Source organism: Oncorhynchus clarkii, chromosome 23, assembly GCF_045791955.1.
Source record: "Oncorhynchus clarkii lewisi isolate Uvic-CL-2024 chromosome 23, UVic_Ocla_1.0, whole genome shotgun sequence".
In the NCBI taxonomy this organism is placed as follows: Eukaryota; Metazoa; Chordata; class Actinopteri; order Salmoniformes; family Salmonidae; genus Oncorhynchus; species Oncorhynchus clarkii.
Genome location: NC_092169.1, coordinates 60,108,156 through 60,169,103, shown reverse-complemented (window position 1 = coordinate 60,169,103; position 60,948 = coordinate 60,108,156). Strand labels below are relative to the sequence as shown.

General features: G+C 45.4%; 5 protein-coding genes and 1 non-coding gene across 17 annotated transcripts in view; 4 read left to right on the top strand and 2 right to left on the bottom strand.

The window, feature by feature from the left end:
- Positions 1-980: 980 nt before the first annotated feature.
- LOC139381780 (L-seryl-tRNA(Sec) kinase) lies at positions 981-7,961 on the top strand. Its single transcript, XM_071125532.1, is given in 8 exon segments — positions 981-1,148; positions 1,151-1,335; positions 1,807-2,154; positions 2,185-2,293; positions 3,565-3,766; positions 4,572-4,647; positions 5,382-5,475; positions 6,362-7,961. Coding segments are annotated over 8 exon segments (1,284 nt in total). The 5' UTR covers positions 981-1,105; the 3' UTR covers positions 6,589-7,961.
- Positions 7,962-10,534: 2,573 nt separating this feature from the next.
- Positions 10,535-17,214, bottom strand: LOC139381164 (zinc finger protein Pegasus-like). Of its 2 annotated transcripts, none has more exons than XM_071124544.1 (3): positions 17,011-17,214; positions 15,966-16,145; positions 10,535-15,767 (listed from the first exon to the last, which is right to left on the bottom strand). In XM_071124544.1, exons 1-3 carry the CDS (start codon positions 17,138-17,140, stop codon positions 14,761-14,763), a joined length of 1,317 nt encoding a protein of 438 aa, XP_070980645.1. In that variant the 5' UTR covers positions 17,141-17,214; the 3' UTR covers positions 10,535-14,760. The 2 variants fall into 2 exon arrangements, with proteins under 2 accessions (XP_070980645.1, XP_070980646.1); XM_071124545.1 differs by having other exon boundaries at positions 15,966-16,142.
- A 1,200-nt stretch (positions 17,215-18,414) lies between these two features.
- LOC139381163 (acyl-CoA dehydrogenase short/branched chain) lies at positions 18,415-44,542 on the top strand. Of its 11 annotated transcripts, none has more exons than XM_071124533.1 (12): positions 18,423-18,902; positions 20,130-20,289; positions 21,487-21,587; positions 24,991-25,197; positions 29,927-30,097; positions 33,732-33,857; positions 34,720-34,902; positions 36,055-36,192; positions 36,669-36,768; positions 42,478-42,846; positions 43,094-43,564; positions 43,979-44,542. In XM_071124533.1, exons 1-10 carry the CDS (start codon positions 18,870-18,872, stop codon positions 42,552-42,554), a joined length of 1,296 nt encoding a protein of 431 aa, XP_070980634.1. In that variant the 5' UTR covers positions 18,423-18,869; the 3' UTR covers positions 42,555-42,846; positions 43,094-43,564; positions 43,979-44,542. The 11 variants fall into 11 exon arrangements, with proteins under 11 accessions (XP_070980644.1, XP_070980643.1, XP_070980634.1 ...); XM_071124541.1 differs by having other exon boundaries at positions 43,094-43,589; positions 43,914-44,542; XM_071124538.1 differs by having other exon boundaries at positions 43,094-43,620; positions 43,941-44,542.
- trnaa-ugc (transfer RNA alanine (anticodon UGC)) lies at positions 35,160-35,234 on the bottom strand. The gene has a single exon. It is a non-coding gene; the product is annotated as a tRNA-Ala (tRNA).
- Positions 44,543-56,494: 11,952 nt separating the features above from the next.
- Positions 56,495-58,011, top strand: LOC139381786 (H6 family homeobox 3b). Its single transcript, XM_071125544.1, has 2 exons — positions 56,495-56,810; positions 57,407-58,011. The coding sequence occupies exons 1-2, from the start codon at positions 56,495-56,497 to the stop codon at positions 58,009-58,011; spliced, it is 921 nt and encodes a 306-aa protein (XP_070981645.1).
- Positions 58,012-59,908: 1,897 nt separating this feature from the next.
- The window catches only part of LOC139381923 (homeobox protein HMX2-like), a 1,184-nt gene continuing 144 nt past the window's right edge, over positions 59,909-60,948 (top strand). Inside the window, exons 1-2 of the mRNA XM_071125785.1 lie at positions 59,909-60,188; positions 60,557-60,948. The exon at positions 60,557-60,948 is cut by the window's right edge and continues 144 nt beyond it. Coding sequence (XP_070981886.1) covers positions 59,909-60,188; positions 60,557-60,948 — 672 coding nt within the window. The remainder of the gene's footprint in view (positions 60,189-60,556) is intronic.

Here is a 60,948-nt window from a genome sequence, read left to right as displayed (position 1 = left end):
ACTTTAATAATGGAACACTGGTCACTTTAATAATGGAACACTGGTCACTTTAATAATGGAATCACTGGTCACTTTAATAATGGAACACTGGTCACTTTAATAATGTTTACATACTGCTTTACTCATCTCATATGTACTGTATTTTTAGTCAATGCCACTCCAACATTGCTCGTCTTAATATTGATATATTTCTTAATTACATACATCTTACTTTTAGATGTGTGTTTTGTTGTGAATTGTTAGAGACTACTGCACTGTTGGAGTTAGAAACACAAGCATTTCGCTACACCCGCAATAACATCTGGTGAATATGTGTATGTGACCAATAACATCTGCTGAATATGTGACCAATAACATCTGCTGAATATGTGACCAATAACATCTGCTGAATATGTGTATGTGACCAATGGCATCTACTAAATATGTGTATGTGACCAATAACATCTGCTGAATATGTGACCAATAACATCTGCTGAATATGTGACCAATAACATCTGCTGAATATGTGTATGTGACCAATGGCATCTACTAAATATGTGCATGTGACCAATTACATCTGCTGAATATGTGACCAATAACATCTGCTGAATATGTGTCTGTGACCAATAACATCTGCTAAATATGTGTATGTGACCAATGGCATCTACTAAATATGTGACCAATAACATCTGCTGAATGTGTGTATGTGACCAATAGCATCTACTAAATATGTGACCAATAGCATTTGATTTGATTTTTAAAACTTTTGTCGAAGGAGTGGCTTTGAGACGGCGTGCACATGCGCAGTTCGACACGAGAGGACCCGATGACGTGTTTGTACGCGTGAGTTTACCTAGTATGAACGGGGACTTCCGTTGGAGAATCAGTTTGAGCCGGTCTTTGATACTGTCCTGTCTTTGGTATTACTCTGAACATGCCATTGGTTTTGGTAGAACCTCCAGCACCGTTAGGTGGCAGCACTGGGCCATAAACTAGTACACTTACCAAAACAAAACCACCATAGAAGTACTGGATTATGACGTGGACTTGTTATGGGTCAGGAAGAGGACATTCCTCAACAAATAATAGTTTAATAACGTTGCAAAGGTGACAAATCGTTCCGTCGATGGATCTAAAGGAAGATAGTGTTAATTTGCGATGTGCACCCGGATATGCTTGTGTGTTCTCTGCGGTTTACCTGCAGCAGGGAAGTCGACGCTTGCACAGGCGGTCAACTCTCACTCTGTCCAACGAGGATGGAGGTCCGCTGTCATTTCTTACGACGACCTGATTCCCGGTGACGCTTTCAATGTGAAGGAAGTCGAGGATGAGGAGGATGTTCCGCGATCGCAGACGGTACATTACAAGTCTAAGTCCTGTTTATATCAATGTAGACTACTGAGAACTGTAAATTCTCAACTACCCACCTGGGATTTTTTTGTGCCGAAATTCAATCAAATCTGCATTATTGAATTACACTGCCTGTAAAGCAACTGCAATTAGACAACATTAAGTTAATTTCCATATAAATGCGTCATAGGTTTGATTGATACTGTAATGAAACGGCAAGGAGCAGGTCTCGAACCCTCGGGTCCGGCGCCCTATCGACTGTGCCGCAAAAGCATGCTCGATTTCCAGCGCTTATAAACCCAGGGTCATTACAATATGATATACTATTTGAAATAGGCAACAGAGTTTGTCATGAATGTATTCCTCATGTCACTGTGCCACAACCCCCATGTCTCAGCAGACTGAATGGAAATGAAAGAACAGGGTTTGTCACATGTATTCCTCATGTCACTGTGCCACAACCCCCATGTCTTTCAGCAGACTGAATGGAAATGTCACAGACAAGCGGTGCTGCAGTGTGTTGAACAGTTCCTACAGAGTCCCACAGAGCAGCTACCACCAATCATCTACCAGATCAACAGTGATGCCCGGAGTCGTCTCCTTCACGCCGCTCAGGTCTGCGGGACACCGGCGGGCTCTTCTCAGGTCTGCGGGACACCGGCGGGCTCTTCTCAGGTCTGCGGGACACCGGCGGGCTCTTCTCAGGTCTGCGGGACACCGGTTGGCTCTTCTCCGTTCTGCGGGACACCGGCGGGCTCTTCTCAGGTCTGCGGGACACCGGTGGGCTCTTCTCAGGTCTGCGGGACACCGGTGGGCTCTTCTCAGGTCTGCGGGACACCGATGGGCTCTTCTCAGGCTTACCCATCACCTTCAGATCGACCACCGCCGCCACTCGTCATTCTGCTGGACGACAACTTCTACTATCCAAGCATGAGATACGAGGTGTACCAACTGGCCAGAAAACGTATGTTAAATCTGAAACCCCGTCGTAGAGAGTTACTGCACCGTCTGAAACCCCGTCGTAGAGAGTTACTGCACCGTCTGAAACCCCGTCGTAGAGAGTTACTGCACCGTCTGAAACCCCGTGGTAGAGAGTTACTGCACCGTCTGAAACCCCGTCGTAGAGAGTTACTGCACCGTCTGAAACCCCGTGGTAGAGAGTTACTGCACCGTCTGAAACCCCGTTGTAGAGAGTTACTGCACCGTCTGAAACCCCGTTGTAGAGAGTTACTGCACCGTCTGAAACCCTGTCGTAGAGAGTTACTGCACCGTCTGAAACCCCGTGGTAGAGAGTTACTGCACCGTCTGAAACCCCGTCGTAGAGAGTTACTGCACCGTCTGAAACCCCGTCGTAGAGAGTTACTGCACCGTCTGAAACCCCGTCGTAGAGAGTTACTGCACCGTCTGAAACCCCGTCGTAGAGAGTTACTGCACCGTCTGAAACCCCGTTGTAGAGAGTTACTGCACCGTCTGAAACCCCGTCGTAGAGAGTTACTGCACCGTCTGAAACCCCGTGGTAGAGAGTTACTGCACCGTCTGAAACCCTGTTGTAGAGAGTTACTGCACCGTCTGAAACCCCGTTGTAGAGAGTTACTGCACCGTCTGAAACATTGTGAAATGTCTTGATAATATTTTATTTAAAGCTGTTTGAAGCCCGGTGTACAAAACTGAAAGTACATTATGCAAAAATAAGTATGGGAAGCATAGAAATTGCACACCTAGAACAGACCTACCGCTTTCTAAGACTCGCTTTCAATGAAAATGACAGATCTATAAGTCACATTTCTATGTGCATTTGGTCTGGTCGCCCAAAAAGTTACAAATTACCAAACAAATGTACCAAACGAAACAAGGACGACTTTTAAATATGTCCACAGAAAACAAAAACACATTTTACAGGAACAACTGTGCAGATAAAGTTTGTTAACAGAATAAAACTGAGGGAGATTTGACCATAATTCTGTTACCAAACTTTTGCATCTGCACAGTTTTTCCAGTAAATGTTTTTTTTTTAAATTTATTTTTATTTATTTACTATGTAAATTGTTAAAACAAGTTGTTGTGCATAGAATTGTATGTTTGGTTTGTTAAACTTTGAAATCAATGTTTTTTTTTTGGTTTAGCATAAGTCTTCGTGTTAAATCAGAGTCTCGGCGTAATTCCGTTTCCGTGGAAACAGTTAGTAAATCATAGATATCGTTTGCCTACGTTGACATTTTTTCTCTTTGAAAACAGACTCTGTGGGATTCTGTCAGGTGTACGTCCACTGTCCCGTGGAGTCGTGTGTCAGGAGAAACCAGCTGAGGCCCCAGCCGTTACCCAGTGATGTTATAGTAGAGATGGCCAAGCGCATGGAGCCTCCAAACCCTCAGAGAAACCCATGGGAGCAGAACAGTGTCACTCTGGACAGCGAACACCACTTCACCATAGGATACATGTGAGTGAGTCTAGGGAAGTGTCCCCTTACACAAGCAATCAAATCAAATATATTTATATAGCCCTTCGTACATCAGCTGATATCTCAAAGTGCTGTACAGAAACCCAGCCTAAAACTCCAAACAGCAAGCAATGCAGGTGTAGAAGCACGATGGCTAGGAAAAACTCCCTAGAAAGGCCAAAACCTAGGAAGAAACCTAGAGAGGAACCAGGCTCTGAGGGGTGGCCAGTCCTCTTCTGGCTGTGCCGGGTGGAGATTATAACAGAACATGGCCAAGATGTTCAAATGTTCATAAATGACCAGCATGGTCGAATAATAATAATAAGGCAGAACAGTTGAAACTGGAGCAGCAGCACGGTCAGGTGGACTGGGGACAGCAAGGAGTCATCATGTCAGGTAGTCCTGGGGCATGGTCCTAGGGCTCAGGTCAGTTGAAACTGGAGCAGCAGCACGGCCAGGTGGACTGGGGACAGCAAGGAGTCATCATGTCAGGTAGTCCTGAGGCATGGTCCTAGGGCTCAGGTCCTCCGAGAGAGAGAAAGAAAGAGAGAAAGAGAGAATTAGAGAGAGCACACTTAAATTCACACAGGACACCGGAAAGGACAGGAGAAGTACTCCAGATATAACAGACTGACCCTAGCCCCCCGACACATAAACTACTGCAGCATAAATACTGGAGGCTGAGACAGGAGGGGTCAAGAGACACTGGGGCCCCATCCGATCCAAGCAATCAGACAGGAAATGGGACGTTAATCAAATGTTACTGTTTATGTATATTAACCTTGTGTTTCACCGTCTCCTTCAGCCAAAGGTTGGTGAAGGTGATCTCTACTGCGTTGGAGAACCCACTGAGTCCAGTCCAGGACAACGCTGAGCAGAAGGTATGTTCTGTTAGTTCATGGAACCCACTGAGTCCAGTCCAGGACAACGCTGAGCAGAAGGTATGTTCTGTTAGTTCATGGAACCCACTGAGTCCAGTCCAGGACAACGCTGAGCAGAAGGTATGTTCTGTTAGTTCATGGAACCCGCTGAGTCCAGTCCAGGACCACACTGAGCAGAAGGTATGTTCTGTTAGTTCATGGAACCCACTGAGTCCAGTCCAGGACAACGCTGAGCAGAAGGTATGTTCTGTTAGTTCATGGAACCCACTGAGTCCAGTCCAGGACAACGCTGAGCAGAAGGTATGTTCTGTTAGTTCATGGGACCCACTGAGTCTAGTAGGAGCCAGAGCAGCTTACAGTATGGTGATGAGCATTTTGACCATGTTAACGTGACCTCTGCTGTATTCTGTAGGAGGCTGACCGTCAGAGCTGTGGTGTATTCTATATTCTGTAGGAGGCTGACCCTCAGAGCTGTGGTGTATTCTATATTCTGTAGGAGGCTGACCGTCAGAGCTGTGGTGTATTCTGTAGGAGGCTGACCCTCAGAGCTGTGGTGTATTCTATATTCTGTAGGAGGCTGACCCTCAGAGCTGTGGTGTATTCTATATTCTGTAGGAGGCTGACCCTCAGAGCTGTGGTGTATTCTATATTCTGTAGGAGGCTGACCGTCAGAGCTGTGGTGTATTCTGTAGGAGGCTGACCCTCAGAGCTGTGGTGTATTCTATATTCTGTAGGAGGCTGACCGTCAGAGCTGTGTGTCCAGTGTGGTCCACCAGGCTGACCAGGCCTGCAGACGCCTGGTCTCACAGGCCATGCAGGAAGCCAGAGGTCAGTATTCATCCTTACTGTGATCCTTAAAGCCCACACACACACACACACACACACACACACACACTGATAGAGTTTGCCGGCTGAGAGTACTTAGCGACTCTGAACGGAATGCCAGGCGTAATTTGCAAGCGGAAAATGTTGTCAGCCGTACGCCCACCGGCAGTCGGCCCCTAAAACCCGCCGTGCCGAACGAACGCCAAACAAAGGGAATATAAACATGGAGCACGTGGACATTCTGAGGTGTTTACTCTCCCCTCAGTGAGATGACGTTGCCCGCACGAAATAAACACAACATCCGGCCCATTTCCACAACAACTAAAAGAGGTGTTGAAGCACGAGACGACTAACTTCTGTTTTTTTTGGGGGGGGGGGCGTACCAACCACGTCGTGGTAGTGTGAAGCTCCCCTCGTAACACGTGTCAGATACTCTTGACTGTGTGAGAACATGGCAGTAACGTCTTGCCCCGCGCTCATCTCAAAATCTTGTTTCAACGTCATCTGGCTGAGTCTACCTTTAAAAAAAAAAAAACATAATCAAGAGTTAATGAGTTAATGCAAGGCATGTAGTAGCCTAGTGGTTAGAGCGTTGGACTAGTAACCGGAAGGTTGCGAGTTCAAACCCCCGAGCTGACAAGGTACAAATCTGTCGTTCTGCCCCTGAACAGGCAGTTAACCCACTGTTCCTAGGTCGTCATTGTAAATAAGAATTTGTTCTTAACTGACTTGCCTGGTTAAATAAAGGTAAAAAAAACAACAACAATAAACAGAGAGAATGAATGATTGTGTGTTTATATTGTAGGTAGAATGTTTCTTGACTCACTACCTCCCCTTCCTTCTTTATACGCTCTCCAGTAAATCACAACTCTTCATCCTCTATGTTCAGAACATCAACTTCCCCCCGAGAGGATGAGGTCTCTGGCAGCCGACTTCAATGAATCCAAAACCAGATTTCTCCAGGACCTGCGGAGACAAGTTCTCCACGGCCTTCCCTTAACCCAGGGAGAGGGCGTGGAGGTGGAGCGGGTTGTGAACAGAGCCGTGGACGTCTTCAACAGAGAGAAACAGGAAATCATTGCAAGATACCTTACTCCTTATGACAGAATAAAATGACACAGAAAATGAGGGATAGATGATCGCCGTTATGTAACTTTCATTGATTCTATGTAAATAGTCATACATATTGACGTTAGTTTATTTATATATTTTTCTGACAAAACGTCCAACCTGTTAGGTGCATATACAGGGTGGAACCTAGCAAGGTGGAACCTAACAGGGTGGAAATGTGGAGGCTAACTTAGCCGTAGCACTGGGTGGAACCTAGTAAGGTGGAAATGTGGAGGCTAACTTAGCCGTAGCACTGGGTGGAACCTAGCAAGGTAGAAATGTGGAGGCTAACTTAGCCGTAGCACTGGGTGGAACCTAGTAAGGTGGAAATGTGGAGGCTAACTTAGCCGTAGCACTGGGTGGAACATAGCAAGGTGGAAATGTGGAGGCTAACTTAGCCGTAGCACTGGGTGGAACCTAACAAGGTGGAAATGTGGAGGCTAACTTAGCCGTAGCACTGGGTGGAACCTAGCAAGGTGGAAATGTGGAGGCTAACTTAGCCGTAGCACTGGGTGGAACATAGCAAGGTGGAACCTAGCAAGGTGGAAATGTGGAGGCTAACTTAGCCGTAGCACTGGGTGGAACCTAGTAAGGTGGAAATGTGGAGGCTAACTTAGCCGTAGCACTGGGTGGAACATAGCAAGTTGGAACCTAGCAAGGTGGAAATGTGGAGGCTAACTTAGCCGTAGCACTGGGTGGAACATAGCAAGGTGGAACCTAGCAAGGTGGAAATGTGGAGGCTAACTTAGCCGTAGCACTGGGTGGAACCTAGCAAGGTAGAAATGTGGAGCTTAACTTAGCCGTAGCACTGGGTGGAACCTAGCAAGGTGGAAATGTGGAGGCTAACTTAGCCGTAGCACTGTGAGTGATCAAGATCCAGCTGGCATAATGGTGAACACTTGAAGATCATTTTTTTTACTGTTCCGTCAAACACAATTTGAAATGATCAAATGTTCATCTACTTTAGCCGAACAGCCGGGGGACATTTTAAGAGCGAGACCGTACTGACTGACATCACGAAACATTAAAATGTAGATGTGTTTAAACCGAGTGTTGATACTTCATGTGGCGTTGCACTGTCATGGGACACTTCCTGATTGTGATGTCATCATCCAATGAAAAACAAAATGGTCAAAAAATGCAAATAAAATTCCCATTGATATCGATATCTTTTGTGTTTTTATGGGAAAGGACACCTACCTTTCTATTTAAAGCTCTTTGGAAACCACATTCTACAGAGAATAAGAGATGTTATTTCCTGGGGACAGAAAAGGCACTGTATAACAGGAATGAATGACCCGGTCTGTGAGAGCCAGAAATATTGCTTGTTTGTAGGTGACCAAATACTTATTTTCCACCATAATTTGCAAATAAATTCATAAAAAAATCCTACAATGTGATTTTCTGGATTTTTTTTTTCTCATTTTGTCTGTCATAGTTGAAGTGTACCTACGATGAAAATTACAGGCCTCTCTCATCTTTTTAGTGGGAGAACTTGCACAATTGGTGGCTGACTAAATACTTTTTTTGCCCCACTGTATATGGTTTTATAGAGGGCTGTTTGACAACATGTAGTTCAATGTCCATGTATATGGTTTTATAGAGGGCTGTTTGACAACATGTAGTAAGTGCAATGTCCATGTATATGGTTTTATAGAGGGCTGTTTGACAACCTGTAGTTCAATGTCCATGTATATGGTTTTATAGAGGGCTGTTTGACAACATGTAGTAAGTACAATGTCCATGTATATGGTTTTTGCATGATGGTCTCAAGTTAGGCGAAGGGAGGGAGGCCTCCTTAACGCTCAACAAGATAAATCCTCTTCAGCACCACGGACAGCTCCAGCAAATATTCACCTATTTCATGATTTCTGTTTTGTTGAAATATAAACTATAGAAGAGTCCCTGTCAATTTGAATATTTCACTTCCTGGAAAGGCAACCTTCCCTTCATATCACACAACTATACCATGTCATCAAATAGTCTCTACGTGACCTCTATACCCCTCTCTACGTGACCTCTATAACCCTCTCTACGTGACCTCTATACCCCTCTCTACGTGACCTCTATACCCCTCTCTACGTGACCTCTATACCCCTCTCTACGTGACCTCTATACCCCTCTCTACGTGACCTCTATACCCCTCTCTACGTGACCTCTATACCCCTCTCTACGTGACCTCTATACCCCTCTCTACGTGACCTCTATACCCCTCTCTACGTGACCTCTATACCCCTCTCTACGTGACCTCTATACCCCTCTGAAATCAGAAAGTTCGTTGTTCTAACTTCTTAATAACCAAATAATAAAAAGTCCTGTATTTACAACAGGCCTATATGATATAAATAATAAACTCAGTTTTCTTAGTAATGGTAATAATGTAATATATTACAGGCCTATATGATATAAATAATAAACTCAGTTTTCTTAGTAATGGTAATAATGTAATATATTACAGGCCTATATGATATAAATAATAAACTCAGTCTTCTTAGTAATGGTAATAATGTAATATATTACAGGCCTATATGATATAAATAATAAACTCAGTCGTCTTAGTAATGGTAATAATGTAATATATTACAGGCCTATATGATATAAATAATAAACTCAGTCTTCTTAGTAATGGTAATAATGTAATATATTACAGTTACTGTAACAAATTACAATAACACAAAAGGCCTTTTCAAGGTGTTAACATTTGACTAAAATTATACACTGAACAAAAATATAAACACAATATGTAAAGTGAAGGTCCCATGTTTCATGAGCTGAAATAAAGGAACCCCCCCAAAGAAATCATTAAAAACAAAAATCCCAGAAATGTTCTATACACACAAAAAACATATTTATCTCAAATGTTGTGCCCAAATTTGTTTACATCCCTGTTAGTGAGTTTTTCCCCCTTTGCCAAGATAATCCATCCACCTGACAGATGTGGCATTAGAGAATTTGACAGTTCGTCCAACCAGCCTCACAACCCCAGTGTGTAACCACGCCAACCCAGGACCTATGGGATCTGAGACCAGCCACCTGGACTGTTGATTAAACTGTGGGTTTGCATAACCATAGATATTTTACACACTGTTAGAAACCGGCTCAGGGAAGCTCATCTGTTTGTTGTCCTCACCAGGGTCTCGACCTGACTGCAGTTCTGTATCGTGATCGACTCCAGTGGGCAAATGCTCACCTTCGATGGCAATTTGAATACACAGGGATACTGTGACGAGATCCTGAGGCTCATTGTCGTGCCGTTCATCCACCGTCATCACCTCATGTTTCAGCATGATAAAGCACGGCCCCATGTCGCAAGGACCTGCACACAATTCCTGGAAGCTGAACATGTCCCAGTTCTTCCATGGCCTGCATACTCACCAGACATGTCGCTCAATGAGCATGTTTGGGATGCTCTGGATCGACGTGTACGACAGCGTGGTTCCAGGTCCCGCCCAATATCCAGCAACTTCACACAGCCATTTGAAGAGGAGTGGGACAACAACATTCCACAGGCCACAATCAACAGCCTGATCAACTCTATGTGAAGGAGATGTGTCGCGCTGCATGAGGCAAATGGTTTGTCACACCAGATACTGACTGGTTTTCTGATCCACTCCCCTGTTCTGGTTGTTTGTTTGTATGTCTGTATTCCCAGTCATGTAGTATATCTGTGACCCAACAGACTGTATTCCCAGTCATGTAGTGTATCTGTGACCAACAGACTGTATTATCAGTCATGTAGTATATCTGTGACCAACAGACTGTATTATCAGTCATGTAGTATATCTGTGACCAACAGACTGTATTATCAGTCATGTAGTATATCTGTGACCAACAGACTGTATTATCAGTCATGTAGTATATCTGTGACCAACAGACTGTATTATCAGTCATGTAGTATATCTGTGACCAACATACACATGTCTGTATTCCCAGTCATGTATAAATCCATAGATTAGGGCCTAATGAATGTATTTACATTGACTGATTTCCTTTATATGAACTGGAACTCTTTGAATCTTTTACAATTTTGCATTTGAAATTTATATTTTTCTTCAGTGTAAATCAGAATCTACATATTTCCACCCTGTGGTGTTTCATATCATAACATGACTTTCTCCATAGTCCAATATAGATCATTGATTGGCAGCCAATCCTACACATCCTAGATCACTGCATAGAAAACACCACTCCAATACGGGGACCATTAGACACTGCTACATCAATCTATGTTTCCAGAAAACAAACAGGAAATCCTTTTTAACATACAATATGAAAAACAAACTCCAGGCTCTGATCTGTGCAAATCATTTCAATACTCAGGAAGGGGTGGTGCTACGTTACTGTCTGTAAGGACCACAGTCATTTCCATACTCAGGAAGGGGTGGTGTTACGTTACTGTCTGTAAGGACCACAATCATTTCCATACTCAGGAAGGGGTGGTGTTACGTTACTGTCTGTAAGGACCACAGTCATTTCAATACTCAGGAAGGGGTGGTGTTACGTTACTGTCTGTAAGGACCACAGTCATTTCCATACTCAGGAAGGGGTGGTGTTACGTTACTGTCTGTAAGGACCACAGTCATTTCAATACTCAGGAAGGGGTGGTGTTACGTTACTGCCTGTAAGGACCACAGTCATTTCAATACTCAGGGAGGGGTGGTGTTACGTTACTGTCTGTAAGGACCACAGTCATTTCAACACTCAGGAAGGGGTGGTGTTACGTTACTGTCTGTAAGGACCACAGTCATTTCAACACTCAGGAAGGGGTGGTGTTACGTTACTGTCTGTAAGGACCACAGTCATTTCCATACTCAGGAAGGGGTGGTGTTACGTTACTGTCTGTAAGGACCACAGTCATTTCAATACTCAGGGAGGGGTGGTGTTACGTTACTGTCTGTAAGGACCACAGTCATTTCAACACTCAGGGAGGGGTGGTGTTACGTTACTGTCTGTAAGGACCACAGTCATTTCAATACTCAGGAAGGGGTGGTGTTACGTTACTGTCTGTAAGGACCACAGTCATTTCAATACTCAGGGAGGGGTGGTGTTACGTTACTGTCTGTAAGGACCACAGTCATTTCAATACTCAGGAAGGGGTGGTGTTACGTTACTGTCTGTAAGGACCACAGTCATTTCAATACTCAGGAAGGGGTGGTGTTACGTTACTGTCTGTAAGGACCACAGTCATTTCAATACTCAGGAAGGGGTGGTGTTACGTTACTGTCTGTAAGGACCACAGTCATTTCCATACTCAGGAAGGGGTGGTGTTACGTTACTGTCTGTAAGGACCACAGTCATTTCAATACTCAGGGAGGGGTGGTGTTACGTTACTGTCTGTAAGGACCACAGTCATTTCAATACTCAGGGAGGGGTGGTGTTACGTTACTGTCTGTAAGGACCACAGTCATTTCCATACTCAGGGAGGGGTGGTGTTACGTTACTGTCTGTAAGGACCACAGTCATTTCAACACTCAGGAAGGGGTGGTGTTACGTTACTGTCTGTAAGGACCACAGTCATTTCAATACTCAGGGAGGGGTGGTGTTACGTTACTGTCTGTAAGGACCACAGTCATTTCAATACTCAGGAAGGGGTGGTGTTACGTTACTGTCTGTAAGGACCACAGTCATTTCAATACTCAGGAAGGGGTGGTGTTACGTTACTGTCTGTAAGGACCACAGTCATTTCAATACTCAGGGAGGGGTGGTGTTACGTTACTGTCTGTAAGGACCACAGTCATTTCAATACTCAGGGAGGGGTGGTGTTACGTTACTGTCTGTAAGGACCACAGTCATTTCAATACTCAGGAAGGGGTGGTGTTACGTTACTGTCTGTAAGGACCACAGTCATTTCAATACTCAGGAAGGGGTGGTGTTACGTTACTGTCTGTAAGGACCACAGTCATTTCAATACTCAGGGAGGGGTGGTGTTACGTTACTGTCTGTAAGGACCACAGTCATTTCAATACTCAGGGAGGGGTGGTGTTACGTTACTGTCTGTAAGGACCACAGTCATTTCAATACTCAGGGAGGGGTGGTGTTACGTTACTGTCTGTAAGGACCACAGTCATTTCAATACTCAGGGAGGGGTGGTGTTACGTTACTGTCTGTAAGGACCACAGTCATTTCAATACTCAGGAAGGGGTGGTGTTACGTTACTGTCTGTAAGGACCACAGTCATTTCCATACTCAGGAAGGGGTGGTGTTACGTTACTGTCTGTAAGGACCACAGTCATTTCAATACTCAGGAAGGGGTGGTGTTACGTTACTGTCTGTAAGGACCACAGTCATTTCCATACTCAGGAAGGGGTGGTGTTTTTCGTTTTTGACTGTAAGGACCACAATCATTTCCAACACTGCTACAACTGTTATGTGAAATACTTTGAAATACTTTTAAAAAAAGGTTCAGAAGAATACTTTGGCCTTCTGATGAAGTACGATTTATCCAAGTCCGAATGATTTGTCTCCAACGCAAATTGCATTTAAGCTACAGATCATTGTTAATTTAGGAGGTATTAGCTAAAGAGCACCAGGTAATATGAATCAGTAAGGCTAGCTGATGGTAAGAAATTATGTGATTGGCAGCAACAGAGGATGTCTGAATGTGGAACAGAGAACACATGGAATCAACCGGAATGTGGAACAGAGAACACATGGAATCAATCTGAATGTGTAGCAGAGAACACATGGAATCAATCTGAATGTGGAACAGAGAACACATGGAATCAACCGGAATGTGGAACAGAGAACACATGGAATCAATCTGAATGTGGAACAGAGAACACATGGAATCAACCGGAATGTGGAACAGAGAACACATGGAATCAATCTGAATGTGGAACAGAGAACACGTGGAATCAATCTGAATGTGGAACAGAGAACACATGGAATCAACCGGAATGTGGAACAGAGAACACATGGAATCAATCTGAATGTGGAACAGAGAACACATGGAATCAACCGGAATGTGGAACAGAGAACACATGGAATCAATCTGAATGTGGAACAGAGAACACATGGAATCAATCTGAATGTGGAACAGAGAACACATGGAATCAACCGGAATGTGGAACCGAGCAGAGTAAATTACAGAGTGAAATGATGTCTAAGCTGAAAGCATCAATATGCACAGATGTCATTCACTTCAAGCCGTTGATATAATGTTACGTTTTTACACTCACCACAAAGTGAGACACTACTATACACAATGTATAATAAAGCCTGTCTGTTTGTCATTGTTGAGCACCTATTTGGACCAATGGGCTTGTTCATGCTTCTTGCTTCATGCCTTACCTCCTCACGCCATTTACACAACACTGTATATATACTTTTTCTATTGTGTTATTGACTGTACGTTTGTTTATTCCATGTGTAACTCTGTGTTGTTGTTTGTGTCGCACTGCTTTGCTTTATCTTGGCCAGGTCACAGTTGTAAATGAGAACTTGTTCTCAACTGGTCTACCTGGTTAAATAAAGGTGAAATAAAAGATAAGGCCAAAACTGTTTAAACTCTAGTCACAGAAACCAGATACCTTGCTAATCGCTATTTAAACTATAAGTTTAGTAACATCCCCAATATTTATGTAACTAATTCAGAGTCGGGCTCTCGTGTGGCGCAGCGGTCTAAGGCACTGCATCTCAGTGCAAGAGACGTCAACAGTCCCTGGTTCAAATCCAGGCTGTATAACATCCGGCCATGATTGGGAGTCCCATAGGGAGGCACACAATTGGCTCTGCGTCGTCAAGGTTTGGCCCTGGGGATAGGCTGTCATTGTAAATAAGAATTTGTTCTTAACTGACTTGCCTCGTTAAATAAAAGGTTACATTTAAAAAATAAGAAGTTGACTTTCTTTAAATTCTCAGACGGCACCGAGGAGGACACGTGATAAATGTCTCCAACCTCCAGATTGCTTTCTTTAAATTCTCAGACGGCACCGAGGAGGACACGTGATAAATGTCTCCAACCTCCAGATTGCTTTCCCATTTATAGAAACACCAATTCCTCATTTCAAAGTCACTCACTCTCTAAGTTATATCATAAAAATAAAAAAAACTATACAATAAAATCTAGATCAGAATCGCTGTGATCCCTGATTATCATAAACACGGGAATAAGTTAATGTTCTCTGTGAGGCGCCAAACATTGTTCAAATTCATCTCTCGGGTTACTGTGGAAGTCAGTCACAGCGTGTGCTGCCCGCGAGCAAAGTGGCAGGCAAAGTCATACTTGTTCCTGCACTTACAGCCGCAGATATTACACTGGAAGGGGTTCTCGTAGCCGTGGCAACCCATGTGAATGGTATACATGATGTTGTCAGAGAAGTAGGTGTCGCAGTGCTGGCAGCTGTGCAGCATCTGTGGGTCTGGGTGCTGTGTGCTACCGAGCAGGGCAGGGGTACTGGGCTGGCTGTTACTAATGCTAGCTGAGCTGGTGCGTGTGTGTGCACTGTGCTCACTGCTGGGTTCTGGGTCCACAGGGCTGGGGCTGTAGTTCCTGCTATGGCCTGCAGGCGGTTGGAGGTCCTCGGGGCTGGTTGGGGAGGAGGTTTGGTGGTGGTGGTGGTGGTAGTGGTGGTGGTGGGCACCACTTTGACTGGTGGACAAAGATACTGACACTGCAATCGGTGCACCAGAGGCCTGCTGGATGAGGAACGGCTTGACGTCGTTACAGGACAGTCTGTCAGGAGACACAGGGGTCTGGTCCACTGGGGGGAGGTTGGACAACTGGCCTGCCAGTGTAGACAGCTGGTTCAGAGGATTATTGTCCACCATCATGTCACTGTTGACATCCCTGCTGGCTCCTCCTCCAGTCCCATGGTCCTTCACATCGCTCTCGTACACCTCGTGGTTCAGGTAGTCTGGTTTCCCCACCACCATGGAGGGAGGGCTGAAGTTGATGAGGAGGTGTCTGCTGTAGCCTCCCAGGCCCAAGGAGCTGCCACTCTTCTTCTGTAGGACGTTCAGCATCTTCTTGTTGGACAGGAAGGCGGGCAGCCCCGCCCCCTTCATGGGTAAAAGCTTGTGGCGGCGCCGGCGGTGGTGGGACAGGTTACTGCGGTCGCTGCAACGGAAGGAGCAGAGGTCACACTTGTAGGGCTTCTCTCCGGTGTGGGAGCGCATGTGGGCCTCAAGGTGGCGCTCGTAGGCAGAGGCGAAGGGGCACAGCTGGCAGCGGTGAGGCTTCTCTCCTGTTAAATCAACAAAGAGGGAAGGTTTAGGTTTATTTGAACATCTTGGCACAACTCCAACATCCATTAAAATGTAACGTCACACAATATAAATACAAGTTTAAAAAAAAAAAATTAAAAAAAAAAGATCCTAACTATATGGGCGGACTGACCATCTGGCATGTTGGGCAAATGCCAGATGGGCTGGTCCATTTTTACCTGTGTGAATTCTGATGTGCTCTATCAGGCGAGCGGTGCCTTTACTGGCGTAGCTGCAGTAGCTACACTTGAGCTTGCCGTCGAAGGTTCTCTGGAAGCCGTCAACCAGCAGCCCAGAGCTGTCGTCCAGAGAGACTTCCACCGACCCATTGTGATGATCACTGTCTGGGATAGCTGCTACTACCGGGAGAGGAGACGACAACACACAGAATTAAATAGATACTTTACAGTCAAATTTTTTCACCCGGAAATTGATACCTCTAAACAATAGCTAAGCCTCACTGACACACAAAAAAGCCTAGGTCTGTAGCTCAAATCACATCTAGAATTTATCCGGAAGCAGGATTTGTAAAATCACATTTTTACATTGATCTATTTTTCCGGTGACAAAATATATATTCTGGCAAGATAATCTAGTCAGAAACCATTTGTGGCGCAGTCCTGTTTATGTCTGGTGCTCGAAAGATATGAGAGGATCACTTGATCTTTGTTACGTTAATATCTCCACAATATGGTATGTAAATGTAACAGTATAACTTCAGACAAACCCCTCGCCCCATACCCGGGCGCGAACCAGGGACCCTCTGCACACATCAACAACAGTCACCCACGAAGCATCGTTACCCATCGCTCCACAAAAGCCGCGGCCCTTGCAGAGCAAAGGGGAACCACTACTTCAAGGTCTCTGAGCGAGTGACGTCACCGATCGAACCACTATTTAGCGCGAACCACCACCGCTAACGAAGCTAGCCGTTTCACATCCGTTACATAAACAGAATAACCACTCATTGTTCCTCCAGAGGACCCCTTTCAGATGACGGACCATCGCCACTAAATAAACACGTTCAAATCCACCTTTTAGGTTTTCCTCCGTAGCGCTGTGCCCTGTTCCACTGGTTTCACTTCCCAAAGAAAAATTAGGGATATGGCTTATTTTTTGGGCCGATATATATATATATTATATATATATATATATATATATATACATATACATACATCATAAGTTAAAAGTAAATTACTCTGATAGTGTTCATAACAGTCTCACCAGCTTGGAGGTGGTCGGGCTCTATCTCCCCACCGACAGAGCCTGAGATCATGTTGACATGGTGCGTTTGCTGTGTCAGGTACTCTTGAAAGTCCTTTATGAAATCCAGAGGTTTTAGATCATCATCCATTTGGCAAGATGGGGTGTTTTATGATGACTTCTGATCACTCCCCCCGAAACCTGTAAAATAAGGCAAGAATATTTTTTTAACATTTTTTATTTAACTAAGCAAGCCAGTTAAAGAACAAATTCTTATTTACAATGATGGCCTACCGGGGAACAGTGGGGTTAACTGCCTTGTTCAGGGGCAGAATGACAGATTTGTACCTTGTCAGCTCGGGGATTTGATCTTGCAACCTTTCGGTTACTGGCACAACACTCCAACCACTAGGCTACCCTGCTTGAAGATTTAACATAATGAACCACATGATCATCACATTGTTACAATACCACTGCATGTATGCCATAATCTATAGCCCGATATTGGACTAAATGAGCCTAACGTTACTCCATAGTCCAAAGAACTTAGATGTTCTGTTTAAGGGGCGGCAGGGTAGCCTAGTGCGTTGGTCTTATAACCGGAAGGTTGCAAGTTCAAATCCCCTAACTGACTGTCGTGCTGCCCCTGAACAGACAGTTAACCGACTGTTCCTAGGCTGTCATTGAAAATAAGATTTTTTTCTTAAAGGTTTAATTAAAATAAGGGCGAAATGGCTCTGGATACCAAAACAGCCAAAGACTCCCATCTAAACGTGAATCGATTTCGGTACGGTTCTTCAAATATAAATCGCTCGACTTTTGATAGCACAACAAAATAATTTCACAAATGCAAAATAAACATTGTACAGTGTTTTAACCGCTGCAGCCGACTGTATTTTTCAGTGAAAACAGTTTGTGGCATCGGTCTTCCGTTTAGACACAGGTTACAGATGCAGTAACGTGTAAATATGGCCGTGTGGGAATCTAACCCAATTAAGGCGTGTCAGTTTAACAACTAATTTATTTTTTCGCCCGATATTAAAGATACGGTTATTATGATTCCAGTAAGCTATGCGGTTAATGTTCAGACCGGCCGTCGCGGCTCTTATTAATAAACGCCCCCCCTTTACAGAAAACGCCTTCATCCAATGACTCTTTCAATGTAATGGAACTGAGAGTCATGATCAAAGACGAGCCATAACCATGATCCATTATGTGGGCAGTCAGTCACGATGATAAGTATGTTGTCACCCCAAAACATCTCATAACAGTGGCAACATGACACGCAGCATGTTGATACACCGCCCATAACTCCACTACTACCGGCGTGGCTCGTTAACGTTAGTTAATATCACGTTAATAATGTGAGCTAGACATTTTACTTACCCGCTGGTCGTCAATCACAGCACCGTTTAAATATATATATATACACGACAACTTACGCTTTCCCATCCGTTCTTATGTTAATTCTAAGACCGATGTCAAGATGGACATTTCAAACACGATCTAGACAATCAAAATATATGTGATGACAAGTTAATGTTATCTGGTTGTGCTAAAACAAAGAGAGAGAGAGAGAGAGCAGGGAGCTCTATGTGTTATAGTAGCTATGCAACAGTAAAATGACTCCCATTTCAGAAGCACAGAGCTGGCTGTCAGTGAAAAGCTCCTAGTTGGAAATACAACAGCAGAAAGAGAAAGGGTTTGCCTAGAGAAACATGTTTATTTGATTAAAGATACCCTGCGTATATAAAATTGAAGACATGAGTAAAAGCTGATCACGTTCTACCAAAGTGAAAGATGCGAAAACCGTTCCACGGTCGCTGTTTCACCCGGTCAATAGGAAAGTGAACACACTCAGATGTAAACAAGAGAAAAACATGGCTTCGCCCTTGATCAGGTGCTTCTCAAAGGTGAGACGAATAAGTAATGCAAAAGCGGTTTCTTCGTTCACATTGTTGTTTTTAGGATATGTTGTCATACTTCATTAGAAATACGAACTTAGATAGTCAGTGTTTTTTTGTAACTTTAAATTACCCCATTTCGTAACCTGCTATCACACAACGCGTTGGCTAGTTAGCTGCATGATAATACAAATGACATAACGTTAGCTAGTTAGTTACCGCCTGCGTCAGTTACACCACTAGTTACTCATGAAGAAATGTCCTGCCTGTGTCACTGCTTTTTATCTTGCCGTATATAGCCACTCTCTCATATTCATTCATGCTGGAGTATGGATATACTGTTTGTTGCCTGACGACTCAAACTGAATTGTTCCACTGCTCTATTGTCGCTTGCTACGTTCACTATTTGCCCATTTTAGAAGTGCTCAGAAAGTGACTTTTATGTTTTTACCTGAGTGCCAAAACATTCAAGAGCTAAAGGAGCTCAAAGTTGACCTATTCTGCATACCCCACTTTACCATGAGACATCCGTGTCTTCACTACTGGAAACAAATAAACGGTTGAGTTTGATATCATAAAAGCTTACAAACAGGGTTTGTCAACGTTCTCTGATGTCTGGACTTCCAACTATATTCACATATGTTGTAAGCCCTACTTGTGCCCACCATTGGTTGAGACAACATGATCTTGGATACTGTTTTGGCGGATAAATGTACTACAATGGGAATCAAATTGGAAAAATACTACTTAAAAATGAATGAATGCTTTTGTAGATTCTTAAAATTTAAGGTAAATAAAAAATTAAAATAAAAAAAAAAATGGTCAATTTTATTTTATTTTTCATTGACAACCCTGTTTTTAAGCTTTTATGAAATCAAACTCAACTGTTTATTTTTTCTGGTGATGAAGACATGGATGTCTCGTGGTATGGTGGGGTATGCAAAATAGGTCACATTTCTCTTGAATGTTTTTTGCATTCATGTGCAAAAAGTCACTTTCCGAGCACTTCTACGACGGGCAAATATGTGTGAAAGGTTTGGTACAAATCACAAGGGGTGCTGTCAAAAAGGGATTGAATTCAAATGGATTTAATCAAATGGATGGCGGACCGAACAAGGAGTTTGGATAGCCGGGCAAATCATTTTTGGGGGGATTGAGTAGAGTGACAACTTTTTGCCTAGACACTCAAGTTGTATCGTGTCATCCATCAGCGAAAATGTAACTGTGTTATTTCAGGTTGGTAGGCAGGTGTCCCGACCATGGAGTGTGTGCCAACATGGGCTGCGGAACAGATCCACCCAACCTGACATGTCTGCAGAGCAGGCTGCTGCTCTGGGGGTCACCTACCCTCCACTACAGACATATTCTGAGGAGGAGGGGATGATGAAGGATGCTGGTGAGTTGGAGCATGCCGGATATACAGTAGGCAGAGCAACAAAGTATATATATATATCACACACAGTACCAGTCAAAAGTTGACACCTACTCATTCAAGTTTTTTAAAAACATTTTTACTATTTTCTATATTGCAGAATAACAGTGAAGACATCAAAACTATGAAATAACACATATGGAATCATGTAGTAACCAAAAAAGTGTTAAACAAATCAAATAATGTTATATTTTACATTCTTAAGACAAAAAGGACAGATTTCCACCAGTCTAATATCCATTGCTCGTGTTTCTTGCCCCAAGCAAGTCTCTTCTTATTGGTGTCCTTTAGTGGATTTTTTGCAGCAATTGGACCATGAAGGCCTGATTCACGCAGTCTCCTCTGAACAGTTGATGTTGAGATGTGTCTGTTACTTGAATTCTGAAGCATTTATTTGGACTGCAATCTGAGGCTGGTAACTCTAATGAACTTATCCTCCACAGCAGAGGTAACTCTGGGCCTTCATTTCCTGTGGCTGTCCTCATGAGAGTCAGTTTTCATCATAGCACTTGATGGTTTTTGCGACTGCACTTGAAGAAACTTTTTAAAAGTTCTTGAAATTTTCCAGATTGACTGGTCTTCATGTCTTAAAGTAATGATGGACTGTCATTTATCTTTGCTTATTTGAGTTGTTCTTGACATAATATGGACTTGGTCTTTTACCAAATAGGGTTATCTTCTGAATACCACCAACCATGTCACAATACAACTGATTGGCCCAAACTTATTAAGAAGGAAAAAAATTCCACAAATGAACTTTTGACAAGGCACACCTGTTAATTGAAATGCATTCCAGGTGACTACCTCATGAAGCTGGTTGAGAGAACGCCAAGAGTGTGCAAAGCTGTCATCAAGGCAAAGGGTGGCTAATTTGAAGAATCTAAAATATATTTTGTTATTTCATAGTTTTGATGTCTTTACTATTGTTCTACAATGTAGAAAATAGTTAAAATAAAGAAAAACCCTGGAATGAGTAGGTGTGTCCAAACTTTTGATTGGTTCTGTGTGTGTGATTATATAGCACTAAAACCAACCAATAAGATTTAATAAACAGACTGGACCATGCTATGGATTGGTCTAATTTGTCATGAATTTGGTTTTATGTAAGTTCAATTAATCAAGTCACATTGCATTTCATTTTAATGTCCCACATTTGAACAGTGAACAAGTTTGCACAGGAGCGTCTTGCCCCGTTTGTGTCGAAGATGGACGAAAACTCTCTCATGGACCCGGAAGTGATAAAGTCACTCTTTGAACAGGGGGTATGTGTTTCTCTTCCTTTCATCCTATGGTCATTAGGCTCAGGGCATTTCCATGTAAAAGGCCCCATTTAGAACCAACGTGAAGCTCATAAGGACCCATTTAGAACCAACGTGAAGCTCATAAGGACCCATTTAGAACCAACGTGAAGCTCATAAGGACCCATTTAGAACCAACGTGAAGCTCATAAGGACCCATTTAGAACCAACGTGAAGCTCATAGGGGCATTTCCATGTAAAAGGACCCATTTGAACCAACTTGAAGTGGGGGTAAAATTTCAAGCTAAGTGCAGTTATCCTCTCAAGGTGAGGTCATTTTGACCTCTTCCTTTAAAAAAATAATAATAATAATAATCAACTATTGCTAGTTAAACAAAATTGCATTTTCAATTAGTATAAACAAATATAATTGACGCTTATTTATTTTTTAGCATACAGCTCAGTGTTTGAATGATTTATTTTATACAGTCATTTAAGCTCCTCTTTATCAAGGGTGTCAATCATTTCAGACCCTACTGTGTGTTTTAAGATATATTCTCTCTTCATGAGGATAATGAATGTCAATCATTTCGGACCCTACTGTGTGTTTTAAGATATTTTCTCTCTTCATGAGGATAATGAATGTCAATCATTTCAGACCCTACTGTGTGTTTTAGATATTTTCTCTCTTCATGAGGATAATGAATGTCAATCATTTCAGACCCTACTGTGTGTTTTAGATATTTCCTCTCTTCATGAGGATAATGAATGTCAATCATTTCGGACCCTACTGTGTGTTTTAGATATTTTCTCTCTTCATGAGGATAATGAATGTCAATCATTTCAGACCCTACTGTGTGTTTTAAGATATTTTAAATTCTCTCTTCATGAGGATAATGAATGTCTACACAAATAACAAGTAAAAGTGTTTTATACTAATATACATGTTGTTCATGAATGATTCCTTGATTTAAAACGTGTTAATTCTGTTACCAAATCGGTAATGGAATTACACAAAAAAAAACAAGTAACAGAATTACTGCAATTGAATTGGCTACAATGGAGAATCATAGTAGTCACCAACCACGGATGAGTCACCTGCTACTGTCCTCCCTTCCACTGACATACTGTTATGTTCAGCTCATAGGCCAATCTGGACAGTCCCCCCCCCCAGTGTGTCACCTCTCCCAGCTCGTACTGACATACTGTTATGTTCAGCTCATAGGCCAATCTGGACAGTCCCCCCCCCCCAGTGTGTCACCTCTCCCAGCTCGTACTGACATACTGTTATGTTCAGCTCATAGGCCAATCTGGACAGTCCCCCCCCCCAGTGTTTCACCTCTCCCAGCTCGTACTGACATACTGTTATGTTCAGCTCATAGACCAATCTGGACAGCCCCCCCCCCCCCCCCCCCCCCCCCAGTGTGTCACCTCTCCCAGCTCGTACTGACATACTGTTATGTTCAGCTCATAGGCCAATCTGGACAGTCCCCCCCCCCCCCAGTGTGTCACCTCTCCCAGCTCGTACTGACACCTACTCTCTTTCCATTTACTGTTACAAGCCATCCTCACCCACTGAAATGTTGTCAGTCCGCCCTGTCCTTGATTTTAACGTCCACAGATGTAGATTTTTTTTGGGGTCCGGAGCGGCTTTGATTTGGCCCAGACATAGACGTCTCTCTAATTGGTTCCGATCACAGTAGAGTAGAGCACAGTATAATGTACTGCACTGAACATATCTACTGTACTGAACTATACTGTGCTGTACTGTGATGTGAGACATAGACGTCTCTGATTGGTTCAGATTTGGTCTGGTCCGGACCAACCACATTTGGTCTCGTTTGGGGGGCGGAGCTCATTAGAATACTAGCCAGTGTGTAGAATAATACCCAAATATGTAAAGCAGGATATTACCCAGGATACATCACCATGAAGATAATTATATTCATATCCATAATTATGCATTTCTGTAGAATACTGATCAGGGACCCATGATGTAGTTCCGTTACCGTAATTCTGTTACCTGATGGAAATCAACTTAGTGTAGTTCAATAACCAAAATATATATTTTTGAAGTCGAGGTGTCATGTCTGCAGAAAGACTGGGATATCAGCAGACATCTTGGAATCTTAATTCTCAAGACACTGAGTGTACAAAATGTTCAATGACAGACTAATCAGGTGAATCCAGGTGAAAGATATGATCCCTTATTGATGTCACTTCTTAAATCCACTTCAATCAGTGTAGATGAAGAGGATGAAGAGGGTGATTAAAGAAGGATTTTAAGCCTTGAGACATGGATTGTGTATGTGTGACCATTCAGAGGGTGAATGTGCAAGACTAAAGATTGAAGTGCCTTTGAACAGGGTATGGTAGTAGGTGCCAGGCGCACCGGTTGGTGTCAAGAACTACAACGCTGCTGGGTTTTCCACACTCAACAGTTTCCCGTGTGTATCAAGAATGGTCCACCACCCAAAAGGACATCCAGCCAATTTGACGCAACTGTTGGGGAAGCATTGGAGTCAACATGGTCTAGCATCCCCTGTGGAACGCGTTCGACACCTTGCAGAGTCCATTTCCTGACGAATTGATGCTTGTTCTGAGGGGCAAAAGGGGGTGCAACTCAATATTAGGAAGGTGTTCCTAATGTTTTGTACACTCAGTGTATATTTAGAGTTTTTGTAAAGCGTTCTCACATAAGAAACTGAGGGAGATTTTACCGAAATTCTGTTACCAAACTTTGCATCGGCGCAGTTCTTCTAGGGAATGTATTTTTGTCAAATGTTCAAAGGGAAATTGTTAAAATTAGTCCTTGTGCATGGAGTTGGTTTGTTAAACTTCTTAAATAAATGTTTTTTTTGTTTAGTAATATTTGGAAGTCCTGGAAGCATAATTCCGTTACCGTGGAATAGACCTCCGCCATGTTCATTAGACACTGCCCTGTTGTCAAAAAGGACACTGCCCTGTTGTCCAAAAAGGACACTGCCCTGTTGTCAAAAAGGACACTGCCCTGTTGTCAAACACTGCCTTGTTGTCAAAAAGGACACTGCCCTGTTGTCAAAATGGACACTGCCCTGTTGTCAAAATGGACACTGCCCTGTTGTCAAACACTGCCTTGTTGTCAAAATGGACACCGCCCTGTTGTCCAAAAGGACACTACCCTGTTGTCAAAAAGGACACTGCCCTGTTGTCCAAAAGGACACTGCCCTGTTGTCCAAAAGGACACTGCCCTGTTGTCAAAAAGGGCACTACCCTGTTGTCAAAATGGACACTGCCCTGTTGTCAAAAAGGACACCGCCCTGTTGTCAAAAAGGACACTGCCCTGTTGTCCAAAAGAACACGTTAAAGTATGTCCTGAACACCACCCTGTTGTATGTACCTGAGTATTCCCCATTAATTTGTCAGATGATTCATTGTCACTTCCCAGCTGATGGGCATAGAGATCGACCCAGAGTACGGAGGCACCGGCTCCACGTTCTTCTCCTCCATCCTGGTCATTGAGGAGCTGGCCAAAGTGGACGCCTCCGTGGCCGTGCTGTGTGACATCCAGAACACCCTCATCAACACGCTGTTCACCAAGCTGGGGACCGCAGCCCAGAAAGAGCGCTATCTCAGCCGGCTGTCAACAGACATGGTGAGTGACTTTAACAGGTTGCGTGTCGTATTGATTTTATTAAACAGGTTTCTAGCCGAGAGGAAATATGTGGCCTATGTGTTTTGATTTAAGGGTAGTGAGAAGTAGTGTGTTTAGATTTAAGGGTAGTGAGAGGTAGTGTGTTTTGATTTAAGGGTTGTGAGAGGTAGTGTGTTTTGATTTAAGGGTAGTGAGAGGTAGTGTGTTTTGATTTAAGGGTAGTGAGAAGTAGTGTGTTTTGATTTAAGGGTAGTGAGAGGTAGTGTGTTTTGATTTAAGGGTAGTGAGAGGTAGTGTGTTTTGATTTAAGGGTAGTGAGAGGTAGTGTGTTTTGATTTAAGGGTAGTGAGAGGTAGTGTGTATTGATTTAAGGGTAGTGAGAGGTAGTGTGTTTTGATTTAAGGGTAGTGAGAGGTAGTGTGTATTGATTTAAGGGTAGTGAGAGGTAGTGTGTTTTGATTTAAGGGTAGTGAGAGGTAGTGTGTTTTGATTTAAGGGTAGTGAGAGGTAGTGTGTATTGATTTAAGGGTAGTGAGAGGTAGTGTGTATTGATTTAAGGGTAGTGAGAGGTAGTGTGTTTTGATTTAAGGGTAGTGAGAGGTAGTGTGTTTTGATTTAAGGGTAGTGAGAGGTAGTGTGTTTTGATTTAAGGGTAGTGAGAGGTAGTGTGTTTTGATTTAATGGTAGTGAGAGGTAGTGTGTTTTGATTTAAGGGTAGTGAGAAGTAGTGTGTTTTGATTTAAGGGTAGTGAGAGGTAGTGTGTTTTGATTTAAGGGTAGTGAGAGGTAGTGTGTTTTGATTTAAGGGTAGTGAGAGGTAGTGTGTTTTGATTTAAGGGTAGTGAGAGGTAGTGTGTTTTGATTTAAGGGTAGTGAGAGGTAGTGTGTTTTGATTTAAGGGTAGTGAGAGGTAGTGTGTTTTGATTTAAGGGTAGTGAGAGGTAGTGTGTTTTGATTTAAGGGTAGTGAGAGGTAGTGTGTTTTGATTTAAGGGTAGTGAGAGGTAGTGTGTTTTGATTTAAGGGTAGTGAGAGGTAGTGTGTTTTGATTTAAGGGTAGTGAGAGGTAGTGTGTTTTGATTTAAGGGTAGTGAGAGGTAGTGTGTTTTGATTTAAGGATAGTGAGAGGTAGTGTGTTTTGATTTAAGGGTAGTGAGAGGTAGTGTGTTTTGATTTAAGGGTAGTGAGAGGTAGTGCATCTGCGTTTTGATTTAAGGCTGTACTAGTAAGTTTAAATAAAGCTTCTGATCATGTAGCTAACATCTCTTGATTATAGCCAGTAGAGGGAGCTACTGGTTCACAAGACATTTAACAGACCTACAACGCCTTCAGAAAATATCCACTTCACTTTACAGCCTGAATTTAAAATGGATTCAATTTTGGATTTTTTTTAATGCATCATGTTATGGGTATGCTTGTAATCGTTAAGTACTGGGGAGTTTTTCAGGATAAAAAAATAAATAAACTGAATAGAGCTAAGTACAGGTAAAGTCCTAGAGGAAAACCTGCTTCATTCTTCACTCTGTTGTTTCTTCTTCGTGTTGTATCTCGGTCCATATTTTACAGCTGTTTCTTCTTCGTGTTGTATCTTGGACCATATTTTACAGCTGTTTCTTCTTCGTGTTGTATCTTGGACCATATTTTACAGCTGTTTCTTCTTCGTGTTGTATATTGGACCATATTTTACAGCTGTTTCTTCTTCGTGTTGTATCTTGGACCATATTTTACAGCTGTTTCTTCTTCGTGTTGTATCTTGGACCATATTTTACAGCTGTTTCTTCTTCGTGTTGTATCTTGGACCATATTTTACAGCTGTTTCTTCTTCTTCGTGTTGTATCTTGGACCATATTTTACAGCTGAGGTTTCTATATTGTGCCTACGATTGGTTGAGACACAACAGGATCTTGAATACAGGGGGGATATAATGTTTTGGCTGATAAATGGTACTAATATCTGTAGTTTTAACATTTTACTGTCAATCCTCCATAGGAAACCTATTGAAATCATAGAAATATACATCATAGAATAGACATTACCGTTTTAAGTTGTCATTCAATGGCAGCCATATTTGGCGTAGTAATTAGAAGTTAATATTTCAATAACATTTAAATGTCAATGGTGTACCAGCGAAATTGCTGTGGTCTGAAGGATATATATATTCTATAATTTATTGTCCTGTAGTTCCAGACCTGTCCATGTAATGAAGCTGACACCTTGTTGTCCTGTAGGTTGGTAGTTCCAGACCTGTCCATGTAATGATGCTGATACCTTGTTGTCCTGTAGGTTGGTAGTTCCAGACCTGTCCATGTAATGATGCTGATACCTTGTTGTCCTGTAGTTCCAGACCTGTCCATGTAATGATGCTGACACCTTGTTGTTCTGTAGTTCCAGACCTGTCCATGTAATGATGCTGACACCTTGTTGTTCTGTACTGTAGTTCCAGACCTGTCCATGTAATGATGCTGACACCTTGTTGTCCTGTAGTTCCAGACCTGTCCATGTAATGATGCTGATACCTTGTTGTCCTGTACTGTAGTTCCAGACCTGTCCATGTAATGATGCTGACACCTTGTTGTTCTGTAGTTCCAGACCTGTCCATGTAATGATGCTGACACCTTGTTGTCCTGTACTGTAGTTCCAGACCTGTCCATGTAATGATGCTGATACCTTGTTGTCCTGTACTGTAGTTCCAGACCTGTCCATGTAATGATGCTGATACCTTGTTGTCCTGTAGTTCCAGACCTGTCCATGTAATGATGCTGACACCTTGTTTTCCTGTACTGTAGTTCCAGACCTGTCCATGTAATGATACTAATACCTTGTTGTCCTGTAGTTCCAGACCTATCCATGTAATGATGCTGACACCTTGTTGTCCTGTACTGTAGTTCCAGACCTGTCCATGTAATGATGCTGACACCTTGTTGTCCTGTAGTTCCAGACCTGTCCATGTAATGATGCTGACACCTTGTTGTTCTGTACTGTAGTTCCAGACCTATCCATGTAATGATGCTGACACCTTGTTGTCCTGTACTGTTGTTCCAGACCTGTCCATGTAATGATGCTGACACCTTGTTGTCCTGTACTGTTGTTCCAGACCTGTCCATGTAATGATGCTGACACCTTGTCCTGTACTGTAGTTCCAGACCTGTCCATGTAATGATGCTGACACCTTGTTGTCCTGTACTGTAGTTCCAGACCTGGTCATGTAATGATGCTGATACCTTGTTGTCCTGTACTGTAGTTCCAGACCTGTCCATGTAATGATGCTGACACCTTGTTGTTCTGTAGTTCCAGACCTGTCCATGTAATGATGCTGACACCTTGTTGTCCTGTACTGTAGTTCCAGACCTGTCCATGTAATGATGCTAACACCTTGTTGTTCTGTACTGTAGTTCCAGACCTGTCCATGTAATGATGCTGACACCTTGTTGTTCTGTACTGTAGTTCCAGACCTGTCCATGTAATGATGCTGACACCTTGTTGTCCTGTACATCCAGACCTGTCCATTTAATGATGCTGACACCTTGTTGTCCTGTAGTTCCAGACCTGTCCATGTAATGATGCTGACACCTTGTTGTCCTGTACTGTAGTTCCAGACCTGTCCATGTAATGATGCTAACACCTTGTTGTTCTGTAGTTCCAGACCTGTCCATGTAATGATGCTGACACCTTGTTGTCCTGTACTGTAGTTCCAGACCTGTCCATGTAATGATGCTGACACCTTGTTGTTCTGTAGTTCCAGACCTGTCCATGTAATGATGCTGACACCTTGTTGTCCTGTACTGTACTTCCAGACCTGTCCATGTAATGATGCTAACACCTTGTTGTTCTGTAGTTCCAGACCTGTCCATGTAATGATGCTGACACCTTGTTGTCCTGTACTGTAGTTCCAGACCTGTCCATGTAATGATGCTGACACCTTGTTGTCCTGTAGTTCCAGACCTGTCCATGTAATGATGCTGACACCTTGTTGTTCTGTACTGTAGTTCCAGACCTGTCCATGTAATGATGCTGACACCTTGTTGTCCTGTAGTTCCAGACCTGTCCATGTAATGATGCTGACACCTTGTTGTCCTGTAGATCCAGACCTGTCCATGTAATGATGCTGATACCTTGTTGTCCTGTAGATCCAGACCTGTCCATGTAATGATGCTGACACCTTGTTGTCCTGTAGTTCCAGACCTGTCCATGTAATGATGCTGATACCTTGTTGTCCTGTACTGTAGTTCCAGACTTGTCCATGTAATGATGCTGACACCGTGTTGTCCTGTACTGTAGTTCCAGACCTGTCCATGTAATGCTGCTGATACCTTGTTGTCCTGTACTGTAGTTCCAGACCTGTCCATGTAATGATGCTGACACCTTGTTGTCCTGTAGATCCAGACCTGTCCATGTAATGATGCTGATACCTTGTTGTCCTGTAGTTCCAGACCTGTCCATGTAATGATGCTGATACCTTGTTGTCCTGTAGTTCCAGACCTATCCATGTAATGATGCTGACACCTTGTTGTCATGTCCTGTAGATCCAGACCTGTCCATGTAATGATGCTGATACCTTGTTGTCCTGTAGTTCCAGACCTGTCCATGTAATGATGCTGATACCTTGTTGTCCTGTCCTGTAGGTTGGTAGTTCCAGACCTGTCCATGTAATGATACCTTGTTGTCCTGTCCTGTAGGTTGGTAGTTCCAGACCTGTCCATGTAATGATACCTTGTTGTCCTGTACTGTAGGTTGGTAGTTTCTGCCTGTCAGAAGCAGAGTCGGGTAGCGATGCCTTCTCTCTGAAGACGCGTGCTGACAAACATGGAGACTATTACGTCATCAACGGTTCCAAGATGTGGATCAGCAACGCAGAGCAAGCCGGGGTGTTTCTGGTGATGGCCAACGTGGACCCGTCTGCTGTGAGTTCAACCCCACGCAGTCACCGAACCACGCAGTCACCGAACCACGCAGTCACCGAACCACGCAGTCACCGACCCACGCAGTCACCGACCCACGCAGTCACCAAACAAACCCACGCAGTCACCAAACAAACCCACGCAGTCACCAACCCAACCCACGCAGTCACCAACCCAACCCACGCAGTCACCAACCCAACTCACGCAGTCACCAACCCACGCTGTCACCAACCCAACTCACGCTGTCACCAACCCAACCCACGCAGTCACCAACCCAACTCACGCAGTCACCAAACCAACCCACGCAGTCACCGAACCACGCAGTCACCAACTCACGCAGTCACCAACCCACGCTGTCACCAACCCAACTCACGCTGTCACCAACCCAACCCACGCAGTCACCAACCCAACCCACGCAGTCACCAACCCACGCAGTCACCAACCCAACCCACGCAGTCACCAACCCACGCAGTCACCAACCCAACTCACGCAGTCACCAACCCACGCAGTCACCGAACCACGCAGTCACCAACCCACGCAGTCACCAAACAAACCCACGCAGTCACCAACCCAACCCACGCAGTCACCAACCCAACCAACGCAGTCACCAAACAAACCCACGCAGTCACCAACCCAACCCACGCAGTCACCAACCCAACCCACGCAGTCACAAAACAAACACACGCAGTCACCGACCCACGCAGTCACCAGCCCACGCAGTCACCAGCCCATGCAGTCACCAGCCCACGCAGTCACCAACCCACGCAGTCACCAACCCAACCCATGCAGTCACCAACCCAACCCATGCAGTCACCAACCCAACCCATGCAGTCACCAACCCAACCCACGCAGTCACCAACCCACGCAGTCACCAACCCAAACCCACGCAGTCACCAACCCACGTAGTCACCAACCCAAACCCACGCAGTCACCAACCCACGCAGTCACCGAACAAACCCACACAGTCACCAACCCAAACCCACGCAGTCACCGACCACACAGTCACCAACCCACACAGTCATCAACCAAACCCACGCAGCCACCACCCACGCAGTCACCAACTAAACCCACGCAGTCACCAACTAAACCCACGCAGTCACCAACTAAACCCACGCAGTCACTAACCAAACCCACGCAGTCACCAACCCACACAGTCACCAAACAAACGCACGCAGGTACCAACCCACGCAGGTACCAACCCACGCAGTCACCGACCCACGCAGTCACCGACCAAACCCACGCAGTCACCGACCAAACCCACGCAGTCACCAACCAAACCCACGCAGTCACCAACCAAACCCACGCAGTCACCAACCAAACCCACGCAGTCACCAACCAAACCCACGCAGTCACCAACCAAACCCACGCAGTCACCGAACAAACCCACGCAGTCACCAACCCACGCAGTCACCAAACAAACCCACGCAGTCCCCAACGAAACCCACGCAGTCCCCAACCAAACCCACGCAGTCCCCAACCAAACCCACGCAGTCCCCAACCAAACCCACGCAGTCCCCAACCAAACCCACGCAGTCACCAAACAAACCCACGCAGTCACCAAACAAACCCACGCAGTCACCAAATCAAACCCACGCAGTCACCAAATCAACCCACACAGTCACCAAACAAACCCACGCAGTCACCAAACAAACCCACGCAGTCACCAACCAAACCCACGCAGTCACCAACCAAACCCACGCAGTCACCAACCATACCCACGCAGTCACCAACCAAACCCACGCAGTCACCAACCAAACCCACGCAGTCACCAAACAAACCCACGCAGTCACCAAATCAACCCACGCAGTCACCAAACAAACCCGCGCAGTCACCAACCCGCGCAGTCACCAACCCACGCAGTCACCAAACAAACCCACGCAGTCACCAACCCACGCAGTCACCAAACAAACCCACGCATTCACCAAACAAACCCACGCAGTCACCAAACAAACCCACGCAGTCACCAAACAAACCCACGCAGTCACCAACCAAACCCACGCAGTCACCAACCAAACCCACGCAGTCACCAAATAAACCCACGCAGTCACCAAACAAACCCACGCAGTCACCAACCCACGCAGTCACCAACCAAACCCACGCAGTCACCATCCAAACCCACGCAGTCACCAACCAAACCCACACAGTCACCAGCCAAACCCACGCAGTCACCAACCAAACCCACGCAGTCACCAAACAAACCCACGCAGTCACCAAACAAACCCACGCAGTCACCAAACAAACCCACGCAGTCACCAACCAAACCCACGCAGTCACCATCCAAACCCACGCAGTCACCAACCAAACCCACACAGTCACCAGCCAAACCCACGCAGTCACCAACCAAACCCACGCAGTCACCAACCAAACCCACGCAGTCACCAAACAAACCCACGCAGTCACCAAACAAACCCATGCAGTCACCAACCAAACCCACGCAGTCACCAACCAAACCCACGCAGTCACCAAACAAACCCACGCAGTCACCAACCAAACCCACGCAGTCACCAACCAAACCCACGCAGTCACCAAACAAACCCACGCAGTCACCAAACAAACCCACGCAGTCACCAAACAAACCCACGCAGTCACCAAACAAACCCACGCAGTCACCAACCAAACCCACGCAGTCACCAACCAAACTCACGCTGTCACCAAACAACAGGGTCTAGTTCATTCGGGTCTTGTCTTAGTGTTTGTCTTCAGACTGTAGAGGAGTTTCTCCTTAGTGTTTGTCTTCAGACTGTAGAGGAGTTTCTCCTTAGTGTTTGTCTTGTCTTCAGACTGTAGAGGAGTTTCTCCTTAGTGTTTGTCTTGTCTTCAGGCTGTAGAGGAGTTTCTCCTTAGTGTTTGTCTTGTCTTCAGACTGTGGAGGAGTTTCTCCTTAGTGTTTGTCTTGTCTTCAGACTGTAAAGGAGTTTCTCCTTAGTGTTTGTCTTGTCTTCAGACTGTAGAGGAGTTTCTCCTTAGTGTTTGTCTTGTCTTCAGACTGTGGAGGAGTTTCTCCTTAGTGTTTGTCTTGTCTTCAGGCTGTAGAGGAGTTTCTCCTTAGTGTTTGTCTTGTCTTCAGGCTGTAGAGGAGTTTCTCCTTAGTGTTTGTCTTGTCTTCAGACTGTAGAGGAGTTTCTCCTTAGTGTTTGTCTTGTCTTCAGACTGTAGAGGAGTTTCTCCTTAGTGTTTGTCTTGTCTTCAGGCTGTAGAGGAGTTTCTCCTTAGTGTTTGTCTTGTCTTCAGACTGTGGAGGAGTTTCTCCTTAGTGTTTGTCTTGTCTTCAGACTGTAAAGGAGTTTCTCCTTAGTGTTTGTCTTGTCTTCAGACTAGAGGAGTTTCTCCTTAGTGTTTGTCTTGTCTTCAGACTGTAGAGGAGTTTCTCCTTAGTGTTTGTCTTGTCTTCAGGCTGTAGAGGAGTTTCTCCTTAGTGTTTGTCTTGTCTTCAGACTGTAGATGAGTTTCTCCTTAGTGTTTGTCTTCAGACTGTAGAGGAGTTTCTCCTTAGTGTTTGATATGTCCTGTTGAGTGGTAGCGCCTAGGAAACAGCTACTTCCTGGTTTACACGCTGTTGGAACCTGTGTATGTGACCAATAAAGTTTGATTTTGTTTCCAGCAGTAAATGACAGTAAACTTCCTCTTTTGTCCACAGGGTCACCGAGGTATCACCTGCTTCATCGTGGACAGAGACACCGAGGGGCTTCAGATCGGCAAGAAGGAGAACAAACTGGGTCTGAGAGCTTCTTCAACCTGTCCTCTCAACCTGGACAACATCAAGGTAGGTAGGATCTTCAACCTGTCCTCTTAACCTGGACAACATCAAGGTAGGTAGGCTCTTCAACCTGTCCTCTTAACCTGGACAACATCAAGGTAGGTAGGCTCTTCAACCTGTCCTCTCAACCTGGACAACATCAAGGTAGGTAGGCTCTTCAACCTGGACAACATCAAGGTAGGTAGGCTCTTCAACCTGGACAACATCAAGGTGGGTAAGCTCTTCAAACTGTTCTCTCAACCTGGACAACATCAAGGTAGGTAGGCTCGTCAACCTGGACAACATCAAGGTAGGTAGGCTCGTCAACCTGGACAACATCAAGGTAGGTAGGCTCGTCAACCTGGACAACATCAAGGTGGGTAGGCTCTTCAACCTGGACAACATCAAGGTAGGTAGGCTCTTCAACCTGGACAACATCAAGGTAGGTAGGCTTGTCAACCTGGACAACATCAAGGTGGGTAGGCTCTTCAACCTGGACAACATCAAGGCACACATTCTATATATGAACAAATATAGACCGTAACAACAACCAACAATGAAAAGGTGAATCTGATATGCATCAACCTGTCCATCAGATCAGAAGCATGTTGATCGAATGGTAATGTAATGTGTGTGTATAATAATGAATAATAATAATAATAATAATAATAATAATAATAATAATAATAATAATAATAATAATAATAATGAACCTTCTAGCTGCGTATATGAAATGTGTCTGTGCTCTCTAGAAGTGGCCAGTTTTAGAGTATCCGTATTTTAGATTCTGTCTATATATTTTGTCGGGCTGACCCCATTTAGTCGACCGGTCCATTGATTGGTCCGATAGGCTGTTGGTCGACCAGAGATTTCTTTGGTTTTGTTGAAGGTTCCTGAGAAGAACGTCTTGGGTCAGATCGGCCACGGATACAAGTACGCCATCGGCATGCTGAACGAGGGCAGGATTGGGATCGCCGCTCAGATGCTGGGCCTGGCTCAGGGTTGCTTCGACCAGGTCGTTCCCTACACCAGACAGAGGGTTCAGTTTGGCAAACGCATCTTCGACTTCCAGGTTAAAAAACATATTCATTTAAAAAAACATTTTTATACATTTCCTGGTCATGGGATGAATGTTTCTCCACTTGTAGGTGTTGCTGCTGTGACCAGTGTGTGGCTTGCTGACTTCTATCAAACTCATCTTTGTGATTAATTTTAAAAACCTCCATTATTCTCCATCTTGAACAATAATCGAGGTCATTTAGCAGAAACTTTAAAAAAATTAAATAATCCAAAGCGACTCAGTCATGGCTGCATACGCTTTAGCCTGGTTGGCCCCAGCGGGAATCGAACCCACAGCCCTTGCATTGCAAGTGCCATGCTCTACCACCTGAGCCACACAGAACCAATGTTGTATTGAAAGGAAACTCCAGCACACTAGTGATCATGATGCTTATATAATGTGTTACAGCACCACATCTAAAGGGTGTTCTGTAATGTGTTACAGCACCACATCTAAAGTGTGTTCTGTAATGTGCTACAGCACCACATCTAAAGGGTGTTCTGTAATGTGTTACAGCACCACATCTAAAGGGTGTTCTGTAATGTGTTACAGCACCACATCTAAAGGGTGTTCTGTAATGTGTTACAGCACCACATCTAAAGGGTGTTCTGTAATGTGTTACAGCACCACATCTAAAGGGTGTTCTGTAATGTGTTACAGCACCACATCTAAAGGGTGTTCTGTAATGTGTAACAGCACCACATCTAAAGGGTGTTCTGTAATGTGTTACAGAACCACATCTAAAGGGTGTTCTGTAATGTGTTACAGCACCACATCTAAAGGGTGTTCTGTAATGTGTTACAGCACCACATCTAAAGGGTGTTCTGTAATGTGTTACAGCACCACATCTAAAGGGTGTTCTGTAATGTGTTACAGCACCACATCTAAAGGGTGTTCTGTAATGTGTTACAGAACCACATCTAAAGGGTGTTCTGTAATGTGTTACAGCACCACATCTAAAGGGTGTTCTGTAATGTGTAACAGCACCACATCTAAAGGGTGTTCTGTAATGTGTTACAGCACCACATCTAAAGGGTGTTCTGTAATGTGTTACAGCACCACATCTAAAGGGTGTTCTGTAATGTGTTACAGCACCACATCTAAAGGGTGTTCTGTAATGTGTTACAGCACCACATCTAAAGGGTGTTCTGTAATGTGTAACAGGCCATGCAGCACCAGATCGCCCATGTAGCCACCCAGATAGAGGCTGCCAGGCTGCTTACCTACAACGCTGCCCGGCTGAAGGAGGCAGGAAGACCTTTCATCAAGGAGGCCTGCATGGCCAAGTACTTCACCTCAGAGGTGAGCTGAATGTAGAGACCAAGGCCCATGTTCATACAGCGTCTCAGAGGTGAGCTGAATGTAGAGACCAAGGCCCACGTTCATACAGCGTCTCAGAGTGCTGATCTACGATCATATAATCACTGGACTGGTCCTGTATCAGAACCCTGCTCCGAGAGGGGTCCCGCCCTGCTCGGAGAGGGGTCCCGCCCTGCTCGGATAGGGGTCCCGCCCAGCTCGGAGAGGGGTACCGCCCTGCTCGGAGAGGGGTCCCCACCCTGCTCGGAGAGGGGTCCCCACCCTGCTCGGAGAGGGGTCCCCACCCTGCTCGGAGAGGGGTCCCCACCCTGCTCGGAGAGGGGTCCCCACCCTGCTCGGAGAGGGTACAGCCCTGCTCTTCTAATACAGGGAATGAACAGTGCAAATCCAAACTACTTCATTCAACAGCATCACAGTATTTGTGTTGATTGTTCCTTGTTCTTTTCTGCATAAATTAGGTGGCAACGTTGACCACTTCAAAATGCATCGAGTGGATGGGAGGGGTAGGCTTCACCAAAGACTACCCTGTTGAGAAGTACTACAGAGATTGTAAAATAGGTAAGTTTCTATGGCTAGTTCCAAAGCTTTTCCTGTACTGTTGCTATGCAACCCGGTGGGTAGCATGACTCTGTGGGCTGGTGTTTAGGAACGTCATAACTACAGTTAGCAAGCTAGTTATTGGGCCACAGCAAGGTGGAGTGGGGAGGGGGGGGATGGTGTTTAGGAACGTCATAACTACAGTTAGCTAGCTAGTTATTGGGCCACAGCAAGGTGGAGTGGGGAGGGGGGGGGGGGGTGGTGTTTAGGAACGTCATAACTACAGTTAGCTAGCTAGTTATTGGGCCACAGCAAGGTGGAGTGGGGAGGGGGGGGGGGGTGGTGTTTAGGAACGTCATAACTACAGTTAGCTAGCTAGTTATTGGGCCACAGCAAGGTGGAGTGGGGAGGGGGGGGGGGGGGGTGGTGTTTAGGAACGTCATAACTACAGTTAGCTAGCTAGTTATTGGGCCACAGCAAGGTGGAGTGGGGAGGGGGGGGGGGGGGGGTGGTGTTTAGGAACGTCATAACTACAGTTAGCTAGCTAGTTATTGGGCCACAGCAAGGTGGAGTGGGGAGGGGGGGGGGGGGGTGGTGTTTAGGAACGTCATAACTACAGTTAGCTAGCTAGTTATTGGGCCACAGCAAGGTGGAGTGGGGAGGGGGGGGATGGTGTTTAGGAACGTCATAACTACAGTTAGCTAGCTAGTTATTGGGCCACAGCAAGGTGGAGTGGGGAGGGGGGGGGGGGGGTGGAGTGGTGTTTAGGAACGTCATAACTACAGTTAGCTAGCTAGTTATTGGGCCACAGCAAGGTGGAGTGGGGAGGGGGGGGGGGGGGGGTGGTGTTTAGGAACGTCATAACTACAGTTAGCTAGCTAGTTATTGGGCCACAGCAAGGTGGAGTGGGGAGGGGGGGGGGGGGTGGTGTTTAGGAACGTCATAACTACAGTTAGCTAGCTAGTTATTGGGCCACAGCAAGGTGGAGTGGGGAGGGGGGGGGGGGGGGGGGTGTTTAGGAACGTCATAACTACAGTTAGCTAGCTAGTTATTGGGCCACAGCAAGGTGGAGTGGGGAGGGGGGGGGGGGGGGGTGTTTAGGAACGTCATAACTACAGTTAGCTAGCTAGTTATTGGGCCACAGCAAGGTGGAGTGGGGAGGGGGGGGGGGGGTGGTGTTTAGGAACGTCATAACTACAGTTAGCTAGCTAGTTATTGGGCCACAGCAAGGTGGAGTGGGGAGGGGGGGGGGGGGTGGTGTTTAGGAACGTCATAACTACAGTTAGCTAGCTAGTTATTGGGCCACAGCAAGGTGGAGTGGGGAGGGGGGGGGGGGGTGGTGTTTAGGGTCATAACTACAGTTAGCTAGCTAGTTATTGGGCCACAGCAAGGTGGAGTGGGGAGGGGGGGGGGGGGGTGGTGTTTAGGAACGTCATAACTACAGTTAGCTAGCTAGTTATTGGGCCACAGCAAGGTGGAGTGGGGAGGGGGGGGGGGGGGTGGTGTTAGCTAGGAACGTCATAACTACAGTTAGCTTTATTGGGCCACAGCAAGGTGGAGTGGGGAGGGGGGGGGGGGGGTGGTGTTTTTAGGAACGTCATAACTACAGTTAGCTAGCTAGTTATTGGGCCACAGCAAGGTGGAGTGGGGAGGGGGGGGGGGGGGGTGTTTAGGAACGTCATAACTACAGTTAGCTAGCTAGTTATTGGGCCACAGCAAGGTGGAGTAACGTACACAGTTAGCTAGCTAGTTATTGGGCCACAGCAAGGTGGAGTGGGGAGGGGAATCCTCGAGGAATTCCTCTGTCTGGTCTGATCTTGGTGTTCCAGGAGAGAGGGGGTGGGTGCTAGAAGAGAGGGGGTGGGTGCTAGGAGAGAGGGGGTTTGTCCAAAATAAGAGGACAGGGCCCTGTGTGGCGTCCTAGGTAAGAGGACGGGGCCCTGTGGCGTCCTAGGTAAGAGGACGGGGCCCTGTGTGGCGTCCTAGGTGAGCGGACGGGGCCCTGTGTGGCGTCCTAGGTAAGAGGACGGGGCCCTGTGTGGCGTCCTAGGTAAGAGGACGGGGCCCTGTGGCATCCTAGGTAAGAGGACGGTGCCCTGTGGCATCCTAGGTAAGAGGACGGGGCCCTGTGGCGTCCTAGGTAAGAGGACGGGGCCCTGTGGCGTCCTAGGTAAGAGGACGGGGGCCTGTGTGGCGTTAGGTAAGAGGACGGGGGCCTGTGTGGCGTTAGGTAAGAGTACGGGGCCCTGTGTGGCGTCCTAGATAAGAGGACGGGGCCCTGTGTGGCGTCCTAGGTAAGAGGACGGGGCCCTGTGGCGTCCTAGGTAGAGGACGGGGCCCTGTGGCGTCCTAGGTAGAGGACGGGGCCCTGTGGCGTCCTAGGTAGAGGACGGGGCCCTGTGTGGCGTCCTAGGTAAGAGGACGGGGCCCTGTGGCGTCCTAGGTAAGAGGACGGGGCCCTGTGGCGTCTTAGGTAAGAGGACGGGGCCCTGTGTGGCGTCCTAGGTAAGAGGACGGGGCCCTGTGTGGCGTCCTAGGTAAGAGGACGGGCCCTGTGTGGCGTCCTAGGTAAGAGGACGGGGCCCTGTGTGGCGTCCTAGGTAAGAGGACGGGGCCCTGTGTGGCGTCCTAGGTAAGAGGACGGGGCCCTGTGGCGTCCTAGGTAAGAGGACGGGGCCCTGTGGCGTCCTAGGTAAGAGGACGGGGCCCTGTGTGGCGTCCTAGGTAAGAGGACGGGGCCCTGTGTGGCGTCCTAGGTAAGAGGACGGGGCCCTGTGTGGCGTCCTAGGTAAGAGGACGGGGCCCTGTGTGGCGTCCTAGGTAAGAGGACGGGGCCCTGTGTGGCGTCCTAGGTAAGAGGACGGGGCCCTGTGTGGCGTCCTAGGTAAGAGGACGGGGCCCTGTGTGGCGTCCTAGGAAGAGGACGGGGCCCTGTGGCGTCCTAGGTAGAGGACGGGGCCCTGTGGCGTCCTAGGTAGAGGACGGGGCCCTGTGGCGTCCTACGGGGCCCTGTGTGGCGTCCTAGGTAGAGGACGGGGCCCTGTGTGGCGTCCTAGGTAAGAGGACGGGGCCCTGTGGCGTCCTAGGTAAGAGGACGGGGCCCTGTGGCGTCTTAGGTAAGAGGACGGGGCCCTGTGGCTTCCTAGGTACGAGGACAGTGCCCTGTGTGGCGTCCTAGGTAAGAGGACGGGGCCCTGTGTGGCGTCCTAGGTAAGAGGACGGGGCCCTGTGGCGTCCTAGGTACGAGGACGTGCCCTGTGGGCGTCCTAGGTAAGAGGACGGGGCCCTGTGTGGCGTCCTAGGTAAGAGGACGGGGCCCTGTGGCGTCCTAGGTAAGAGGACGGGGCCCTGTGGCGTCCTAGGTAAGAGGACGGGGCCCTGTGTGGCGTCCTAGGTAAGAGGACGGGGCCCTGTGGCGTCCTAGGTAAGAGGACGGGGCCCTGTGGCGTCTTAGGTAAGAGGACGGGGCCCTGTGGCTTCCTAGGTACGAGGACAGTGCCCTGTGTGGCGTCCTAGGTAAGAGGACGGGGCCCTGTGTGGCGTCCTAGGTAAGAGGACGGGCCCTGTGTGGCGTCCTAGGTAAGAGGACGGGGCCCTGTGTGGCGTCCTAGGTAAGAGGACGGAGCCCTGTGGCGTCCTAGGTAAGAGGACGGGGCCCTGTGGCGTCCTAGGTAAGAGGACGGGGCCCTGTGTGGCGTCCTAGGTAAGAGGACGGGGCCCTGTGTGGCGTCCTAGGTAAGAGGACGGGGCCCTGTGTGGCGTCCTAGGTAGAGGACGGGGCCCTGTGGTGTCCTAGGTAAGAGGACGGGGCCCTGTGTGGCGTCCTAGGTAAGAGGACGGGGCCCTGTGTGGCGTCCTAGGTAAGAGGACGGGGCCCTGTGTGGCGTCCTAGGTAAGAGGACGGGGCCCTGTGGCGTCCTAGGTAAGAGGACGGGGCCCTGTGGCGTCCTAGGTAAGAGGACGGGGCCCTGTGTGGCGTCCTAGGTAAGAGGACGGGGCCCTGTGTGGCGTCCTAGGTAGAGGACGGGGCCCTGTGTGGCGTCCTAGGTAGAGGACGGGGCCCTGTGTGGCGTCCTAGGTAGAGGACGGGGCCCTGTGTGGCGTCCTAGGTAGAGGACGGGGCCCTGTGGTGTCCTAGGTAAGAGGACGGGGCCCTGTGGCGTCCTAGGTAAGAGGACGGGGCCCTGTGTGGCGTCCTAGGTAAGAGGACGGGGCCCTGTGGCGTCCTAGGTAAGAGGACGGGGCCCTGTGTGGCGTCCTAGGTAGAGGACGGGGCCCTGTGGCGTCCTAGGTAAGAGGACGGGGCCCTGTGTGGCGTCCTATGTAAGAGGACGGGGCCCTGTGGCGTCCTACGTAAGAGGACGGGGCCCTGTGTGGCGTCCTAGGTAGAGGACGGGGCCCTGTGGCGTCCTAGGTAAGAGGACGGGGCCCTGTGTGGCGTCCTAGGTAAGAGGACGGGGCCCTTTGTGGCGTCCTAGGTAAGAGGACGGGGCCCTGTGTGGCGTCCTAGGTAAGAGGACGGGGCCCTGTGGCGTCCTAGGTAAGAGGACGGGGCCCTGTGGCGTCCTAGGTAAGAGGACGGGGCCCTGTGTGGCGTCCTAGGTAAGAGGACGGGGCCCTGTGTGGCGTCCTAGGTAAGAGTACGGGGCCCTGTGTGGCGTCCTAGGTAAGAGGACGGGGCCCTGTGGCGTCCTAGGTAAGAGGACGGGGCCCTGTGTGGCGTCCTAGGTAAGAGGACGGGGCCCTGTGTGGCGTCCTAGGTAAGAGGACGGGGCCCTGTGTGGCGTCCTAGGTAAGAGGACGGGGCCCTGTGTGGCGTCCTAGGTAAGAGGACGGGGCCCTGTGTGGCGTCCTAGGTAAGAGGACGGGGCCCTGTGTGGCGTCCTAGGTAAGAGGACGGGGCCCTGTGGGGCGTCCTAGGTAAGAGGACGGGGCCCTGTGGCGTCCTAGGTAAGAGGACGGGGCCCTGTGGCGTCCTAGGTAAGAGGACGGGGCCCTGTGTGGCGTCCTAGGTAAGAGGACGGGGCCCTGTGTGGCGTCCTAGGTAAGAGGACGGGGCCCTGTGTGGCGTCCTAGGTAAGAGGACGGGGCCCTGTGTGGCGTCCTAGGTAAGAGGACGGGGCCCTGTGTGGCGTCCTAGGTAAGAGGACGGGGCCCTGTGGCGTCCTAGGTAAGAGGACGGGGCCCTGTGGCGTCCTAGGTAAGAGGACGGGGCCCTGTGGCGTCCTAGGTAGAGGACGGGGCCCTGTGGCGTCCTAGGTAGAGGACGGGGCCCTGTGGCGTCCTAGGTAAGAGGACGGGGCCCTGTGGCGTCCTAGGTAGAGGACGGGGCCCTGTGGCGTCCTAGGTAGAGGACGGGGCCCTGTGGCGTCCTAGGTAGAGGACGGGGCCCTGTGGCGTCCTAGGTAAGAGGACGGGGCGCTATTTCAGACACACCCACTCAACCAGGGTACGGGTTGGGAAGCTCTTACGACACAGTGACACTTTGCTTTCATCGGTTGGTTCTACTTTGACTGTTGATGGCAGACATTTTGGCAGATCCAGGCGCAGTTCGACAGACTGAGTGAACTGTTTCTCTTTGGTCCAGTACTGATTTAAGGAAAACTCTCTCTTTTAATTCTTGGTGGAAGTTATGGACATAACTTGTGATAACATGTCGTCTGTAATGTTCTATTCCTGTATTGGTGTAATGGTCATTAAAGCTGTTCCTCCGTCTCTGTATCTACACAGGTACCATTTATGAGGGCACAACCAACATCCAGCTGTCCACCATGGCCAAGTTTATAGACAAGGAGTATGATCACTGACCTCCTGACCTGGTCTGGCTGTTTCCTCATCGTGTAGACTGATCTCCTGACCTGGTCTCCTGCCCTGGTCTGGCTGTTTCCTCATCGTGTAGACTGACCTCCTGACCTGGTCTCCTGCCCTGGTCTGGCTGTTTCCTCATCGTGTAGACTGATCTCCTGACCTGGTCTCCTGCCCTGGTTTGGCTGTTTCCTCATCGTGTAGACTGACCTCCTGACCTGGTCTCCTGCCCTGGTTTGGCTGTTTCCTCATCGTGTAGACTGACCACCTGACCTGGTCTCCTGACCTGATCTGGCTGTTTCCTCATCGTGTAGACTGACCTCCTGACCTGGTCTCCTGACCTGATCTGGCTGTTTCCTCGTCGTGTAGACTGATCTCCTGACCTGGTCTCCTGACCTGGTCTCCTGACCGTATCCTCAGCATGGAGCCTGACCTGGTCTCCTGACCTGGTCTCCTGATCTGACCTCCTGACCTGGTCTCCTGACCGTATCCTCAGCATGGAGCCTGACCTCCTGACCTGGTCTCCTGACCGTATCCTCAGCATGGAGCCTGACCTCCTGACCTGGTCTCCTGACCGTATCCTCAGCATGGAGACTGACCCGACCTCCTGACCTGATCTCCTGACCTGATCTCCTGACCGTCATACACTCCTCTTTGTGACCAACTGGATTTTATCACTCGTTGTTGAACTGTTGTGGGATTTAGGGCTCTATTCAATCGGAATGGTTGGAAGTTCAGCGTTTTACAGCATGATATGAACATTTTAAAGGCAATGTTCCCGGGTTAGTGGAGACCGTATACATGGTCAACAATCTGTACCACTTCAGCCAGCCAGACTGAATAGAGCCCTTAGTGTCAGACATTACTGTAGAGGTCATGTGTGAACCACTGCTGACTATATAGTACTAGAGGATGCTCCATAATCATGTTCACTTCGTCAATGTATCTGATGCTTTCCACTATGGATGGATTAATGGTTACTGGTTCCAGACCTGTAGATAGATAGTGTAAAGTAGCTCACTTTACACTATCTCCAGGTCTGGAAACAGTTGAAAACACCAGAGATATGTTACACTATCTATCAACAGGTCTGGAAACAGTTGTACCAACACACCAGAGATATGTTACACTATCTATCAACAGGTCTGGAAACAGTTGTACCAACACACCAGAGATATGTTACACTATCTATCAACAGGTCTGGAAACAGTTGTACCAACACACCAGAGATATGTTACACTATCTATCAACAGGTCTGGAAACAGTTGTACCAACATACCAGAGATATGTTACACCATCTATCTACAGGTCTGGAAACAGTTGAACACACAACAGAGATATGTTACACTATCTATCAACAGGTCTGGAAACAGTTGAACACACAACAGAGATATGTTACACTATCTATCTCCAGGTCTGGAAACAGTTGGAAACACCATGGTGTGTTGGAACAACTGTTTCCAGACCTGGAGATAGATAGTGTAACATATCTCTGTTGTGTGTTCAACTGTTTCCAGACCTGTAGATAGATAGTGTAACATATCTCTAGTGTGTTGGTATTGTTAAGTGTGTTCACCTGTTTTCCCCTACTTCCATGGCTCTTCCAGAATGTTCCACCTCAGTACCTTGTGTTTTTTATAAACTAATAAGAATACATCAGTATTGGTATGACTATTTACTCATCTGACTTTAAATAGTCTCGTATCAAATCAGTGCCTTTCATCCCAGCATAGTTTGTTGTTTATTTTGTAACGCCATAACATATAATATAATACCTCCGTTAGATGTCGTCTGTTGGGTGGTTTTGGCTCTACTGTTGTCACGGTAACCATGTTTACTTCGGTGGAGTAGATCCATCCTGTCTTTCAGCACCTTTATTTTAAAGATATATCTGGGGGGAATTAGTTTCACACAACTAGAAGAGATTGTCTACGTTTTTGTACTATTCATCAACTTCTTTGACAATACTAATAAATATTGAATAAGTGTTTTTAAGGATCTTGTCTCCTCTTATTTCAGCTAAGGTATTCTTGCGAAGCTATCCTTCTAAATCTCGTTTAGCTATAGCTAAAGTACCAAAGCCCAACTCCTAGCACGTCTGTTTTTCAGCCACTAGATGTCAGACATTTCCTTGTTTTTCTGAGTCTGAGAGGTGAGGTTTGTTACAGTAAAAGCCACAGACCGTAACCTCCAAAGAGCAGTAAATTAAAACAACTTCTAATAGCCTTGTCAGCCCTAATGTTATTTTATTGCAATTGAATTACGCTCAGGTTTCAGACTGAAGAGAACTCATTAAATAATTCACTCTCTCAGGAGCAGTTTGTCAGATAGATAAGATTGATTAGATTTCCGTACGAGACCCGGTCTTGTCCATACAATACAAGGGATATTGTTCTCTCCCCAGACAGCATAGTTAGTACACACACAACATGGTGGACCTATATCAGCTGTCTGCCAGTAATTATATCTGTTCGACAGAGCAAATTAACATTCATCACTGACTAAGTTGATTCTGTAAGATTCAGTCGAGCTACTTGACTTTGTCTTCAGTCTAGCGTCTCCTGTCAAGCTACATGACTTGGGGGCGTCTCCTGTCTAGCTACATGACTTGGGGGGTGTCTCCTGTCTAGCTACATTACTTGGGGGCGTCTCCTGTCTAGCTACATGACTTGGGGGCGTCTCCTGTCTAGCTACATGACTTGGGGGCGTCTCCTGTCTAGCTACATGACTTGGGGGCGTCTCCTGTCAAGCTACATGACTTGGGGTCTCCTGTCTAGCTACATGACTTGGGGGCGTCTCCAGTCTAGCTACATGACTTGGCTGCGTCTCCTCCTGTCTAGCTACATGACTTGGCTGCGTCTCCAGTCTAGCTACATGACTTGGCTGTGTCTCCAGTCTAGCTACATGACTTGGTGTCTCCTGTCTAGCTACATAACTTGGGGGCGTCTCCTGTCTAGCTACATGACTTGGGGGCGTCTCCTGTCTAGCTACATGACTTGGGGGCGTCTCCTGTCTAGCTACATGACTTGGGGGCGTCTCCTGTCTAGCTACATGACTTGGGGGCATCTCCTGTCTAGCTACATGACTTGGCGTCTCCTGTCTAGCTACATGACTTGGGGTCTCCTGTCTAGCTACATGACTTGGGGGCGTCTCCAGTCTAGCTACATGACTTGGTGTCTCCTCCTGTCTAGCTACATGACTTGGCTGCGTCTCCAGTCTAGCTACATGACTTGGCTGTGTCTCCAGTCTAGCTACATGACGGTGTCTCCTGTCTAGCTACATGACTTGGCTGTGTCTCCAGTCTAGCTACATGACTTGGTGTCTCCTGTCTAGCTACATGACTTGGCGGCATCTCCAGTCTAGCTACATGACTTGGCGGCATCTCCAGTCTAGCTACATGACTTGGCTGCGTCTCCAGTCTAGCTACATGACTTGGCTGTGTCTCCAGTCTAGCTACATGACGGTGTCTCCAGTCTAGCTACATGACTTGGCTGCGTCTCCAGTCTAGCTACATGACTTGGCTGTGTCTCCAGTCTAGCTACATGACGGTGTCTCCTGTCTAGCTACATGACTTGGCTGTGTCTCCAGTCTAGCTACATGACTTGGTGTCTCCTGTCTAGCTACATGACTTGGCTGTGTCTCCAGTCTAGCTACATGACTTGGTGTCTCCTGTCTAGCTACATGACTTGGCGGCATCTCCAGTCTAGCTACATGACTTGGTGTCTCCAGTCTAGCTACATGACTTGGCGGTGTCTCCAGTCTAGCTACATGACTTGGCGGCCTCTCCAGTCTAGCTACATGACTTGGGATCGGGTAAAGGTAGAGGGAGATAATATAGTTGTTTTCGATTTAATGTAATGGCCATAAACTAAGATAAATATGTTTGTGTAATGTATTAATGAATTCATTATAAATCTCCACCTCAGAGGGACACAAATCTTCCCGTGCAGCGTCATACCAGCGAGGATGGAGACCTACTGGGTATATATATACACCTACTGGGTATATAAACCTACTGGGTATATATAAACCTACTGGGTATATTTATACACCTACTGGGTATATAAACCTACTGGGTATATATAAACCTACTGGGTATATATATATACACCTACTGGGTATATATAAACCTACTGGGTATATATAAACCTACTGGGTATATATAAACCTACTGGGTATATATATACACCTACTGGGTATATATAAACCTACTGGGTATATATATACACCTACTGGGTATATAAACCTACTGTGTATATATAAACCTACTGGGTATATATAAACCTACTGGGTATATAAACCTACTGGGTATATAAACCTACTGGGTATATATATACACCTACTGGGTATATATAAACCTACTGTGTATATATAAACCTACTGTGTATATATAAACCTACTGTGTATATATAAACCTACTGTGTGTATATATAAACCTACTGTATATATAAACCTACTGTGTGTATATATAAACCTACTGGGTATATAAACCTACTGGGTATATATAAACCTACTGGGTATATATAAACCTACTGGGTATATATAAACCTACTGTGTATATATAAACCTACTGTGTATATATATAAACCTACTGTGTATATATAAACCTACTGGGTATATAAACCTACTGGGTATATATAAACCTACTGGGTATATATAAACCTACTGGGTATATAAACCTACTGTATATATAAACCTACTGTGTATATATAAACCTACTGTGTATATATAAACCTACTGTATATATATATAAACCTACTGTATATATAAACCTACTGTGTATATATAAACCTACTGTGTGTATATATAAACCTACTGTGTATATATAAACCTACTGTGTGTATATATAAACCTACTGTGTGTATATATAAACCTACTGTGTGTATATATAAACCTACTGGGTATATAAACCTACTGGGTATATATAAACCTACTGTATATATAAACCTACTGGGTATATATAAACCTACTGTGTATATATAAACCTACTGTATATATAAACCTACTGTGTATATATAAACCTACTGTGTGTATATATAAACCTACTGTATATATAAACCTACTGTGTATATATAAACCTACTGTGTGTGTATATATAAACCTACTGGGTATATAAACCTACTGGGTATATATAAACCTACTGGGTATATATAAACCTACTGGGTATATATAAACCTACTGTGTATATATATATATAAACCTACTGTGTATATATATAAACCTACTGTGTATATATAAACCTACTGGGTATATATAAACCTACTGGGTATATATAAACCTACTGGGTATATAGTATATATAAACCTACTGTATATATATAAACCTACTGTGTATATATAAACCTACTGTATATATAAACCTACTGTGTATATATAAACCTACTGTGTGTATATATAAACCTACTGTATATATAAACCTACTGTGTATATATAAACCTACTGTGTGTGTATATATAAACCTACTGGGTATATAAACCTACTGGGTATATATAAACCTACTGGGTATATATAAACCTACTGGGTATATATAAACCTACTGTGTATATATATATATAAACCTACTGTGTATATATATATATAAACCTACTGTGTATATATATAAACCTACTGTGTATATATAAACCTACTGGGTATATATAAACCTACTGGGTATATATAAACCTACTGGGTATATAGTATATATAAACCTACTGTATATATATAAACCTACTGTGTATATATAAACCTACTGTGTATATATAAACCTACTGTGTATATATATAAACCTACTGGGTATATATAAACCTACTGGGTATATAAACCTACTGGGTATATAAACCTACTGGGTATATAAACCTACTGTGTGTATATATAAACCTACTGTGTGTATATAAACCTACTGGGTATATAAACCTACTGGGTATATATAAACCTACTGGGTATATATAAACCTACTGGGTATATATAAACCTACTGTGTATATATATATATATAAACCTACTGTGTATATATATAAACCTACTGTGTATATATAAACCTACTGGGTATATAAACCTACTGGGTATATATAAACCTACTGGGTATATATAAACCTACTGGGTATATAGTATATATAAACCTACTGTATATATAAACCTACTGTGTATATATAAACCTACTGTGTATTTATATAAACCTACTGGGTATATATAAACCTACTGGGTATATAAACCTACTGGGTATATAAACCTACTGGGTATATAAACCTACTGTGTGTATATATAAACCTACTGTGTGTATATAAACCTACTGGGTATATAAACCTACTGGGTATATATAAACCTACTGGGTATATATAAACCTACTGGGTATATATAAACCTACTGTGTATATATATATATAAACCTACTGTGTATATATATAAACCTACTGTGTATATATAAACCTACTGGGTATATATAAACCTACTGGGTATATATAAACCTACTGGGTATATATAAACCTACTGGGTATATATAAACCTACTGGGTATATAGTATATATAAACCTACTGTATATATATATAAACCTACTGTATATATAAACCTACTGTTTATATATAAACCTACTGTGTATATATAAACCTACTGTGTATATATATAAACCTACTGTGTATATATATAAACCTACTGTGTATATATAAACCTACTGTGTATATATATATATAAACCTACTGTGTATATATATAAATCTACTGTGTATATATATAAACCTACTGTGTATATATAAACCTACTGTGTATATATATAAACCTACTGTGTATATATATATAAACCTACTGTGTATATATATAAACCTACTGTATATATATAAACCTACTGTGTATATATAAACCTACTGTGTATATATATAAACCTACTGTATATACACTGCTCAAAAAAATCAAGGGAACACTTAAACAACACAATGTAACTCCAAGTCAATGATTGACAATAAATTCCATTTGCTGTTGTGCAAATGGAATAGACAATAGGTGGAAATTATAGGCAGTTAGCAAGACACCCCCAATAAAGGAGTGGTTCTGCAGGTGGTGACCACAGACCACTTCTCAGTTCCTAAGCTTCCTGGCTGATGTTTCTGTCACTTTTGAATGCTGGCGGTGCTTTCACTCTAGTGGTAGCATGAGACGGAGTCTACAACACACACAAGTGGCTCAGGTAGTGCAGCTCATCCAGGATGGCACATCAATGCGAGCTGTGGCAAGAAGGTTTGCTGTGTCTGCGTAGTGTCCAGAGCATGGAGGCGCTACCAGGAGACAGGCCAGTACATCAGGAGACGTGGAGGAGGCCGTAGGAGGGCAACAACCCAGCAGCAGGACTGCTACCTCCGCCTTTGTGCAAGGAGGAGCAGGAGAAGCACTGCCAGAGCCCTACAAAATGACCTCCAGCAGACCACAAATGTGCATGTGTCTGCTCAGACTCCATGAGGGTGGTATGAGGGCCCGACGTCCACAGGTGGGGGTTGTGCTTACAGCCCAACACCGTGCAGGACGTTTGGCATTTGCCAGAGAACACCAGGATTGGCAAATTCGCCACTGGTGCCCTGTGCTCTTCACAGATGAAAGCAAGTTCACACTGAGCACATGTGACAGACGTGACCGAGTCTGGAGACGCCGTGGAGAACGTTCTGCTGCCTGCAACATCCTCCAGCATGACCGGTTTGGCGGTGGGTCAGTCATGGTGTGGGGTGGGATTTCTTTGGGGGGCCGCACAGCCCTTCATGTGCTCGCCAGAGGTAGCCTGACTGCCATTAGGTACCGAGATGAGATCCTCACGCCCAATTTTTCAGTTTTTGATTTGTTAAAAAAGTTTGAAATATCCAATAAATGTCGTTCCACTTCATGATTGTGTCCCACTTGTTGTTGATTCTTCACAAAAAAATACAGTTTTATATCTTTATGTTTGAAGCCTGAAATGTGGCAAAAGGTCGCAAAGTTCAAGGGGGCCGAATACTTTCGCAAGGCACTGTATATAAACCTACTGTATATATATATATATAAACCTAATGTATGTATGTATGTATGTATGTATGTATATATATATATATAAACCTACTGTGTGTATATATATATGTCTCCTGACCCCTCCTGTCTCAGCCTCCAGTAGTTTGTGTCGGGGGGCTAGGGTCAGTTTGTTATATCTGGAGTACTTCTCCTGTCCTATTCGGTGTCCTGTGTGAATCTAAGTGTGCGTTCTCTAATTCTCTCCTTCTCTCTTTCTTTCTCTCTCTCGGAGGACCTGAGCCCTAGGACCATGCCCCAGGACTACCTGACATGATGACTCCTTGCTGTCCCCAGTCCACCTGACTGTGCTGCTGCTCCAGTTTCAACTATTCTGCCTTATTATTATTCGACCATGCTGGTCATCTATGAACATTTGAACATCTTGACCATGTTTTGTTATAATCTCCACCCGGCACAGCCAGAAGAGGACTGGCCACCCCACATAGCCTGGTTCCTCTCTAGGTTTCTTCCTAGGTTTTGGCCTTTCTAGGGAGTTTTTCCTAGCCACCGTGCTTCTACACCTGCATTGCTTGCTGTTTGGGGTTTTAGGCTGGGTTTCTGTACAGCACTTTGAGATATCAGCTGATGTACGAAGGGCTATATAAATTAAATTTGATTTGATCTATACAGTCTCTCTGAGGATCTTCTCCTAATGACTTCCTCCGGATGTCAGGAACATGATCCACTTCGTCTAATTGAGATGTGAAGATGCTGAATTAAAAAGCTTGAGTCTACAAACTGATTAGTAGAAGATGTTTTGTATTATTTTAGCAACGTGTACAAATCATCATTATTACCATTTATTTCAAAGGGTGTAAACAAATGTCCTTTTAAGATGCTTGACATCTTTAAAACCCTACAATTTGAGATGGGAGCATCTCCTGTATCACCAGAAGGTACTGTACAACGGCTCTTCAGAGAAGGGAGGGGGTCATTCCACTTCCTGGATAAATGTTGCTATAGTAACAGTCTGTCTTCACAACCCTCTTTACTATGGAGAGGTGGTGAGGAAGGACTGTATCATTTTAGTTCTGTCTGCCCTATATTTGCCTTGAGATCCCATCTTAACAAGACAGGGGATTAGAATGAGAGAGAAATTACCATATTATTATTTTAAATAAAATAAATTAGCATATTGTTCTTTTCATTCTCACCACCATTCGTTTCCTAGTTACTGTTGCCTGCCAGTCCTCTAATGAATGTAATTGCTGCCTTTTGATGAAAGTACTATTATCTGGATCACATTTTCCATGAACAAACAGCTCTTCCCATCCTCTTCTCCCACCCCCCCCCCCCTTCCTCTCTAACAGGACTATGAGATCTGTCATTACGCAGGGGGGGGGGGACGACGACACGTAGCTGTTCACAACAAGTGTCGTCCTTGAGACCGGGAGCCAACCTCTCAAGGTCAACGGACAGATGATGTATCCTGTGTAGGTTGTACAAAAATCCACTTCTGTTGATTTTAGGTCTACATTCACGTCTGTATATGTTTGTTTTTATATCACCCCTACGTGGACAAGACCAAGTTCAAATCCTTTTGATGTTTAAACTCGTTCAGATCCTCTTAATATTGTCACATTAAAAACCATCTCACCAAACTATTTGTTTGGGAACTTAACAAATATATATATATATATATATATATCTACTAAACATACCTTCAGATATCAGCAGGTCCCAGTACTTGTTAAGTTAATGAGAAGAATTTGTTTGGCCACCTGCACAAATGGAGGGGATGTATGGCTGACCTTTTGACCTCACAGATTAGCGCGTGACGGTCTCTTCCAGATGTGTTGTCACTGGTTAAAACAGACACTGGAGCCTTGATTGGCCCGATGGTAACACACTGGAGCAGTGATTGGCCCGATGGTAACACACTGGAGCAGTGATTGGCCCGATGGTAACACACTGGAGTAGTGATTGGCCCGATGGTAACACACTGGAGCAGTGATTGGCTGATTGGCCCAATGGTAACACACTGGAGCAGTGAGTGGCCCGATGGTAACACACTGGAGCAGTGATTGGCTGATTGGCCCGATGGTAACACACTGGAGCCGTGATTGGCCTGATGGTAACACACTGGAGCCGTGATTGGCCTGATGGTAACACACTGGAGCAGTGAGTGGCCCGATGGTAATACACTGGAGCAGTGATTGGCTGATTGGCCCGATGGTAACACACTGGAGCAGTGAGCGGCCCAATGGTAACACACTGGAGCAGTGATTGGCTGATTGGCCAGATGGTAACACACTGGAGCCGTGATTGGCCCGATGGTAACACACTGGAGCAGTGAGTGGCCCGATGGTAATACACTGGAGCAGTGATTGGCTGATTGGCCCGATGGTAACACACTGGAGCAGTGAGCGGCCCAATGGTAACACACTGGAGCAGTGATTGGCTGATTGGCCCGATGGTAACACACTGGAGCCGTGATTGGCCCGATGGTAACACACTGGAGCAGTGAGTGGCCCGATGGTAACACACTGGAGCAGTGATTGGCTGATTGGCCCGATGGTAACACACTGGAGCAGTGAGCGGCCCAATGGTAACACACTGGAGCAGTGATTGGCTGATTGGCCAGATGGTAACACACTGGCTTATTCTATCAGTTAAAGTTGCTTATGATTCACCAATCCTATAATAGATGTAATTTCAAATGCTTCCCACTGTGTTCCAACAGCATCATTGACTCCACCCCCTTTAACCCTTTCCTTTCTTGTACCTCACCTTGCAACCCCCTATCCTTCTCCCTGCTTGTATCAGCACTTGTAAACCAGTGTCCCCATGGAAACCCAATTTCTCCTTGCTTCCCTCTCCTTCCTGCTATATGATTGTGACTAACATGTCGGTCCTCTCACACGGACCAATAAACTATTGTGTAATATGAGGTTTTGAATTCAATTAGATTTTAACGTTTGAAAAAGATGGTTCACAGGGCAGTGTTGTCCCCCTAACACATGGTTCACAGGGCAGAGTGTTGTCCCCCTGACACATGGTTCATAGGGCAGAGTGTTGTCCCCCTGACACATGGTTCACAGGGCAGAGTGTTGTCCCCCTGACACATGGTTCATAGGGCAGAGTGTTGTCCCCCTGACACATGGTTCACAGGGCAGAGTGTTGTCCCCCTGACAAGGCAGAGTGTTGTCCCCCTGACAGGGCAGAGTGTTGTCCCCCTGACACATGGTTCACATGGCAGAGTGTTGTCCCCCTGACAGGGCAGAGTGTTGTCCCCCTGACAAGGCAGAGTGTTGTCCCCCTATCAAGGCAGAGTGTTGTCCCCCTATCAAGGCAGAGTGTTGTCCCCCTGACAAGGCAGAGTGTTGTCCCCCTGACAGGGCAGAGTGTTGTCCCCCTGACACATGGTTCACAGGGCAGAGTGTTGTCCCCCTGACACATGGTTCACAGGGCAGAGTGTTGTCCCCCTGACACATGGTTCACAGGGCAGAGTGTTGTCCCCCTGACACATGGTTCACAGGGCAGAGTGTTGTCCCCCTGCCACATGGTTCACAGGGCAGAGTGTTGTCCCCCTGACAGGGCAGAGTGTTGTCCCCCTGCCACATGGTTCATAGGGCAGAGTGTTGTCCCCCTGACAGGGCAGAGTGTTGTCCCCCTGACAGGGCAGAGTGTTGTCCCCCTGCCACATGGTTCATAGGGCAGAGTGTTGTCCCCCTGACAGGGCAGAGTGTTGTCCCCCTGACACATGGTTCACAGGACAGAGTGTTGTCCCCCTGCCACATGGTTCACAGGGCAGAGTGTTGTCCCCCTGCCACATGGTTCATAGGGCAGAGTGTTGTCCCCCTGACAGGGCAGAGTGTTGTCCCCCTGACAAGGCAGAGTGTTGTCCCCCTGACAGGGCAGAGTGTTGTCCCCCTGACAGGGCAGAGTGTTGTCCTCCCCCTGACAGGGCAGAGTGCAGTCCCCCTGACAGGGCAGAGTGCTGTCCCCCTGACAGGGCAGAGTGCTGTCCCCCTGACACATGGTTCACAGGGCAGAGTGTTGTCCCCCTATCAAGGCAGAGTGTTGTCCCCCTGACAAGGCAGAGTGTTGTCCCCCTGACAGGGCAGAGTGTTGTCCCCCTGACACATGGTTCACAGGGCAGAGTGTTGTCCCCCTGACACATGGTTCACAGGGCAGAGTGTTGTCCCCCTGCCACATGGTTCACAGGGCAGAGTGTTGTCCCCCTGACAGGGCAGAGTGTTGTCCCCCTGCCACATGGTTCATAGGGCAGAGTGTTGTCCCCCTGACAGGGCAGAGTGTTGTCCCCCTGACACATGGTTCACAGGACAGAGTGTTGTCCCCCTGCCACATGGTTCACAGGGCAGAGTGTTGTCCCCCTGACAGGGCAGAGTGTTGTCCCCCTGCCACATGGTTCATAGGGCAGAGTGTTGTCCCCCTGACAGGGCAGAGTGTTGTCCCTCTGACAAGGCAGAGTGTTGTCCCCCTGACAGGGCAGAGTGTTGTCCCCCTGACAGGGCAGAGTGTTGTCCCCCTGACAGTGCAGAGTGTTGTCCTCCCCCTGGCAGGGCAGAGTGCTGTCCCCCTGACAGGGCAGAGTGCTGTCCCCCTGACAGGGCAGAGTGCTGTCCCCCTGACACATGGTTCACAGGGCAGAGTGTTGGCTAATGATTGGGCTAATGATTGGGCTAATGATTGCCTACAGGACTTCCTCTCTGCAAATCAGATTATATTCTGAGTGAAACGTCTGTTGTCGGATGACGTAGTATACACAAGTATTTCAGTCTGTTTGTTCATACCAGACGTTTGGCTTCATTAAAGTGGGATAAAACTCACTAAACAAATCACTGGTTCATAAATGTATTTCCATATCTGATATAAATCATTTATATTTGACTTGAAAGATAAATAAAAAACGTTTTTTTTTGCTGGAATATAAAAATGTGCACCTCATTGTCATCATTCAGACAGCATGTGGCACCCGCAGGTGATAATGCAGGTAAAAGCACCCCATTTAGTGTTTAATTAACTGTCAGCATCTAGTAAAACAGCCCCCCTCACCCATCAACAATGACTTAACAGTTTCTCCCTATTCATGTTGTACATGCACTGCTAATGAGTAGACCTGTCATTACAACCAATTAGGAAATGTGTTTACTTATTAAATGCCTGTTTGACAGTAAGTAATTGTTAGTAACGTCTGAGTGCATTACCCATCTACTTCCATTTTGCTTTCTAATTGGACTTCATGGCCGAAAACACGCCCATCCCATTCAGCCTGGAGGGGGGGGTCACACAGTCTGGGTGGACTTGTCGGTCAGTGCAAAAATAGATCCTTGGGACGTTCCTACCCTAAACCCTATACTTATGCCCAACCCTAAACCCTATACTTAAGCCCAACCCTAACCATTTTAAATGTCAATGGGGGATGTCCCAAGGATCCCGCCTAGCAGGCCTACCCTACCTACTACCCTGCTCCTGTCCCCTCCCTCCCTTCCTCTGCACTTCTCTTCTTCCCCGTAGGCCTACCCTACCTATTCTTGTCCTCCTGTCCCCTCCCTTCCACTGCTCTCCAGTTTCATCTCAAATCCCATTTGCCATTGTAGCCTACATGCCCAATCGCCCAGGACTGCGCGCATTTAACCGTTTTATGTAATCGTTAGTAGAATGCGGTGCAAGTCTGACGCATTGATCATTGTGCCATTTATCATTGCTGCGATCATTCCAGGACAGACCTGCCTCAAGATTTATGCTACATTTTACATTTAAATTCGAGTCATTTAGCAGATGCTCTTATCCAGAGTGATTTACAGAAGTGAGTGCATACAATTTCGCACTTTAAAAAAATAAAAAATAATTATTTATTCTCAAAGCATTCAAAAAAATAGGCCTATGTTTTACTGAAACGCCACGTTTGGGTAACCGGAATAAAGCAACAATATCTTCAACTATTTCTCTTGACGTTTGTTTACTGTGAGTCATTCAAATGGACAATAAACATTCACAAGCGAAGGCAGAGACGGCACAGGAGACCCGTCCGCCCGCTAAAGACTCACCTTTCTCTATCAAGAACCTGCTCAACTTCGACAGTAAACCTTCCAAACCGAAGACGCTGCTTGCCACCACCAAAGGACTATTGGAAGGAGGTTTCTCTCTCTCCCGGATCGGTGATTTAACTTTTCCTAGTTTTGACATCCCAGCCCAGAGATTTGGATTACCGGCGCACTATTTGGAACGACCGTCGGCGTGGTGGTATCCCTACGCGCTTGGCACATCGGGACACCATCTCTACAGGACCGGAGGTAGATTACTACCATACATTCAATCGGTTCTGATTATACATTTAGCTCATTAGAATACCTCAAATAATGTTTTGGTTATAACGGATTAAATAAGACTACAACATATTTGTTTAATCAATTATGCTGCTATAATACTTGCTATTCGCAATACTCCTCAGTTGGAATAATAGTCAGACTAATTATTAGTAAATGTTTAAAAATATATATATATATTTAACCTTTACTTAACCAGGTAGGTTAGTTGAGAACAAGTTCTCATTTACAACTGCGACCTGGCCAAGATAAAGGAAAGCAGTTCGACACAAACAACAACACAGAGTTAGTTACACATGGATGTATAGGTGAACTATGTCTTAAGTAACCTTCAAATTGTCATGAATCTTCAGTCCAATATTGCAAAATGTCCCCAAACAATTAGGCCTACTGCCTCAATTTGACTCACCAGGCGATTCGGGTCCTTTTAAGAAAATGTACTTGGATGAGTATAATCAAATTGTTAACTATAGTGGTTTAAAAAAAAAAAGTAATTTATGTTTATTTTATGGTTGCATTAATGTTTTCCCTGATTGATAAACATTGTCGTTTATTTCGTTTAGGGTTTGAGAAGGCCATCGTGAGAGACACACCGTCAACAGGCGGGGACCGAGACACACCGGAGCTGCTGCGAAAATCACCCGACCAAGAGGACGACAAAAACATAAGTACTGATGATGTCGTTCTGGAGGAGAGCGATGGGGATGAACCAAAGAAGGAAGTAGAGTTGGTGGATGACTGGAGGAAAATTAAAGACGAGAACTCGGATAAAAAAACGTGTCGGAAAAAGAAAACGCGGACAGTCTTTTCAAGGAGTCAGGTATTTCGGTTGGAGTCAACGTTCGATATGAAACGGTACCTCAGTAGCTCGGAACGGGCAGGCCTGGCGGCATCCCTACACCTCACAGAGACCCAGGTGAAAATCTGGTTCCAGAACAGAAGGAACAAGTGGAAACGACAGTTGGCCGCGGAACTCGAAGCGGCCAATCTGAGCCACGCCGCGGCCCAGAGGATAGTCCGCGTTCCCATATTGTACCACGAGAACACCGGCTCAGAAACGGGCAGCGCTGGGAACGTGTCAGTCAGTCAGTCTCTACTAACATTCCCTCATCAAATGTACTATTCACATCCACTAGTCACATCCGTGCCGCTGCTGAGACCAGTTTGAGAGACTCGTTTATTGTGTTGATATTTCTGTATTGTAATTTATGTATTACAAACATTATTAGGCCTATTTGTATTTATTTTTAATCTATGATAATAGTTGGTGTTGGTTAAAAGGCTTTGTATATTGTACAGGTCTATTATGACAAATGTTGTATTTATTATAATTATTATTTGTATTCCCGTGTCCAAAACTGAAATATTTCCTCCTAATCAAATAATTTCATATTAAATTGTTGTGCGTCCAATGTAATCTGAACATTTGGTATTGATATTGCTTTGATTTAACTGATGAGTTTTTATATATGTTTTTAAACAGGGTGGAAACGTATAGGTCTGTGTCTCCATGTAGCCTACGACATTTTACAATGAATGAATTACATCGATGTTTTGTGTGAGATTAAAACAAATCCTAAGTAAAGTTAATATTTCATCATGTATAGCCGTTTATGTGTAATAGTTATATAGTTCTACTGTTCGCTTCACGTACACGGTATAATGGCTCACAGCTGAAAAATAACTACTACTTTGACCTATATCGTTTTATAGCGCAAGACAGAGAGGACAAATCATATGTTCTTTAAGTATGGAAAATCATAGGCTATACGTCTCACAATGTTATCGCAAACTTTTACTTGCTGTTAACGCGAAATGTAATTTTTTTCTTTTAATTCCGTGATAAGAGTTTCACATAAATGGCCAAAACATGGAGATTTTTTTTTTTTTTTTTTACATTGCTGAATAAATCGTGAAATACGTTCCCGACTACACCGAGTGTATTTAGAAACATACATGTTTTCATCTATACCTTTAATAAAACGTGGGACTTTGGATGTATGTTTCGTATCAAACACAGTCCTTGCATCAGATTATATAGCGCTCCTTTGGCGAAACATTTTATTCATTCATTTTAAGGGATTTGGAATTCATCAAGACAATTTGAAGGCTTTAACTTACAGACAACAAAAGCATAGCACGCATTTAATGAATAAAATAATATTATATAATAGATTTTTAGCTAATTATATTTTTATGTTGTCAGTGGATGACTCGTCCCAGAGATATCCTACTGGGCACATACGTCTATTCCTCGTTGGTTCAACGTAATTTCGTTGAAATGGCGTGGAAACAACGTTGATTCAGCCAGTGTGCTCAGTGGGATATGACTCTGGACCAAACAATAAATGATGTCAACATTACTGATATCAAAACACATATTTCAATCATTTCTTGAATTTGGCCCATAGGCTATATATAGATAGGACTAAAGATGAAGAGATGTCTTCACAAAATAAATTATATTTAATTTATTGTGGTATTTTCAAGAACAGAATGGTGAAATCGCCAAAGGCCAATTTTCAGACAGAAACTAGGCGCACATTGGCCTTTCCGAATCCGTCTGAGAGGATTAAGGCTTGGATTCACATCTCTGTAAGGAATAAGTACAACGAAATCAGCTCACTAATTTGTAACAAACAATAATTAATCTCCAATTAGTGGCTATAATACAGCACGGAATAGTGGAAATTCAAAATAGAGCTATATGTCTACAACATTTGATCTTGAAGGGCATTTTCATTTGTAATATTCAAATATTGACTGTGGAACTTTGGGTAAACGTCAGGTGTGCATAGCATTAATTTGGTGCAGACTGAGTTGGGTTGGGGAGCGCTTTGGTGCGTGTGTCTCTCTCCAGCACGGTTTAAAATGACCGGGTCTCTTCCCAGCTTGTGATTGGTCCATGAGAATCCTACCTACGCGCAAACAAAGTAACTGAACGTTGTATGGGAGTGATGGTACTCGGGGAATTCAGACATAACTTTGCAGAAGGAGAACAAACCCGCTTCTGAAAAAATATCCAACGGGTTCCACATTTATTGCCTGAATGTTAAAGGTTCTAAATGTTTATCAGAATGAAGAAATCTGAAGACAGTGGCAGTAAAGTATCATTTACCTCAGTTTCCAATTTTACTATTCAGTCAATTCTTGGAACTGTGTCCGAGGACGCGCACAAGGACAGTTGTAATTCTAGTTCCGACGCAGGGCTGCTGCAGAGACAACGCATGCGCTCCGTGTCTTCAGAAGGATTCAGCGGCGGGGAGGATTCTACAGACTTCTACCCTTTACCCGGAGGAAAGAAACCACGCAATGACCTCAACGATCTCACACTTTCTTGTCTAAGTAAGTGAAAATGCTTTATAAATTGTGTTTTCTTTTTTGGGGTAGCCTACTTGATTGTCATTCTGATAACAATGACACATTATATTAAACCTATAACCATTATTATTACCATTGCACGATGTAAGATATGATGATAAAGAATGACAGGCTACAGCAATTGTTTTGTCTTTGTTTAGTAGAAGTCTAATTCGAGATTTTTCGGCTACTGATGAAAAAAATATTATTTTAAACTTCTTGATCGAAGAAGAAAAAAGTGACTTGATTGATTTTTAAATGATGCTGTGTTTTTAACACAATAACAAGATAGCCACGTTTTTTTTTTTTTTAAATAAACATTTGGATTGATTACCGTGTTTGCATTATTTTAGGTGACCAAAACAGACTTATTCTGGGGCAAGAGATGGTGAAGAGACATCAACTTTTTCATGATTATAAAGAAGGTGACCAGAGATACTACAACCGAACATCACCTGCTATTTCAGAAGAAAAGGGTCATATTGACGACGACGTAACATCCAACTCGTCCAGAAAGAAGTCTCGGACCGTATTCTCGCGGAGTCAGGTTTACCAACTGGAATCGACGTTTGACCTGAAACGTTACCTTAGCAGTACAGAACGAGCTAGTCTCGCCTCCAGTCTCCAGTTGACAGAGATACAGGTGAAAACTTGGTTCCAGAATCGGAGGAACAAGTGGAAACGTCTGCTCTCTGCGGAGATAGAAGCGGCGAACATGGCTCACGCGTCAACCGCACAAACTCTG

Coding starts and splice junctions, on each gene's coding strand:
- LOC139381163 (XM_071124533.1), top strand. CDS start 18,870: ATGGCTTCGCCCTTGATCAGGTGCTTCTCAAAG. Junction 18,903..20,129: donor TGATCAGGTGCTTCTCAAAG/GTGAGACGAATA, acceptor GTGTTATTTCAG/GTTGGTAGGCAGGTGTCCCG. Junction 30,098..33,731: donor CCAACGTGGACCCGTCTGCT/GTGAGTTCAACC, acceptor TTTTGTCCACAG/GGTCACCGAGGTATCACCTG.
- LOC139381786 (XM_071125544.1), top strand. CDS start 56,495: ATGGACAATAAACATTCACAAGCGAAGGCAGAGACGGCACAGGAGACC. Junction 56,811..57,406: donor CCATCTCTACAGGACCGGAG/GTAGATTACTAC, acceptor TATTTCGTTTAG/GGTTTGAGAAGGCCATCGTG.
- LOC139381164 (XM_071124544.1), bottom strand. CDS start 17,140: ATGGATGATGATCTAAAACCTCTGGATTTCATAAAGGACTTTCAAGAG. Junction 16,146..17,010: donor GCCCGACCACCTCCAAGCTG/GTGAGACTGTTA, acceptor CTCTCCCGGTAG/TAGCAGCTATCCCAGACAGT. Junction 15,768..15,965: donor GCACATCAGAATTCACACAG/GTAAAAATGGAC, acceptor TTGATTTAACAG/GAGAGAAGCCTCACCGCTGC.